A 72,089-nucleotide genomic window follows, 5' to 3' on the forward strand; every position below is an offset into this window, starting at 1 on the left:
TTTGAAAACATATTGTCAGCTTTGGTGACAAGAGTAAATACATTAGCTGATTATTCTCCACTAGGGTGTGTCTAATGCACAGGTGTCAAACTCCAGTCCTCGAGGGCCGGTGTCCTGCAATTTTTAGATGTGCCACAGATACAAAACACTGGAATGAAATGGTTTAATTACCTCCTCCTTGTGTAGATCAGTTCTCCAGAGTCTTAATGACCTAATTATTCTATTCAGGTGTGGTGCAGCAGAGGCACATCTAAAAGTTGCAGGACAGCGGCCCTTGAGAACTGGAGCTTGACACCCCTGGTCTAATGTAACTGGTTAGCTGAAATGGGAAAATATAGACCAGCAGAGGAAAGGGGAGGGTTAGGGTTAGGGTTAGGGGCAGACTAAGTAGGACTGAGTCATTTCATCGGAGAAACCCAATGTCTGTCAATAAAATTGACCAATGGGCTGTCGCGGGCAATTAATATAATATTTAATATACTTTTTTTTGTTAAATTATGGCAGTTTGGGGCCACTTCATTTATGGACATCAGTCTATTCGCCAGATGGCCACTCCTCCCCTGGATGGGAGTTCAAACTGAACTGTCTTTTCTTCTGTTCAATTTGCCAACCTGCCACAGGTTGGGCAAATTGGGTAAATTTGAACTTGCTCAAATTTACACGCCACTTCATTCTTTTACCAGCATTTTGCCAGTGGTACTAATTTCCACCCCTGGTCCAGAGTCTCTGTCAAAACCAAAGCATTGAGCAAGGGTCTGGTTTTTACCAGGGCAGTAGTCCCCTAAGGTACATCAAGTATTCAGTAAACACAAAGCATACTAATTCACTGTTTAATTACTTGGATCAATTGTAATGTACTGAATTGAAATTACATTTTTGTGCCTTGAGACATTTGTTGTGAATTGGTGCCACATCAATAAATTTAATTGAATTGTACTCTACTTATCACCTCACTAACTCTGCAGTTTAAAGATCTCCTTCCAGAAGCCCAACTTCATTGCAGTTCCCTTTAAACCTGCCCAGATCAGTGGCATAGTCCATGGAAGATGACATCAGCAACTCTCTTGTGGCTCTATCATCCACCATTCTTCCTCTTTCTTGGGTTCTTTTGAGATTAAAACAGATGGTTCTCTTCATCCATACTTTGGGTTGGCACTCTGGATATCTGAATGCTCGATCTACTCCACACTGCATGTGAAACATTGACCCTCCATGTATTGCAAAGTGTGGGTACACTAATGGTCCTAGTCTGGCCCCCAGGTTGGTTAGGGTGTTGGACCCTCTCAGCTGTGACTCTGTGTAGATAGTAGTCATTGTAACCCCGTCATTGAGATACAGCAGATCTAAGTCCAGAGAGAATTTGGCTGTTTCTAGAAAATCAGTTTCTGGCTAAGAAATTGTAACAAGAATTTGTCTTAGGAACCGGAAGGTGTGCAAGCACCTCCTGATGGGACTATGACATGCACACATCTCACGATCTATGGTAATGCATGATGAAATGGTATGAGTGATGCAGCACTCATCAGTCCATCACTCTGGATTATGGCATTACTCCAGATGCTGCCATCTCTGATGTTCTGTGAATCACAGTCAGTCCATGAAACATTAAACCAAAGTTGCTGAAGACTTTGTGCAAAGAGACACAACGTGTTGCTAACAGTTCAGTATCTGTGCCTAGATGGCAGGCATGACCTGCGGTACCATGATGCTTGATTATTTGGTTTGCCCAAATAATCTTTGGGCAAACCATGCTGAGCAACTGGACAAAACAACTGAATGACATCATGACAAGGGGAACCTGTTCAAGCGTTAGTGAAGCTGTTTAATGTGTCTATGAGACATCTGATGTGCCTGCTAAAGTCAATTCATTGTTCTGATGGGCTGTTTGATGCTTTTCATTCCAATTCTGGTGTTGTAACCTATCTGTTCTACTAACCTTTCCACCCCTGGCAGCTCCTTGGAATACATGGTCAGTGGCATGCTTGTGTACCTAATTAAACGAAACTGAACTTAACTCATTTCTGAGTGTCATAGCAATGCCAAATGTTCACTGAAAACTGATGCATAATCACAAAGTTTCTCTCATATAAAATGGTTACTGCAGAGAAGTACTGAGGTAAAGGAAACACCAAAGAAAGGATGGGTGATATCTCATCTTGTGATTCAAGGAAAGACATTAACTTAATATGTTTGTAATATTTTATTATATTAGCCTTCATCTAAATAGCTGGTGCAAATTATCAATAAATCTATGTGTCAACGAGATGAAGTGTGTCACTGATCACCATAAGTTCAATAAAAAAAAGACATTGTAGGAAGTATTTGATAATAACAATACTAAGGTGCATCTTGCTGAAAATGTGTTATCACAAATTTGTTTTCATTGTGGAACAGAGTAATGGGAAGACTAGTGTAAATGTATTTGTGGAGAAATGGGTAGACGTTAAACTCAAACACATTTTGAACAGTAGGTGTGTTTACTGAGGAGGTGTGATGAAGCTGTGGAGAAATAGACATCAGAAATGATATGCCATGCTAATTAAACTTCAGTCTTTAGAGAAAATAAGAACAAAGAATGGTGGAAGTCTCTTGTCCCCAAAACAATGAATATGAGCATCCCCTTACAGATGAAGAGCTGGCTTTCAGTCCTCTGATGGTCACACAGTGGAGAGGCTGACAAGAACATGAGAAAGTGTGAAGCAGACCACATCCATTCTGCTGCTCTGGCTCCATGTGGAACTGTACTGATGCTGTCTTTATTCTCTAAGCTGGTGTCTCTTGTCCACATTCTTAACAGTCACCGGTCCTGCTGCTACATAAACATGGCAGATCTGTCTCCCATCTGTGCTTGGCTCCCACAGCTGGACCCGTCTCTCCCTGCTGGTCTCTGATTGTTGCTTGGTTTCAGTTTGGTTTTGAAAGTGAAAACCTGCAAGCCCAACTGCAATTCTGCAGAGTTTCTTCAGTGGGCCAACAGTATAAATATGAGTTTATGCAAGAAAAGAAGAGTGATGAAGCAGAGAGGGTCCATAGTGCTCATCATGCTACTGGCTGAATGAAAGACAAAGACAAGGGAAAAGCATTAGAACACACTGAAATGATGTGAGTCAACTTTACACTGTCTCTACATTAATGAGAAACAAACACTGCGTTAGGATCCTGAGTTGTTTTAAATTTTTTTAATTATTCTTTGTTCCTTGGTCTCTTTCTTTCTGTACTTCTGTTTTACTTTAGTTCTGTCCTTCTTTGTGATTTATGTTTATTTCTTGTGTGTAGTTATATTTTGTTACTGTAGTTTAATTTTTGTCTAGTTATTCTTTAGTGTTAGATTTATTTCCTGTTCTCTGTGTACTCTCCCTCATCCCCTGTAGTACTCTCTCTTTGTCTCTCTCTCTCACACTCTCCTCAGTCTGCCTTCTGCTCTCTCCCTTCACACCCAGAACCCTTTTCTAATCAGTCATCCGTTCCTTCTTTAGTAATCAACCTCCCCAGTATATATAAAACTCATTCTCAGTTCCTCCTTGCTGGTTCCTCCTGTCAATACCTGTTAAATCATGTCCAATCCCACTACCTCCCTGTTGTTCCTGTTATTTTTGTTCTACTCATTGTCTAACGAAATGCTTACTTTAATGTCTCCTATGAATCTATTAAAAGTGATGTATCATTGTATTCTTTCTCTTTAATTTATTTTTTTACAGTTCAGCATCACGGATTAATTTAGAAAAAACTTTCTGATGGAGTTAATCATGATATTGATCATAAAGCTATTAGGAGTGTCTGTGCAGGTGGGTTTCCTCTGTTATTTTTGTATTTAGTGTCATCTGCTTTGTAAAAAGAAGCCAATTCAATTCAATTCAAAAATACTTTATGAATCATAGAGGGAAATTAAATGTTAGAACTCATGTTATCCAGCTTTCTTCAAAATGTTGTTGTGGATGCTGGTGACTTTGGGCCGGGACGATCTCAGGAAAAAGAGCAAAATCTCCACCACTTGGTTTTTCAGTGAAACATGATCTGCCAGTTTCTGCTAAATAATGACAAGCCACCTGATTAAAGCAGCAGACAGATTTCAACTTGTCTGCTACTTTAATAATTGACAATTTATTAATTATTACTTAATTATTAATTCACAAATTATTAATTCTTTATAAGCTAGCAAAATGAAAAACAAGCTAGAATAGAGTATCTTTCTGGAATGAGTTAAGCTAATTCTCAATTCATGAGGAACAGATTTTTAACAGCATAGTTCACAATCAGCACTCTATATGGGAAGTCTGGGTTCATCACAGGGCAACATAAAAACACAGGACAACAAACCTGCAGTCACATAGTAGTAAATTAGCAAATTAGAGTGGCTACTTGAGCTAAAATGCAGAGTCCTGGATGATGGGGAAGCTGGGAGAAACCACACATGCATGCAGAGACGGGCCCTGGCTGGGATCTTCTTGTTACCGGGCAACTGATTAAATATCTGCATTATCAGAGCAATTCTTCATTCCTGTCTAAGTTTAGCAAATGAAAAGTTGAGTTCTGGAACAAGAATTGGCATAGTTTGAACTTTGTCTAAGTCCAGCAGATACTCAGGTACCACTACACATGATAGAATGAATGAAATGAGGGGAAATTATAAATTATTTCAAGATTTCACACTCCTAAAATATTACTAGAAAAATTTGATACAACAAATCCGTACTTTGAAAGGTAAGGATTTGTAATGAGTGGGAGCTTAATAAATCTATGTGCTTTACCAAGACAGATGACAGAAGTGGATGTGTCAGTAGCAGGAATGTCATCCAGACGCTCCCTGACTCATCCATGTAATATATAAAACACATGACTTGATCATAATTCCTCTTATGTTTCAGATGAAGTGTCCCAGAGAGCATATCAAAGCATTGCCTTTACACACACGCACACGCACACGCACACACGCACACACACACACACACACACACACACACACACACACACGCACACACGCACACACGCACACACGCACACACACACACACACACACACACACACACACACACACACACACACACACACACACACACAGATAGAGGACTGAAGCAGCTGCCAAGTGAGATTCAACACAGCAGCTAAATACAGCATTGCTGCTGTCAGTCTGATTGTGTCTCTCTGTGCAACATTTGTCCTCTTCCCAGACTACAAAACCTTCACTAATGCATTATAGTAAAAGGTTTTTTAAATGATATTCATAGATTCAGTGTCCAACTATAATAATGCTATAATAAGACTCATCAAGGTCTTTTAATCACAATGAATTTAAATGCTAAAGTTAAAGTTAAATTTTATATTATATTAAAGTTTTAATTTTGGTTGTGTTAAAAAGGATTCTTTGGAGAATACATTTTTAAAAAACCAATCAAGTAACAGGATATTTTCCTTTTTTTCAAAGTACATATTTGGTAGTGCTGATTTTGTTCAAATTGAAAGTAGCAAATGCACAATTCTCAATGTGACTTTCTGTTAATTAGATAATGCTTAACAGGTTGAGTTATTGAGCCGATGTATTAAAATTAGCTTTTTTTCATATCTCTGATCATTCATTTTGTGTTGCAGTTATAAATTGTAGATATTTCTGAAGTCATCTACATTTTGGTGTTCCTCATGGGTCTATTTTGGGGCCCTTATTATGGTTTACATGCTCCCTGCTAGGTCAAAGTTAGGGATGAATCATCAGTCATGAAGGTGTGCTACCTACAGAAACACTGTGTTTTGAGCTATTCTTATATATTTCCAAATACTTCATTTCCTATTGAGCAATTCAACTGAAGCTTCAATGCAGTTTGATGGGTTTCTTAAGCTACTGATTAGAATCAATACAGGTAAATGTACCTGAAATAGTAGTTAGTTGTGTTTGCACATGGTCTGTGTAAGAGCCAGTTAATGGGAAATTCATATAGAATAATAATTTAGATTAAAAATGTATAAATATGCTTAATTTAATTTTAAGAAATCCATGATGAGTATATTTTCTAGAATGTATAACTTAGTTAATATAAAGGGATACTTTTATTGTGAAAAGTAATTTTGGCTTCCACTACGTAATGCATAACATTAATATTGCCCATATGCACGTTTGAGGGCAGATTGCAGTTGGATACGGTGGAAGCAACACAATTTTTTGACCAATCTGTACCGAGCCTTTCATTTTTCTGTAAGTGTACTTTTGGAGTTCTTTAAGTAAACATCATAAAAGAAGACTTGGTTTCAGTCGAGTGATTCAAATATTTGTTGTTAGACAAACTGCAAAGGTGGTACAACGAACTTTTGGGACGCAGAGTGCCACTACAGTCTGGTTCTGTCATTGATCTTATTTGTCCAAATAGTTGAATCTTAATATATTTATTATCAGTTTTCGAGCATGTTTGGTTTTTTTGAAAAAAAAAAAAAAAAAAATCATCCTCTTTCTACATCTTGACTCTTACAGCCAATACAGAGTGTGTAAGAACACAGAAATGTGTTCTCTCCTCCAGGAATGTAAATCTCTTTCTGTTTTTGCATCGTTGGGAGTTGTTGAAGCTGTTTCCTGACACAACATCTAAGCCAAAACCTTTTTTTCTTGTGTGCCTTCAGACGACTTTTATATATAAATACTGCAATTTAATGGATTTGTGAGAATATGTTGAGTTCTACATTTGAGTTCTTCTGAAGCATGAAACATCATGGACAGAACAAACTTTCTTCTTGCCGCCTCGGTGAAAGAGCAAACTTTCCCGTGGGAGCAGAAAACTGTTCTGTTCATTAAATTAGAAAATATTTATTTCAGCTACTAAATGAAACATGATTCTAGTGACTAGATATGTACATCCACATCAGAATGCCACATCAGAATTGAATGTTAAGTATAGTTAACTTTGCACAGCAGTAGTTACATAATCATGAAAGTTGACATTAAGAATGAAGAAATTAAAAATAAGCGATAAAAATAGCAGTCCAAAGATGGCTGGCATTTTATCTCAGGTCAGCTGTCAGGAACCACCACTCAAATATAATGACATTCATCTGTGCAACTATTGCCACCTAAAAGTACAGTGAAATGGGGATGATAGATGCCAAAGGCTATTGGGCTAACATCAGCAAGCTGAAACTGAGAATATGTTGAGTTCAGCTTGATCAGACAGAGAGCAGACTGTCCTGTGTGTTTCCACCAGATCGTTTTGTTAATCTGTCAACTAAAAACTCTGAATCAGGACCTCGGGGACTCTGTCTGTGAAGCTAATGCTAATGTTAGCATAAAATGTGCTCTAGTCTTGTGGAGAATGTGTCATTTGAGCCTGCAAGTCCACTCAGTGCTTTTTATTCAGTTTTAGCGTTGTAGTTAGTCAGCAGTTGTTTCTAAATTCAGTTGAGCCTTTGTGTTCTTAAAATACCAGGACAAGTTGACAACTTAGGTGAAGCTTTTCATTTTTACCAGAGATAAATGATTCACCATGTTGCCCTGACTGATGTGGATCTTCATGGAGACAGACAACTTGCTCTCCAGATGTTTGTACCCTAAACAGAGCAGGGTACAGTAGTAATGGATTAAAGAGGAAAGATAAAAATGTGAGAGGTACTTTGAGACACACAGCAGCCCGTCTCTCCTACACTGCTCTTTCCTCCCAGCACTTTTGTGACAATCAGATGACGTTGCAAAAAAGTAACAGTTCCTGTATTTTTTTTAGCAGAACCTTCCATGATTGCTCACTGTGTCAGAGGTTATTTTCCAGGGACCTGTGAGCTGAAATAACCCTTCAGTTTTGCCAGTTGATCTGATGACAAACACTTCCAAATCACCGTTCAGAGGAAAAACTGCTGAAGACACTTCTCCTGACCAATCAAAGCATTCACAGAGGAAGTTTTCCTGCGTTTCATTCAGGTTGTGCTACTGGCTGTCCTCATGAAGCGTGTTGGAGAACAGGTGTAATAACAAAAAGATGAAGCTAAAAATCACTATGCTGGAGGTATAATAATAATAAGAGAACGTTTCAATATGAAACAACTCAACAATAAAAACTTTTAAATATCACTAAATATAAATATCTAAACAGATGTATTTAACTCTCATCCCTCCACATGTTTTCCAATCTTAAATCCAATCTAACATGACATTTTGGGAATAAGTGACATTACTGACCTGACCAAACATTATACACTAAGGTACGCCCATTATAATTTATTACAAAGTTAATATGTCCGTCGTAAAGGGACGTTGAGTTGGGGGGAACTCTTCCTCACAGGACGGTTCTTTTTATTTGCTTTATCTTCAACATCCATGTGGATCTATGATGTTTTTTGTTAATGTTCAGTTTTGTTTAAGTACCCTAATATTAAACTTTAGTCGTGGTGTTTTGTGTTTTGGTTTAATTGCATAAGTATTGTCAGCAGTCTGGCTGCATTAATCTGTCCCATTCAATTTGTGGAACATGCAGCAGAAGAATAACATCTTCACCAGCTTTTCCTTCTGTAGGCTTTACAGACACGCTGCAGTGCATCACAACATAATGGTGTGTTGGTGCACTGGAATCACTTAGTAATTATGCAGCTCAAAATATGCACTGCTGTAGGATATATTATATTTTAATATTTTTACTCAGTATTCTTTAAATGTTAGAAATATTTGCCTTCTATAACTGTATTTATGCCTTCCTTTTTGATGTGTTTGTGTCCCAGTTTGCACCTGTTTTTCAAACATCCTCAATACAGACGCAAAACACCAATACAATCTGGTTAGGTTTAATAAATTGCAGATGGTAAGTCATTATATTTGTATTTCCCTCTCCCAGTGTTTTGAACTTTTTTTCTTGTGCCTGCTATTCTCCACAGGACTTGCTGATGCAGTCCCGTGTGCACGTTGATCAGGTTTGCACCTGTTTATGTACACGTAAACTTTCTGAAAATAAAAAGGGTTAGGGTTCTAGCAAAGTCTCATTGCCAGACAGCTGCTGCTGTACGCTGTGAGGTAACAACTCTCTACAGCTCAGTTGGAAGGTCCACATTAAAAAATGAAACATCAACATTCACATGCAGATGAGTTGTTGTCTGGTTGTGATTAATGGATGCTGATAGAGGAGCAATTCAGTTCATTAAATAAGAAAACAAATCATGACAAGGAAGCCTAATGATGTCTTCTGATCCATAAACAGAGAACAATAGATTTTTTATCCATAAAAATCCACAATTAGTGGCAAAGCCAACAAGTGAACTGCCATGTTCATGCAGCACATCGTAAAACAGTAAAAGAAGAGGAGTGGGGGAGGAAACTGCTGATTCATAAGCCACAATAATTTATGTGGATCAAAGAGGGCAGCGCAGGATCATCTGGATAAGGATTAAAGCAAAGACCATGATCAGCCATTTTGGTTCAGTTGCCTACAAATCTGTGCTCCAAGTTACACTAGGTCACTTTTGTTTTGACCGATATTTGCCAGAATATACAGTATGCATGCAAACATTAGAGATGCAGCTGCCAGGAAACAAAGAGGAGACATGGATGAAGTTAGAGGACATGGAGGAGAAGCCAGAGTTAGATGGAGGAGGATGACTCACTGTGGTGAGATATGAAGAGAGATATGAAATTTGCTGCTATCTAAATAGCTGGAAAGTTGTGTTTTCTCTCTTGTCGTTGACCAATCACTTTATCATAGATTGTAATATTTTTAAAGATGCATAATAGCCACTAATTTAATATTTTTTATGATGTTCGACCAGTATCACCTGGGAGGGGGGCAAGTATTGGAAATCAGCCTTCGCCTGCATTTGCATGCATTTCATCCCTGCATACTGTCCATCTTTAGCTAATTAAATTAAACAAATACATATTGTAAATAGATTCCATCCCATCATTCTTCATTGCTGCCTAAATCAACACCAATTGATGAGGCAGTAAAGGTTCCATCACTGCTGTCAGTCCCTGAAACTTAAGGCCAAAACTGTTGGGGCTGTAAGCGTTTATGCTCCGCTTCAGTAATCATCCAGAGCACAAATAACAGATGCAGGTTACATAAATGAACAGTGATCACATGGGAGCTGTATAGTCTTATTTTGGTACAGAGTTCAAATGTACACAAGATGATTTTTGTTCTGAGAAAAAAGATAAACCTTAGTATTTATTTTTGAAGATTTAGACAATTTTATTCCCAGGGAAAGGGGAAGTTTGATTGTTGGGGACCAATCTGATGAAATGAAAACACAAGTATTTAACAGTAAGGTATTTTCCATTTGCTGATTGAAACAGAGAATACCTACAACAAGTACAGCAGCAGAGTTCCAGGTCACACAAAACACCAACATCTCAAAGTGCCTGCATAAGTAGATATTGCTAAGTAAAAAAAATGGTTGGCAGGATCCTAGTTGAATAAATCTATTAGCTGTAAACACGTCAAATATTATTTCACAAAATAATATTTGTGAAATAAATATTATTTATTTCACAAATAAATAATTTGTGAAATCAATTATTTCACAAATTAATTTATTTCACTATGAACCCTGGAGAACCCCCTTCTTCTCCTGCCCTTCCCTGGTTATAAAATATCTGCCAATGATTTGCATCTATAGTTACTTTGATGTTAATACAAAGACTGAGAGAGACATGAGAGAACACAGATGAGTGTTAACATTCCCTTTAAATTCTGTCCTGTTTCATTAGTTCAGTTTATACTTGGATGTTGAACTTTTTTGTCAGAAATGATAAAATATGCAGAGTATGGAACGAAGGATTAGTGTACTTTCAACCCCATTCCTTGCCTTTGCAATAAAATATTATTTCCCCCAGAGCTGTTTCTAGTGCTTCTTCTGAGTAGCAACAGAAGCAGTGTCCTGGTTACCGATAGCAACCCACTGCACAGCATACTCCAACAATAAACAAAGTGAACCACTAGTGCAGCCTGCTGAAAACTGGACGAGCTAACATCAGTCCCACTGACATCTAACAATAGCCAGCTTGCATCAAGAGGTGATAGAACTTTAACAGTGCTAGTGCTAACGGTACAGTTGAAGTAACAGGAGATGATTGAACTGCAGACCTGTGTAAAACATATTTTCTGGAATGAAGTAAACAAAGGCGTACATTGATATTTTTCAAAATAAAAGTAGTTTAAAAAAAAATAAAAAAAACTCTCCAAAAACTGTAGCTAAAATGAGAACTGGTCATGTCAGTGGGAGCTGCTGCTCCTGCTCTGACCCCTGGAAGGGCTTCAGCACACAGGGCAGCACCTTTCACTGGCCTCAGTCATCCAGCAACACACAGAAACAAGATGGAGGCATGAACACCTGAGTGAGCCAAGGCTGGATCCATCATGACAACTTACAGCAGTGGTGCACAAACTTTGTGTCCCTGGGGCCACAACTGGCAAGTTTCAGCAGGCCACACAATTCATTTACTAAAAACTGCAAAAATGTGTTTATTCTAATTTTTCTTTAATGAAACCTATAAATTGTTAAAGACTCAAAACATAAAAAAGCGTTTTTATTTAAAAAAAAAAAAAAAACAACAACTAAAAACAGACAATATCAACAATTTTGGGTGTCATTAGTTATCTTCTATTTTTTTGGCTACATTTTTAATGTTCTTAACTTGTGGCTGGGGGACTGATCAAAATCATTTCAAGGGCCACAAATGGCCCCCGGGCCACACTTTGGACACTCCTGATCTTTAGTATTTTAATATCTGTTTGATTTTTCTCCCAGACTGGTGGCTCTTTGCCTCAGCAGCCTGCCGGACAAAAATCTACAAGCCTGCTTAGAGTTTTAATTATTTGTGAGCATGCTCCAAAAAACAGAAGTAGGGCAGGAGAAAGCAATGAGGTGGTAGATTACAACCCTCAGCCTCATACCATCTGCTCTGCTGCTGGCACAGGTGGATAGAAATAGGTTGCAAACATTTATATACAAGTGAACTACAGCTTTCCTCCTTGACCAAAAGGTTTGAAATGTGACAGAGTTCTGGAAAAGGTCTGCATGAAGAAAGATTCATGCAGATTTAGCGCCTGCGTTTCACTACAACTCAAAGCTAACAAGCTCTTATCAAGGTAACAAAGGCACACATTAAATTTTATTTTCTACAACAGAACAAGAGCAGACAGAACAACGTAGTCACACTATTTGTTGAGTGTCGGCGTATGTGTGTGTGTGTGTGGGGGGTGGGGGGGGGGGTTGAATTTGATACATTGCGAGGACCATTTTTCCAACAATTGTGGGGATCGCAAGCCCCTTATGGGGCCCAAAGCCTGGGCCCCAAGCACTAAGGTGTGAATTGAGCTTAGGTTAGGTCGGGGTTAGGCATGTACTGGTACAGGGTGGGTCCCCAAATTTGTCCATGCTATGGCCCCCAAACAGCAGAAGAATCTGGCCTGGGACCCCTTTACAAACACACAGACAATGCTTCAAAATATGTAAAGAAACATCAACTTTTTGAATTTTTTTATCACTTTTACTCACTACTCAATAGTTATTGCCTCAGACCTTCTGATTTTGGTTGAACATGAGGTCTCAGGGGTCTCTGGCTTGTCTAGAAGCTATACTAGCTTGAGGAGGAAAGCAGCTGGATAAATTTGACTGGCTGCCAATCAGAAAGATGAGAAATAATGGCAAATAGATGGCAAATAATATTTTAATTAATTATCTTAACTCATATTTTATAATAATGATTGAAAAACAGATAAGAGTTTGTGATAAAAAAGAGGATGAAAAATTATGATTAAAATTGATTAGATTACATTTGGAATAAACTGGTTTAGTGTAAGGCTCATGGTTTGGTTTAAGAAATGAATGAAAATGAATGAGAGCCGACACAAAGTCCTTGTGAAAATAGAGAGATGAACTGTGTGTGTGTTTCTGGTTATCCAGATATCTGGTGATAATCTTGGTACTGCGGCTCTGTTTCAGGCCCAGTCGACCTTCCAGTACTCACCAGCTCTGTCCCAGAGGACTGCTGCGCTCCCCGCCAGCTGGGAGGCGGCGGACTTGGCCACTGAGGTAGTAGTGGTGGACGACACGGAGGGCAGGAGGTCAGACTGGACCAGCTGAGGAACCCGTTGCTTCTCCTGCCCTTCCCTGGATCCTCCTGTCAGTCCTTGGCTAGGTTTGGAAGTGACTCCTCCCACTTGGCCCCCTCCCAGAGCTGCATTGGTATTCCTTAGCGACCAGCGGTTCTGAATGTGTGACACAGCCTCCTCTGCCACCATGCCGCCTCCCGCAGTGATGGTCAGCGTAGCATGAACTGTAAAGTCCTGATCCTCTTCAGCCCACAGATCAGACACACGGCACTCATACACCCCCCCATCCTCCTTCTTCACTTTAGACAGGCTGAGGCGGTGGGAGATGGCGTTCCCCTGAACACGCACAGTCTGAAAGCCCAAGGCAGAGACATGTGGAAGTATTACAAAACTGGCTAATGTTTGGATAACAGCTGGTTTTAGGAGCCATTAATCATGGGCTTAATGAGCGTTGCTCTTCATGTTCTGACTGGGTGGAAGGAGGGAGGCTCCAGCATCAAATCATGATACTTTGTTGACTGACAGTCATTCTCACAAAACCTCAGAATGAACCTTTTCCTTGACTAAAATATAACAACTGGACCTGAGCAAGTTTAAAAGTAGGAGAAAAGTTATGTTAGCAGAAATGGGTAAATAAAGAATGAAATGAGGCGCTGATGCCAAATCTCAAACTCATCTCTTTAATAAACATAGTTACTGTTTACTTGGAGCGATATTTTTCTAGCTTGTTTTGCTCAGTTTTATAAAAGTGGTCACTTACACTTATTTTTGTAGCTTCTCTTAAGCTGCCCTGAAACGACAGAAGCATATTGAATTAAACAGAAACAGTTTGTACATAAATAAAAACAAACAAACAAACAAAACCTAAAGACCTTGTTGAAGGAATTTCAAACTGGATTTGCATTTTGTTAACTGGAAACAACAACAGAAGAAATGTTGCAGATGTGACTGTATCTCCCAGACCAATGAGTTGGCAAAAAAATCTAATCCAGTTTATTTGTGACGGTGCAGGGAAGAGTATCTTGCTGCAGCATCTCATCATTATGCCATCAAGTGGAGGGTCTGAATGTGATGGTTACTGATACAAGGGCCCTTCCTGCAGTCAGGATGGTATTGTCCTGGTACTCACTTGTCTCAGGTCAAACAGATGCAGCAACAGTGGAACATATGACAATGTTAGGATGGAGATAAACTGGAAAGCTGTTGTCTTGGAACAACTGCTTAAAGGGGCAGTATTATGTATTTTCCAGGATCATAGTGCCATCTTATAGCACAATTGAGTAACTATGTTACCTTCAATTAGCATAAAAATGTTTTTTTTATATCAAATATGATTTAAAATAAATTTGACCTTATTATTTCATGCCTTGACATTGGACCTTTGTCTCTTTGAAAATTCCTGCTCTTTCTGAAACTCCACCACCAGGAAGTCATGACAACATGGCTGCTCTATTAACCCTTTAACAATGTTTTTCTCAGCGTTGCTCTGAGAAGCAGTTTGTATAATGAGATCAGCAGATCGAAGTTTCACCAGGTGTTTGCTAATAGATTCTGGCTAGAAGGAGCTGAATTTAAGAGTCACAAAGACGGGGTGGCCTGTGAGGCAGACGCTCAGTAGCTTGGAAATGTTTTGCACAACTGAATGGTTGCCATGGAAATTAAAGGATTTCTCAAACATGCATGAAAGAAACAAAGCAACATTTCAGGTATGTTTATAATGAGGGAATAACATTATAACATGACGTAAAGCTAAAAAAAAATCAATCTTACATAATCCTGTCCCTTTAAACAGGTTAAAGCTTCAAACACTAAAAACTGTCTGGACTTTCTTAATCTATAGAGATACTGTATATTTTGTGGTAGGGGGCATACTGTTGCTGAAGATATGTTTAAAAATGTCAAAATGATCCATAGTTATGAAAGCTGAAACTGGTAGCTATTTGATCTATTTTCTATATTTTTAGAAGTTTGTCAGAAGTCTAAAAGTAGACCTGTTATTTTGGGGAACACGTTTCTTGGGACATGTTTGACATGTCTTAGGAATGTCTGACGGACCAGGCGGGGCTGCAGGTACCTTGGCCCTGTTCTGCAGCTCATCAGGTCCTTCTTTGGGGCCGTCCATCTTGATGTACCACCACTGAATTTCCAAAGACATGGGAGCAGAGCTGAGGGCTTTGAAGGCGCAGGGCATCTCCACGTCCTCTCCTTCCCCAACACTCACATCCTTCGGGACTTCAGTGAACGTGGCTTCGGTTCCATGCATGAAGAGGAAAACAGTAGATGCATAAGTAGCTTTTAACTGAAACTGGATCTATTTACTTTCTGAAAATCCAACACTATACCTCCACTTCTCCTGACTTTGCTATTCTTAAGCTTTATTATCACAATAAATTTGTCTCTACTTTATCAAATCAAGCCATTAGAACAAAAGCAATTTGATGTGCTTTGACGCTACAGCAGACTGTGTCGGCTAAGATTTACCATTAGAAGAGAAGCTCTGGCTGGTGCAGGTTGTTCTACTGTCTGCTTCAAGTTACTCACCATCTGCATATATCACCAAGGGGGAATTGAGAATGAAATAATAGATGAGTCTGTAGAGTCTGGACTTTTCCATGTCACAGGGAGGCTGGCACTTTCACGGCAGACATGAAAAGGTCATGGTGTGAACCTGGAAGCAATGGGACCCGTCAGCTCCAATAAGTGGGAATGCAGACTGAAGCCCAGCAGCAACATGTAGCTGCCCTGACACCCGGAGCTGAACACTCAGTCCACCCACACTTCAGCCCGGCAGCAGAGGGGCTGGAAGCAGAGGTGCAGGAAGGCGGCTTTAATCTCCTGCTGATCCAGTTGGCTGGGTTATTCCCCACCGAGCCTGTGGGAGGACACAGATCAGTTCCCTACGGTCAGCGGCGCTCCATCATCAGCCCGACGCCCCGCTGCAGGAAGCCTCTCCTGGGCTGGGCTCAGATCCAAACCCCATCACATCTCTGGCTCCAGAGAGAGCAGGGAGAGGCAGCAGCGTGGGGCTGCAGCAGGCTGAGACCGGGGAGGAGAACTTCTCCCTGCTGATAATCTGAGTGTGTCCTCACTGCTGTTGTCACGGCGCTGGAGTCCTCCCACTGCTCTGAGCTCAGCTCTCTCTCCTCTGCAGGCAGCCTGTGGTCTAAGCACACTGTTCTCCTCCTTACTTAACTGGGACTCTAGCACTTCTGATGACATCTGATCACCCACGGCTCATACCAACAAAAAAGAATATTTCAGATGATGTACACTTTTCGAAAAGCTGTATTTTTTAGGGAATATTTTTGAAACAACTCCAGAGTTCTCAGCCAATGAAAAATGTTAATAAACCTGAGACTTCACATGTATCGAAGTTAAAAAGTAAGATTATAGCTTTCCTGTCTCTGTGCACAATTATTGAACAAGTGTGCATAATTACTGTGATTTTAAATTTTACTCAAATGTTACATACAGAGCTAAAAGGATTGCTAAATGCTTCTAATAATTATTCTGATACAATGAGCAAAAGGGCTACATGAGTAAAACTACAATAGCATTAACAAGCAAGTCTGCAAGATGTCTTGTCTCTTCCATGTGGGAGAGTAGCAGCTTATCTGTTGACAGCGACAGAAAACTGGTACGCATCAAGACATTTCTACACCTTTAAATCAGCTTTGACTCGAGGGGAATCAGTTCATGACAAACTGGTATAAATTATTTGGCGAGAATTCATGCCACAAGACTTGAAGAAAATACTATAACTATTACTATAACAGACCAGACTGGATTAATTAAAAATCAGAATGCTATAAGAGAAACCAACCATGGTTGCGATGTCTTTCTTTTGCATTAGTCCTCCTGTCTCTATCTGCCTTCATCTTTCGGGAAACAGCTGTGAACATGATTTAAGGGGATTCTCTTATTCTGCAGAATCATTGCCTTTTTATGAGATTTTACTTCAGATAATATGTCAGATCTTCAAAGCCCAGCTCTCATCTGCAGCCTTGCAACTTCCTCTGAGGCAAATGTATTATTAACATGACAGAAGCGAGGTGGCCTTTCACTGCCCTGCCATCATTAGCATTTATATAGACCTTGGACAGCAGGGCAGACTGGTGCACTGTGCAATTCACTCCAGCATGCTACAGCAGGAACATCGGTATAGCATTATGTATTCATAACTGGTGGGTATGCAGTCCAAGAGCTTCTTTCAGCTCCAGGAATGATACAGGAGCTGACTGCATAGGAAGTTAATCCTGCTAAAATCAATGCAGCTTCATAATGACAGTTGTGATACAATTTGGTATTAATACCAGGAGGCAGGCAGCACAAACTCAGCGCACAGTAAAATCAGTCCTTAGTTCAGACTAGTTCAACTTGAATGTCTAAATGTTGCCGTTTACTTCACATGTCTTCTTTAAGCATGCCCAGTATTTTTTGATCCGTTCTGTGACAGTGTTACAGCGCCACCGATTGGTGCTGTAACACTGCTCCAATCGGTGCAGTGTTACACCATACAGTACCTACTACAGCAGGGGTGGCGAACAAGTTAGACACAAAGAGCCGAAATCTTTAACTGTGAAAGTCCAAGAGCCACACCACGCGCTGACCTGCCAAGACAGACACACACACATGCGCACACAAACACACATAATTAAAACCATATATTTTTCTAATAACACACTCCTCTTCTTACAACATAACCCTCAAGTGTCCACCCTCAACACACACATCAAATGCAGCTTAGCCAGAGGTAATACAGCAACTACCCTGGAGGTCAGACACCTCCCTCTCCACACAGGCACTGCTCTCTCTATCCCTCGCTCTGACACACGCAACTAATGAACACACTTCAGATACATAGATAGGGCCTGTATAATGTAAATTGATCAATATTGAAATATTCACACAGGCATGTTTAGTCAAATGGTATTTTTTTCAAACTACATCACAGAGTTTCTTACCTTGCTGGAGGTGATGGGGTGATAATCTCAGTGGGATTTCTGGCATCTCTTGTTTCTAGTAATCCTCTGCAAATCAGGTTGGTATTCAGTTGTAGCCACTCGGAGCAGTTCCTTTACGTGAGTGTCAGTCAGAACGGACCGATGCTTGGACTTCACGTGTTTCAAGGTAGAAAACAGGGATTCGCAGACATATGTTGAGGAGAACATCGACAGCAGTTTGAGGGCGGCTCTTTTTTTTTAGCACGGGCAATATTCCATGCCACTTTATAGGATGCAAGTGTCACAGCTTCTCCACGCTTGGTCAATTGCTGAAACATTTGAGACTGTCTTTTTACCTGGCTTTTCAATGTGCTCAATTTTTGCTTCCGTAGTTCAGTACCTTTGGGGAAATCCTTGTCAATATTAGCATGGAGTGTGCTAAAATGACGCTGAAGGTTTGAAGCCTTGTAATGTGATATCGTGGTATCGCATAATAAACAGAGCGATTTGCCATTCCGTTCAATAAAAAAGTAAGCATCTTCCCATTCTTCCAGAAATGTCCTGTGTTCATCGTCATATTTTCGTTTAGCTTTGCATTTTGCCATTTTTACAAAGAAGGTAAGTCTGCGGTCTGCATGCATATAAAATGTTTACCTAATTTCCCGGCATGAGACGTAATCCGCGCATATGATTGGCGGTCACTTACGTCTCTTACGTCTCATAAAAAACACCCAATCTGTCAAATTAATTTATTAATTTTAAAATATTATTATTTGTTTTTAATAACCCCTGATGGATTTAAGTGTGTTTAAATATAAAAAAAAAGAAGAAAAGAAACATGAAACGAGGAAAGAGCCACAGTATATAGAAAATATGGTAACAGGCAAAGAGCCGCATTCTTATTGGTCGAGAGCCGCGTGTTCGCCACCCCTGTACTACAGCCTTTTCTGTGGTGATGAATTGGACATATTTTTTCTTATTTGTTCACAAAAATGTACTGTTTGTCTCTGTGAGGAGAGGGAGTTCCAATAACTCTAGGAACCATGAATCCATGTTTCCACATTCAGTTCATCCTTGATACGTGTGTAAAAAAAACATTTTGTAGTTTGCCCCTTTCATACATGAGGCTCCAGGGTTGTTCTTTGTTTTCTCCACGTCTGAGCATTCTAAGTTTAATTGATATAGTCTTGTTTTTTTTCCCCAATTCCTTCAACAGAAACGTGTGTTTGTGCTACAGAGATAGAGATAGAGATAGAGATAAATCTTTACTGTCATTGTCACAAGGACAACGAAATTTAAAAGGTGCCATCAGTCAGTGCATATTCTTAAAAACAAAAAATAACTGTCTCACAATTCACATACAATGTAAGAATTAACAAATAACTGGTAAAAAAAAAACAACCAAAAAAAAACACAACTAATAAATAAGAACAGCCACATTCTCACATACATCATTTATGATGATTAATGGTTGTTTTTGATTGCATTTAGTTTTGTTATTGCTATCGGGTAAAAACTGTCTCTGAGACGGTTGGTTCTTGTTCTGATTGCTCTGTATCTTCTGCCCAAAGGCAGCAGTGTGAACAGAGAATGTCCAGGGTGAGAAGTGTCCTTTGTGATGTGTTGTGCTTTTCTTAGACAGCGGTCACTGTGCAGGTCCTCCAGTGAGGGGAGAGGGCAGCCAATGATTTTTTGGGCTGTATTCACAACCCTTTGGAGAGCTTTCCTTTGAGCCGTAGTGCTGCTGTTATACCAGACGCAGATACAGTAGGTCAGTATGCTCTCTATGGAGCACTTGTAGAAGGACACCAGCAGCTTCTCCTTGACGTTGTTCCTCCTGAGAACCCTCAGGAAGTACAGTCTTTGCTGGGCCTTTTTTATCAGCTCAAAGGTGTTCATGTTCCATGTGAGGCCCTGCTCAATGTGGACCCCCAGGAAACGGAAATCAGCTACCCTCTCCACACATTTTCCCCCAATGGTTAGTGGTGTAATGTCCGTTTTATTCCTCCTGTAATCTATTATGAGCTCTTTTGTCTTTGAGTTGTTGAGGAGCAGATTGTTCTCCCTGGACCACTGCAACAGTTGCTCCACCTCACCCCTGGAGGCGGACTCATCGCCTCCTGAGATGAGCCCCACCACTGTGGTGTCATCAGCAAACTTGATGATGGTGTTGCTGTGGTGGGCAGAGGTGCAGTCGTATGTGTACAGACAATAGAGCAGGGGGCTCAGCACACAGCCCTGTGGAGAGCCAGTACTAAGGCTGAGGGCAGTGGATGTATGTTTTCCCACCCTAACTCTCTGCTGTCGGTTGGTCAGTAAGCTCAGAATCCACATGCAGGTGGAGTGAGGGAGGCCCAGGTCCCCCAATTTGTCCACCAGTCTGTGAAGGAGGATGGTATTAAAAGCAGAGCTGTAGTCTACAAAGAGCATCTGCACATAGCTCCCCTGCTGCTCCAGATGTGACAGAGCAGCATGGAGGGCCGTGATCACAGCGTCCTCTGTGAATCTGTTGGCTCTGTAGGCGAACGTGGTGGTCAAAGCCAGGAGGGCGAAGTGCTGTGATGTGACCCCGGACGAGTTTTTCAAAACAATTCGTCACCACAGGGGTTAGTGCCACTGGCCGGTAGTCGTTGAGGCAAGAGATGTGAGGTTTCTTGGGTATGGGGACTATGGTGGAAGATTTCAGGCAGGATGGGACTGTAGACAGGGCTAGGGACTGGTTGAAGATCCTGGTGAAGACTCCAGCCAGCTGATCGGCGCAGTCTCTCAGGACACGTCCAGGGACGCCATCAGGTCCAGCAGCCTTCCTTGGGTTGACAGCCCGCAGTGTGTGCCTCACCTCGTGCTCCTCTACAACGAGGAGTGTGGTGTTGTGGGTCGCTTGGTGTAGTGTGGCTGCCTCTGTTGGCTTCACCTCAAAGCGGGCAAAGAAGAGGTTCAGCTCCTCTGCCAGCGTGGCGTTGCCTTCCGCAGCTGCGAAGTTGGTCCTGTAGTTGGTGAGATGCTGGATTCCCTGCCACACCTGCCTGCTGTTGTTGCTGTCAAGGTAGCCCTCTATCCTCCTCCTGTAGTCAGATTTAGCCATTCTGATGCCGCTCTTCAAGTTAGCTCGGGCTGTACTGTAGACGGTCCTGTCCCCAGACCTGAAGGCGGTATTCCTGGTCTTTAGCAGTCGCTGGACCTCCTGAGTCATCCAGGGCTTCTGGTTTGGGAAGACCCAGATGCGTTTATCCACAGCTACAGTGTCAATACAGCTCTTGATATAGCACAGTATACTGTCCGTAAAAACTTCCAGGTCCTGATGTTCAAAAACATCCCAGTTTGTCCTGTCGAAACAGTCCTGCAGCTGCTGTGTTGCATCCTGGGGCCAGGATTTGATGGTTTTGGTGATGGTTGGAGCAGTTTTCCTGAGCGGGGCATAAGCAGGAATTAAATGCAGGGACAGGTGATCCGACTGACCCAGGTGAGGAAGTGGTCTAGCCCTGTAGCCTAGCTTGATGTTGGAGTAGACTTTGTCCAGAGTGTTAGCCTCTCTTGAAGCACACTTTACATGCTGGTGGAATTTGGGGAGCGCTGTCTTCAAGTCTGCATGGTTGAAGTCCCCCGCTATGATGTACACAGCATCTGGATAGATGCTCTGCAGATGGCTAATGCTGCCATGCTAGGGTGACCATATTTTACTTTGGGAAAAGCCGGACAACCTGCAGCGGGTGTCGGGGGGGTGGGGGGTGGGGGGAGGGGGGACTGAAAGTCTAAAAGCGGGAAAACTATATACATTTGCGCTTTCGCATGTTGTTGGCTACTGACAGCCATCTTCTGACTAAGAACAGGGCTGCCCGCACTGACGCGGCTCAGGGATTACGTGACACTCAGCGCCGTGCGCAGTGCCCTACAATGCACTGTAAGCTATGTAATGTGTTTTGAGGCAGTTGACCAAAATCCCGGACGATTTTTAAATTCCCCCCGGACATCTTCTTAGGTCTGAAAAGTAGGACATGTCCGGGAAAAAGAGGATGTCTGGTCACCCTATGCCATGCAAAAGTCCAATAGCTGTTTTAGCATTAGCATCCGGTGGGATGTAAACAGCGGTTACCATGACTACGGTGAACTCTCTGGGGAGGTATATTGGTCTGCATCTAACAGTCACATACTCCAGGTCTGGGGAGCAATGGCTGATGACAGTCGCTGTGTTAGTAACCAGGTGTTGTTCACGTACACACAGAGCCTCCTCCTCTGCTCTTACCGGAGTCCTTCGTTCTGTCGCGGCGCTGTACTGTGTAGCCTGCTAGCTCGATGGCAGAGTCCGCTACGTCTGGATGCAGCCAGGTCTCCGTGATCAGAAGAATACAGCTGTCCTTCACTGCGCTGTGAGATGCAGCCTGTAGTATCATACTTGCAAGTCCAACAATTTACTCACACTGTAAATCAGGATACAAAGATTTCAACTGAGGTGGCAGAGATGTCAGCGCCTTGCATGTTCAAAATGAACGAAGTTTAAATGAACAGGACAAACCCAGGACTATCTGTCAGAACGTATAGTGTTTTGATTCTTTTAGATTGGAAAAAAACGGACTAAATAAAAACATTTATTTGACAGAAACAAAATAAAAATCAGTGTATGCCAGTGTGACCTGAATGCTCACACTCCACTGTCACCTCAAAGCAGCAAACAAATTTCAGTGTCACATCATAAAGACTGCAGCTCACAGAGAATAACATCATGAAGTCATATGCAGATTTTTTTTGTAGCTTCTTGAGAGCCATTTTTTTCTGTCAACATCCGTATACCATCCCTGCTAATACTCACATTTATAAAATCAGACACTAACACTATAAATGCAAAACTGTTATGTAAGTTAGGACAGTCATTGTAAACATTCTTTGAATTCAACATTTACTTTTTATGCTTAAATATTTTTTCTTATTCTAAAACCTAGAAGAGCTCAATGTCAACCACTTATAAACAAAATGAAAAGCAAAAAATAACAATTAAATGTTAATAGCTACTTTAAATGTACTAAATGTATGATAGTGAACTTTAGAAAGCAGTCATGTTTAAATCATTTGCATTTGATTTAAATTGTGCACAACAGCTGCAAGCAAACTCCAGGCAACCTTTCTCTCAAGTCCTTTAACTGAAAATAAACTGAATTAATCATACAGTGAGTCAGTTTGGGGCTTCTCAATTATTTACTTAAGCTTCAATTAGCTGCTGTTTAAACACACACACACACACACACACACACACACCCACACACACACACACACACAAAAGGTTTAATGGGTGAGTTCTTTAGTTTTGTACTGTTTCCATTGTACTTTTTTCCCAAACAGAAAGGATTCCTTAGTCGTTCCCTTGACAATTTAACACAAAAGTCAGAGGTCACATCTCTAATTTCATTTGCTTTAGAGATATTCCTCTTTCCAAAAGCTTTCCTCCATTCTTTATGAATGGAGGAAAGCTTGAAGACAAATGTGTTTATTTTAAAACACTGCTTATTCTTGGCTGTATTCTTTACCTGGATATGTGATACCTTGTCCTCATTTCAGATTGGCACAACAAAAAGCATCTAATTAAACGGGACAAACAGATTAAGATTTGAAATGCAGTGTTCAACTTCTGTTTTCAAAATATGTCGGTAAAGAGGTACAACAGGTAAAGAGAGAGGTGGAAGAGAGCAGAACTGTAACTCTAACATCAGTCAAATAGAAAAACCGCTACTTGAAAACATCCTCAGCATCAGGAGCTGCTTCTACAATACATCCACCAATGGTATAACAGTTGGTGTATGTATGAATTCTGCACAGAAAGAAAAAACACAATTTGTACAGTATACTTTATTATTATTTGCAATATTAGCAGTAATTGTCATAACAGTAATTCTATTCCTGCGTAAAGCTACTTTTCACCACTAGATGGTGACACAGACCTCCACATCATTTTCCTCTCAAATCTGAAGTCACAGTTTTGTTACCAGCAATTTTATCCCTCATCATAGTTCCCAAAAAACAATCAGATACGACTTTCAGTGTGCTGGACTTAATGTCAGGGAGCAGTGTATTCAAATATTAAAACTCATATTGTACTACTGAATATAGACAAAACCCCAAACACAAGGCTTCCCTGTGCCTTTGGATGTTCTGTCAATATTCTTGGTATTCTCTGGTTAAAAGATTTCAGGGTCTTAGTTGGGAAGCCTGAGTTTATAACAGTTCAGAAATATACAGATGGTGGATTAAAAGCCAGAGAAACATTTGACACCGCAGAGATTAGCATAATCTGCTTTTTTTCTGCCACACAGATGATTTCACAACATATGTCTTTACATCCAGACAAACGTGTTTACAGTCTTTTGGACTCATATCTTGAACTTATACCTATCTAGCTATCTATGACAAGGAAAGAGTCTTTTATTTAACCTTTAAGCATATGATATAATGATGATAAAACCTTCATACGAACATGTTGTTGTGCTGCTGTAATAATGTGGATCACTGTAGTATTTCACGGTGGATTAGATCGGCCACAGGCATTTATCCATCTTTTGCATTTTTCAGTTATGGAAATGGAATAAACAATAGAGCCACCAGATTGACTGACAGGTGTCATCATGTCAACTGAACATGTGTTGCTGACATTCAAGGTGCATAACAGAGGTGACAGAGCACTGTTGGACCCACCCCCACCTCAAAAATGAATCAGACACGGCTGCTCTAAGTTATTGCTTTAAGAACTTTCTGTGTGAACCTTTATGTATGATGCTTCTGCAACACCTGAATTTCCCCTTTGCAGGACAATAAGGGCTGTTTCTATTCTATTTTATAAAGAATGGGTTTTGCAGCTGGGGCGTGCTGTGGTGGCGCAGGGGGTTAGCACGCCCCACATTTGGAGGCCTTAGACCCGCGGACGTCGCGGGTTTGACTCCCGGTCCCGACGACCTTTGCCACAGCTAGCTGCCTGCAGACGCAGCTCCCGTCGTGTGTGTTAATCTGTGTATAAAAAAGTCTTGCTGTAACTGCAAAATAATTTCCCTGCTGGCATGAATAAAGTAATTCTTCTTCTTCTTAATATCCAGACATAGTAATATACTTTAGTGCAGGGGTGCCCAGAGCCGGAGAGAGTTAGTTCTCTCCCTGGTTTAACACACCTGGATCCAATGATGGCTCATTAGATGGCCTAAGAAAAACATTGACATGCTGAAAAGGTTGTTACTATCAACAGGGAGAGAACTAAAACATGCAGGATGCTGGCCCTCTAGGACCAACTTTGGGCACCCCTGCTCTAGTGTCATCACATCAAGGAATCAATGAAAGGAATTTCCAGTTTCCTCTGGATAACCCATGGGTATAAATTTTAAGCTACATTTAGATAATCTTTTCAGTCTGGGATTGACATGTTATCTAAGCCTATGGACGTCATCTATATAGGGTTGGATGCAATAGAGTGTGTGTTTTATATGTGTGTGTTTTTCCTACCTTCATTACAGGGTAAGACTGGCAGGTGTGGTCTCCAGCTGGGGCTCATCAAGAGCTTAAATATGAGAGCTTAAATAGGAATGGAACCCCTGAGGCCGACACCAGATTGTTAACACACTTCATGTGGCATTCAGGGTCTTCTTAGATTAGGGGTTGCTAGTTCCAAGTAATAGTACTTACCTTGCCACTCTTTTTCTTCCTTGCAGTCCATTGCGATGTGGATGTCTCACTCCTGGATCTTCATGATTACCTTCCTTGTCACCACTGTCAGTTTGAATCCTTAGGGCAAATTTATACATGGATGTGCCATGGCTTTATCTGGGGTCCAGAAGACCCCAAAGTGCTTCACACTACATTCAGTCATTCATCTATTCACTCACACATTGATGGTATATGCATCTGCTCAGTTCCTGAATATTTTCATAGTCACTTGGTGACATTGTAATGTTGAGTTATGTATCTAAACAGTTATATCTTAACACCTTACTTAATAATTAAATAAGAGCTGTGCCAAGATGGAGTCATGGAATAATACTTTCTCAGCTCTGAGGTAAAGTTACGTGAAGACCCAAAGAAGTCCTTGTTCTTTAGGTAAGACTTGAACCAGTCAAGTACAGTACCACATAATCCAACCCAGGCAAATTAATGTTATAATAAAGGCATTGCCATGTATTTTGGTGATGTGTTCATTTCTAGATGTTAATTCAATGCAAACTATAAGAACTGCAAATAAGCTTTGCTATTTTTTATCAACACTGCCATATTGGAATTTTTTTTAATGAGAAACATTAACTTTGATTTTGACATATGCATTTTACTGGATCCAAGTACAAATCAATCCCAGAACCTCAAATGAATGGCTTTGTTTAATTTTATTATACTGAAATTTTACTTTCATAGTTGCACTTAAAAAAATATCTATAATTTCAAGTGCTACAAAAAGAAAGTGGTCCCAGCTATAGCCATGAAATAAATTTTTGAATTGTTGCAGACCAAAGCTGCAGCACACTGTGTGCTGCAGGGCTGCGGGGTTAGAAGGCGTCTTCAGTCACTCACTGAAAGCAGCATCCTAGATCTGAGTTGTCTGATTATTGCTGCAGATCTGGAAATATGTTCAGCTGTGTTTCATTTTATAGAACCGCCCTCATCAGCTTACACTATGTCTGTTTATGTAACAAGACCATGAGAAGTTTACACCCTGAAGTTTTGTGTATATATATGTTTGTCTGTGCATGTGTGTGGGGTTGCGTGGGTGTGTGAGTGTGTGCATGTAAGGATAGGTAAGGGGGTTGAATGGCTTGATCTACAGCAGGTTGGGGTGAACATGAGAAGGGTCAGTAATCCAGCGTCTTGGGTTTCCATTTAATCGCTCTTAAAGGAAGTGTTCAGAGGTTCCCACACATGCAGGACAATGAGGCCAGTCTGCTGCTGGAATGCTGCTAAAGCTACCTGCCATCCATCTATCCATCCATGCATCTGTCTTCCACAGACCTCGTCTTTTTCACTTTCCTTGTTGCTCCGAGGTTCTCATTCTTCTTCTGGGCAGAAAATGCTTCTCAAAAAATAGATGTCAACGCAAAATTTGGTCAGGTAGGAGTTGAAATTATTTATTGAAAAAACACCGTTGGCTAAACTATACACCTACACATGTAAAGATTGATTTATTTTAATGCTGGAAGTTCTTATAAAACTGTTTCTTTTATTAACAGTCGGTGTTTTGAAGTGTAGTAAACAGTACCAGCATTGCAGGTATTTCATTCAAAAAGAAAAAATGAATCGCATTATAATAAATCACAGTAAACTATACTTTCCTTCATTTTTTTCCCTTCCACTAAATTGTGTCATGATATGGTTTTTGTGTATATGTTCATCAACTGTTGAATTTCTAATAATTCTTGCACTTTTTGTAGCATGCACTCTTTTATTCTCTTTGTAGGAACAACATCCATGTTCAGGTGTTTCCTGTTCTTTGCTCTGCTACACTCTCCATCTCTCTAATTTTGCATTATTTGCTGTTAATTCAACTTTATGTTCTATTTCTTTTTTTTTTTTACGTTTCATGGACGCTACTTCTGGTCTGCTGTTCTGTTTAGCTGTAACATTTTCCTGCCAGCACCTTAACGTTCTGCTACAGACACACTTGGCTCTGCCTTTCAGAGTTTAACCCGTCCCTCTGCTAGACAAAGCTATTGGCTGAGCTTTCGCTGTGACTAACCATGTGCGCCTTCTGGTGGATTTCCTTAGAAAACTTTTTAACTAATTTGAATAATAACCTGAACTTGACTGCATTGTTTGATAACCATCAATTGGAATGTGACTTAGACTTTGTCTGCATTATTATATGATTTCAAGATCAAGGTTCATCCTCTCCTCCAGGAGACTTGAGAAAGACGTCTGGATTCTACAATATTACTGATATTGTTGTGTATGATATTTTTATTGTACTCAACCAATTATAACATGGCTGAAAGGACAGGGAACATAACAGTAGCCAGATCCTTATCACAGATTCATTTGATTTGATTTAGATCCACATTGTCCTTCCATATTATGCAAACCAAGGTAAAAGTTAAGATTTAGGTTAAACCAGACTTCCTATTACAGCCCAAGTAGACCAATGTCTAGCTGTAATGGCAATCGGTTTGGTCCATGCATGCATCATAGTAGACAGTCTGTGAGGCCCCAGGGCTCCTCTCCTCTGGAGGGTAAAGGTCAGCGTCTTCAGGTCCCAGTTGGGGGAGGTGGGTGTGCAGAGGGGAGAGGGAAGAGGGGAGTCTATACAAGGTGTCTGACATGATAAACGTGGACAAAGAGGAACAATCAATGGCCAACCCACTGACCCTTTTGTGATCTTCATCTATAGTTAAGCCCTCTTGAAAATGAGATCTAGATCTCAACGGGGTTTACCTGATTAAATAAAGTATGAGGCATAAACTGAGGGTAGCCAGTCACACTCTACCACTTAATAATGAGGATCAATGACATCATACTGCACTAATAAAACGATTTACACTCAAATGTACACAGAGTCTCGAGGTAAACAAAACTTTTACTATTTTAATGTGGAAAACGTGTCTAACTATATGAAGTTAGGAATTAATCAAAGGTGCTTCAAAGGAATGTATATCATCAGCTTCAGTTGGTGACAGTTGCAGTTCAGAAGTGAATCAACAACCTAAAAAAAACATCTAGTTTTCACTGTTTTACAGTTTTGGAGTCAGTTATAACAAAAATTATGTTTCACTAGTTTTTGCTTTAATCACAAGGTGTAGACCAGGAGTGACAAAAGATGCTTAAGCATCTGTTTACTTTAATAAAGTCAATATGTTAACGTTAGTTCGGGAGCAGGGCCACGCCCAAACCACACCTCTAATCATTCCAAGCAGCCTATTTATACTTCACTCAGCCATTCATCTCAGTTCGTTACGTTTCGTCAACTATCAGACTTCTAAGATTGTTTGGCCAACTCAACTCACCATGGAAGACGCCTTGACAATCCAACTCAACCCTTCAGATTCGGAGGATCTCTTCAACATTCCATCCGCAGCTGAAAATTCCCCTCCTTCCATTACTAGACAAGCTTCAAGCTCCAAACGGCTCCGCTCTGTGATGTTCAATCCTCAAACTCAGTCTCAAACTTCATCACCTTCAGTTCTTTGTTCATCTGAAGTTCATCTGTCACCTCCATCAACTTCCCATTCCCGTGGTCAACGACCGTTTCGAGGTGGCAGTCAACAAGCTCATTTTTCCTTCCAAACCCCGTCCTTTTCCCTCCCCCATTTCCAAATGCATTTCCTTATGTCAATAACCCTTACAATCTTGCACCGCAGTTCCTCCTGCCCAGCCTTCTTTATCAGTTCTACGTCCTTCTCCTGTTTCACCGTCACTACGCCAGGAAATTTTAGATGGTAATTGCATAGATCTAGCCCTTCTTCTCCAGCCATCTCTAAGTAGCTTCAGTCAGCCTAGGGAGTTATATACAAGTCAGGGATTCATGCAATTAAGTCATTCTTTAAGTCCTTGCTCTAAAGCGTTTATGCCCATTGAATTTGCTTTAGCATTTTCACTATTCAGGGATACAATCTGTTCAGTTTTTCCAGCTCGCAGACCTAATTAGCCTGAATTAGATGATTATCTCTCTATGGCTCTCCATTTCCATGGCACAAGCTTCTACCAGTATCATATTCTTTTTGCTAACCAAGCAGCAGCCCGCTTACATCAATTCAATCAGGGCACATACTGGGGGTCCCTCGACTCTGAATTGTATTGTCATGTTTTTGCCGCCCGCGCTTCTCTGTCCTGTAATATCTGCGGAGCTCCATCCCATCCAGCTACCGCCTGTACATCAGTTATCAGTCTCCGCCCTCGTCAGTTAGCTTGCATTTCTTCAGTCTCTGATCGTCTGTCCACCGCCGCCCCACCCCGCCCTCTCCTATTATTCCAAAATCCAGAGATCCCCAGGCTTCAGTCAATAGCCCAACACCTAAGGGTGTCAACAAACGGGGCCACGCCATTCTGTACCGAGGAGGCAGCATGATCTGTAATAACTTTAATGATCTTGGCTGCTCCATGTCCAACTGCAGAATGCTCCATGCCTGCTCCTACTGTGGCGGCGCTCATGCTAGGAATTCCTGCACTCACAATCCTACCCCCACAGCAGATTGACTAGGACGTCATCTCTCTAGTCCAGTCAAGGTGAATGCATTTGTATCTGCCCTAAAAAATCATCCTGCCAGAGAATTTGTCAACTTTCTTGTTAATGGTTTTACTCATGGCTTCCATCCGGGCATAGATATCATTCCAGATTCCACCTATCACTGTCCCAATCTTCAGTCCACTCTTTCAGATCCCGACACGGTCAATCTTCTTCTAGCTAAAGAAGTTAAAGAAGGGTTCATGATAGGACCATTTGATAAACCACCCTTCCCTATTTTCTGTGTCAATCCCATCGGTATCACTACACGGAAATACTCCGGCAAGAAAAGATTAATCATAGATCTCTCAGCTCCTCACGGTTCCGAAGTTCCCAGTATTAATGGCGTCATTCCATTTCCTGATTTTTCAATGCAAAACCATCAATCACACCATAAAACTCATTTGTTTGAGCAGGGCAAGGGGACTGGCTTTCTAAAGCAGACATTACCAGCTTGTTTAAAGTTCTTCCCATTCACCCAGATTTTTGCCATTTCTTTGGCGTGTTTCGGAAAGGGGCATTTTACTTCACACTTTTGGTTGTCATAGTAGCCCCAAAATATTTGACTCTCTATCAAAGCTCTATGCTGGATTCTGTTAAGGAGAAAAGTTATTATGTTAGCTTAAATTTTGGAAAAGCATGGCTCTCCTTTTCCTCCTGTTAACCGGGTCGAGCGGGGTTCTCCGTGAGCGTCCTGCAACCGCGTGCTGCTAAAACGAAACAACAAAACGTGTTGACGTCACAGATCACGGAGTTTTAATCTCATACAAAACAATCGACAACAAAGTTGCAGAGATACAGAGATATGCATTTTCTCATGAAAATAAAACACACAAGGGGAAGACAGACAAACACAAAACACATAAGACAGACAAAGGCGCCCAACGTGGAGTAAAAAGATGGAAAAAACTCTCTCTTCTCCGGTGTTGACTTGAAACTATAAACCAAAAGGGTGTTTCCCTATTTAATATATGCAAAAAAGGCGTTCCGTTCTTTGACCAATCAGAAACTCCCTCAACACCCAGAGATCCTGGGACTCCCCCTATCTCAGCTCCGATGTCTGGCTTTTATCTAAGTGAAAAGGCGGACGACTTCGTCCTGGGCCGCGCCAGGTACGGGGAGAGGCGCCAAAGAGTCTGTAACTCCTATCAGAGTGTAAATTTTATAGCTTTGTGTCTGTCAGCGGGGGAGGAAAAAAGGCCCTGCTTTGGCCTGCTTCTTCAGCTGAATTCCCAAATGTTCAACAGAAAACTGTTCCAAATAAAGTGTTGGCTATCCCTTTACACATGTCGTAAGATTAAGTGTATTTTTAGCATTAAATAATCATTTTTCTTTACAATTCTCATCAACAATTGCAAACTTCCTTACATTATTCATCTTCTCGATGACTTCCTGATCATGAGCCCTTCTTCTTCTCCTCGCCACGGGCTAAGCGCTTTGGTCAAAACCTTCTCAGAGCTCAGTGTCCCTCTTTCTGAAGAGAAAACGATCGGTCCATCCACCTCTTTAGAGTTCTTGGGCATTACTCTTGACTTTTTACCGCTCTCTTTACCGCTCGAAAATATTTATCATATCACTTTACTCTTGTCGAACTTACTGCTGACTGACAGATGCTCTAAACAACAGTTGCTTACACTTCTATGCCATCCAAATCATTCCTCAGGGCAAATTTTTCATCTCTAATCTCAAAATGAGATTACAGATCATCTCTGATCTCCCCTTCATCCCTACATCCTTTCATCCTTCATCCCTACATCTCTTCATCCCTCCATCCCTTCATCCCTCCATACTTCATCCCTTCCTCCCCTCATCCCTCCTTCAATAAATCTTTAAACTTATATCTTTGTGGCGTGATCCTTGTTAGTGAATCAGGACTTGTCAGCACTCATCCTGGATCCCAATTCTCTACCATGTTGTGCCTCCATTTGTCTCCAATTATGTTGACAAAAAATTATTTTGCTCACAAATGCCCCAACAAATTCTGTAAAAAAAAATTCAGTCCTCAACGTTTTTCCATCTTGTTATGATTTCCATGAGCAGTGACTGTTCATGTTCAGTCTGTAGGTGCCAGAATAGTAGCAAACTAAAGGTAGGGTAAATTAACATGGCTTCATCATATAATCTGCCAGTCTATTATCCTTTAGACTTCTAATACTATGGAAGAAAATATTTGTATAACAATACATTTTGTGGCCTGATACACAGGAAGAAAAAACTATGAGAAAATCAACTGAAAGCTGCAAAATAATAAGAAGAAGAAGGAGTGAAGCAATGCCTACGTTGGAGCAGGGGGAGCGGTGTCTTCTGCAGCTGTCATGAGGGTAAGCCTGGGATGCCTGTGATCAATTAACCATGAAATCTGGCCTGCACAACTTTGCATTCAATTGTGCACACACAAAGAAATTCCTTTCTGTGTTCAATCTTCAAATATTTAGATTCTATTAATTTGTTCTGTAACAACTTCACTTTTAAAGAAAAACACACAAACAGAATTTTGTTAGTTTTGTAATTGTGTTTGTGAGCACAGCAGGAGGATACAGAGAAACTGGCAGCAGGAAACGTTTGACTGTATGACAATCACTGGGAAGTGAAACACAAATTTAACATCAACTCAAAAGTGGGAATGCAAGACAGACATAAGCCTTCATCATTGATGGCTGATTTGTTGAAAGTCACCGTCTCTGCAGAGCAAGTTGTCTGAGGGCTATTTATTATTTGAGACAGTTGTGTTTTTTTTTTTTTGTTGTTGTTCCAATGTTTTTTTTTAACATGTTTTTTGTTTTTGTTTTTATGTAATACAGAAAATGCTGCTTCTTTCTCTTTAAAGGAGACATATTGTGCAACACTTTAAACAATTCAGGTCTATGTTATCCAAAACATGTTCATTACATTTTTTCCATAAAATCTGCAGATAATGAGATTTTAAAACTCCTTTCAGAACGACCTGTTCAAGAAGTGACAGAGCCCAGCTGTTGATCATCTGCCTCTACCTGCTCCCTTCCCCAGCTGCATCCACTCACTGGCATTTAGCTCCTCCACTTCCTTCTGTCATTTCAACCTCTCAGCATTCAAGCTACTCTCTCCTTCTCCACTTGCTCCTACTCCTTTTCCATGTGTGTTTCAGAAAAAGTTTTGTTGCACACTTGACCAATAGACATTGAGACATGCAGTGGTTGTAAATTGCTTTATTTTCTGTCTTCTTCTGAAAATACAAACAACATTCATAGGTCTGATATGTGTTACACTGATGGCTTCTACATTCTACTGAGCTTACATTCTCCAACACAGTTACTTAGAACCCTAAGCACCTGTCTAAACTCATGTCACTTTCAGCCAAAGTGTTAGTTACCAACATGCATGTGAATACACAGAATGCACAATGAAATACAGTGCTTTTTAATTAGAAAACAAAATATTCATATGAAAGGGAATCACATCTTTTAATGGAAGGAGTTGGGTCCCTTGATCTAAAGTCCCCAGCATCTGATCCCCCACCTGGGCAATGAGCTGTTCTTTACTTGAAATTCCATTTTTTTTCTTCTTTCTTTTTCAGAGGATGTTTTAATGTCATCCTGATCTCCAGTTTATCCCTGCATTTCAACAGTAGGTCTTCAGTTGTGCTCAGTGTGTTCAAACCCAGGACCTTTTGCCACAAGGCAATCATGCTAACAAATGTGCCACCATGCAGCCCTGGGAGGGTAGATTAAAAATGGTAACTGCAAGATTATGAATTAGGAAATCAGTCATGTCTAACATTAACAGTTTTAATACCATGTGCTTCCAGTTGATTCTGAATTTGATAAAGAGGTGACTCCCTTATCTCTTCCTATTTTTATATAGTAATGATAAAGAAAAATATGCTAACACTAACCCTAAACACAAAAGTCAACTAGCCATACATTGGAAACAGAGAAGCAATTTACTTCGATATATTTAAAGTAAAGATTAATACAATCCTTTTAGTCATCCTCTGAGTGAAACAACAAAAAAACTAGTGAACAGAAGGGATGGGAAAAGGGAACAGTAAGTTGCCAGACAATCAAGGATCAAGCTCCCTGCTAATTTGGCATAGCTTATAAAGAATGTACGTGTGTGTGCGTGTGTGTGGGGGGGTGTGCGTGTGTGTGCATGAGGGTACATATGCCCCTGCATATGTGTTTGTCTAGGTTACCATCCAAGCCCAAGGCTCTCAGCCAAACCAGTAACTTCCACAGCCAGGATCAGTGCAGGGTGGCACACTTCACAGACAACATGGCACTGTAGCCAGTGAATGTGTGTGTGCGGGAGGGTACAGCTCCATGGGTGGGCTGGCCTGTTCAGCTGCCTCTTTGGCACCATGGGCGTCTGGGCAGCAGCATTTCAACCAGACAAACGCAATACTAATGAAGAGCTTTTGACTTGTGGCACTAAACACTTGAACTAGTTGAGGCTTATTGTGTAGAAAGCCATGCAGCTTTGATTGGTGTACTTTATTGTTCTGTAGCTGCAGTTAAAGTCTTGGCCATAAATCCAACATGTTCAAAAAGTGTCATTTTCAGGAGAGATTCAAGTGTTTTACTTTAACAGAGCGTAGTAATATGTTTTTGTTGTATTTATAATTTTAGACTGAATGTATGTATGTATGAGTAATTTCTTAATACATTGTGGCCAAACTGCATCAACACAGAGACACTGGCTGTGAAACTTAAGGTAGACATTTTCCTTGTGGCCGTTTTGGATGTGGACATTTTTTTATCCCTCGTTTTGTTTGTCCCACAGGTGAGGCCAGCTGGTGGGCCTGATCTCTAACAGGCTTCAGTTGGTTGTATAATCTCTGGCAGTCAGAGCTCTTCAGTGTCAAGGTGCAACAGTTTGGACATTGTCAAGTGTGCCCACACACATCTGTATTAAGCTGAAGGACAATGGTCACATGAGATGCAGGCTGGAAATTCCACAAGTTATTCTTATAGAATAGAATAGAATAGAATAGAAGTATTTTATTCATCCCAGCAAGGAAATTACTTCGCAGTTACAGCATAGAGACAAGACACAATAACAATTACCACTGAGTAGTAGTTGTCTATAAATTGTAAAAATATGAAATGCTGTTAATATAAAAAGCAACATAAGAGCAGTCCTTGCAAAGATTAAAAAAAAAATGCAGATATGTATATGTAAATATATGTACAGCAAGTGTGCCACAGTGCAGTTGTGCAAAATTGGACTGATTAGTGCAGAACAATGATTTAGCTTTTATTGTACAGTGAGATGGCATGTGGCAGGAAGGATTTCCTGTATCTGTCCCTACGACAGCGGAGCTGGAGCAGCCTATGTGAGAAGGTGCTCTGCTGTCTGTCCACTATGTGGTGGAGAGGGTGCTGATTATTGTCCATAATAGACAGAACCTTCTTCAGTGTCCTCCTCTCCACCACAGTTTCCAGGGACTCCAGCCTTAGTCCCAGTGCAGAGCCAGCTTTCCTGATGATTTTGTCCAGTCTATTAGAGATTCTTCAGAAGAGCTCAAGGAAAGCAGGAAAATATGGTCTCTTCAAATCATATTTGATGACTTTTCCTGAATGACAGTATCCAATGCATTTAGCAGAATCTGTGAGTGGTGACTCAGAGAGCTACAAAAAAAAAAAGAATGTATATTTCATACATACGCTCAGCATAGGAATGGAAATTTGTACTTGGTCAGTAATTTCCTTGTTGTTCATGCTCATATGTTCTTCCATCCATCCATCCATTTTCTGTTCACCCTTGTCCCTAATGGGGTCGGGAGGGTTGCCGGTGTCTATCTCCAGCTACGTTCCGGGCGAGAGGCAGAGTACACCGTGGACAGGTCTCCAGTCTGTCGCAAGGCAACACAGAGACATACAGGACAAACAACCACGCACACACAAAACCTGTTTATTTCGTGTTAAATTGTGTCACAATAAGAAATGTATTTGTGGGTTGATGAGCTGACTTAAAAATTGAGGTTACGTCCATGAAAATGTTGCCTATAATAATCTGTTTGTGCAAAACCCAAACAGATTAATGTGGAATTTGCTTTTGCTTGGTGTTTATGTTTTAGATTGAAAAAGCATATTTATCAGTTTATCAGTGGTGATCTGTCAGGGCCTGCAGGCCTAAAAAATATGTCAGTCAGACTGTTAATTTATTGGTCTATGATTAGTAAAAATGTCAGATTGTCTGTCAAGTTCCTCTCCTAGCCTTTCCTCTGGTTTCTGCTTCCTGGAGAGTTTTCACCAATTACATTTTAACCATTATTTGTTGAACAGAGAAGTCTGCATGGAGGCCTTCACAATCTGTTCTGCAGGCTCTCTGGCAAGTAACTGCCAATCAAATTGGTTTCTTTAACTAATCAGATGCAGAGTAAGCGGCACCAAGGCCTTCGACCAGGTGTATGAAGTAAGGTTATTTACATGATGACACATCAGAAAGTGTTCTATCTAGAGTTAGCAAACTGCATCTGGAGTGAACAAAAACAGCTGTATTCATTTGAAAGATGTTTTGTGGACCAGAAGAAGAAGAACCGTTAGGTTCAGCACCATGGGCTCTTTGCATGTACACTGACATCACATCACAGCAAAATGATTTGCAGTGAATCTTAACTGAATACTTAAAGTACTTAGTTGTCAGACAAATAATTTCTAAGTACTGTACATACATTGGCTGTGTTAACTTCAGATCTATAGAAAAATCTCAGCTCCAGAAACTTCAAACATGATCAGCAGGTATCTGGTGGAATTTCTGGAAGTCAAACTAAAAAAAGTCGTTTCAGAATGCAGTTGCTTTGAAACATGAGGTGCAATGCACATTACAACCTGTAGGGGTTGCTATAATAATTTTAAAAATGTTTTCCCATGACAAAGAATTTTACACTTCTCATGTCTACACAGATGCTAATATCTCATAAAACACTGCATTATGCATAGCTTAAATATTGTTTTATCTTCTGGACTGTTTACCCTTCATTTTTAGGGCTAATAAAACTGTATTTCAAGAGAAATTTAAGTGACATGGATAACAGCTTTGCTCCATCCCTTTTAAATATGATTGATAAAATCAGTAGGTCTGCACAGAAATTTGCTGTCTGGACTGAGTATTTATGTATACAGCCTCATTAAGTTTGCCTTTGAGCACATCAAGACACTGTGCTGCTGAACTCACCCATCCACCCACCTTCAATATAGTACAGTAGAGGGGCGACAGAAGGAGATGTGAGGCGATAGTCCCCTTTTTTCAGGACAGAAAAAGACCCCAATTGTGTCTGAGCGCCCTCCTCTCCCTCGCCTCGCCTCACATGCCTCTGAAAGTGCAAAGAAAAGAGAGAAAGAGACTTAGAGAAAGGGAGAGGGAAGGAGGGAAGACTGGTTCGCTGTGCAGCTGCTCCTGTGGAGGCCTTTGGATTACATCAGAGTGGCAAAGAAGAAAGGAACGAGAGAAAAGAGAGAGAGAGGAGAGGGGCACCCAAAGGAAAGAGGGCACCCAGAGGAGGGTGTGAGGCACACTCCACAAATCAGACCTCTTTTTTTCCCCGATCTCTATCCCTACTCCCTCTCTCTCTCTGTATCTCTATCAAGGGTTGTAGTGGTGCATACCCTCCACAGAGCTATTATTGTTATCAGAGGGAGGAGGATGTTCACACACATGCATAGACAGACACACACACACACACACACACACACACACGCACACACTCCGACCAGAGGTAACAGATTATCTTAAAAGATTATAGATTGTCGTCTTCCTTCAGTTTCTAAGTTATTCATCATGAAAGAAGACAAAACAGATTAAATCAAACTAAACTCTTTCAATGACTCACTAACATTTGTAGTTCATTAGATTGGCCATGTATACAACTCTTAAAAATAACACTCAGTTAGAAATGTTAAACAAGCCTTCAGGACTATGCTAAGGAGGACATTTCATGACCTCTACCTTATAGCAGGCCTTGAAGGGAACATATCATGCACTTTTTTAACCCTTAAAAACATTTTTGGGTACTTTGAGTGTCTAGGAGTTAAAAAATATAAACTTACCCTTCTGGTGCTCCGTAGATATCTTTATATTAATTACGGGTTAAATCTTTCAGTCTGTACATTTTCAGCTATTTACTATAACGTTTTTCTTCATTATAACTTCACCACATTTGCTGTGGAACTGCTAAACAAGGTCATGACTTCCAGCTAATCAGTTTTGTGAATCCTCCACTGTTTTCCTTGCAATTTTGTAGTCCAAGTTTAATTACACAGAAGTTGCAAGTAAACAAGTCAAAATGTTCAGTAAGGAATACTGTGTGTATTCCTTACATACAGTATTCCTTACATTGCCACCCCCGCCCCCGTCATCAGAGCCTCTTCAAAGTGTCTGGTCAAATTTGATTTTGGGGGGAATGTACCCACATCTGCATGGAAAATCTGTTTGCATGGATCACTCAAGGACGATTGCTTCAGCAACCTCCACCAGCATCAAGAGGGCTTTTCCAAAAGACTTTGAGGCCTCAGTTCTTTCTCTCTACTAAAACAAGCGGTACATTGCTAATAACACTAAAATGACAGCAAAGCTAATTTCAGACATAAATTTAGTGTGTTGATAATCACGTCCCAGTCACTGGGTTGATGGTAGCATTAAGCCTTGTGCTTCTGTTAGCGCTGTGTGCTAGCATTTAGCTGCCTCCTTGTATGCTTAGTATAAACTCAGTTATTCTCTTAAGACCTTAGAGGTCAGTTGGGTATTTGACATGCATGGACACTATAGTTAGCCTACGCTACATATTGTAGGTAGTTGGTACTGTAAATACAGTAATTACCCTGGCGATGCATTCATTTGAATGTGTGGTTCTGCAGGTTGGTCGTCTTCATTCTCCTGCTCTGGGTCAGACTCTGGCTCCAACATGGAAGGTTGGAAGAAGATTTCACAGGGCATGAAATGTCTCATTCACATTTAAAAAATACAGCAAAATTCTGAAACACACCTCAGAACAGAGGTAAACCAGCGGTCTGTGCAGCTAAAATAACCAAGAATTCAGACCAAAGCATTAAGTTCTACTTTATATAGGCCATAAGTGAATTATTTACATGTGAAAAGGAAGGATTTAAAAGCATGATATATCCACTTAAGAAGTTTGTCCAGCATTGATCTCAGGTTGTTTTGCATTGACCTTTTTCAGAAGCAGTTCTGGCAATCTGTGGGTTTCACCAAGTCAGCTTCATTGTTCTCTGGCTGAGCAATGTCCATAAAACCCCCAATAAGTTTTACACCTAGTTTCAGAGTCTAACAATTAATTTAAATGTGAAGTTGGCATTTTTTGCTTTGAACAGTTAAGAAGTTTATCATCTTAATTTTAAGGAGATTGACCATGCAGACCAGGATCTTGAAAATATGGATTCATAAAAATTTATTCAACAACCATTAAATGTAGAGATGCGGTCTTCTGGTTTTTCCAGTTGGGAGTTCTGCTGCAGTGTTAAAGACCGACTGAAGATGAACGGTTTTTTTATTGATACTTAAAGAAAATTATATTACAGTCTTCTGATTAAGAGGAAACAAAAGCATTAATATGCATTTCAGGTTCCTGTTATGACACCAACCTTGTAGGTTGGAAATATTGCTCAAATTTCAAGCAAATTGTTTCAACTGGCCTTCACAAAACATTAATTGTTCAAAAACAGATCTGTAATCCCTGATGTTGGTGAATTCAAATGGATAATATTTTATCTGATTAGAGGAACAATACTTTCTTGTGACATTATCAGTTCAGAATTTATGTAAATTGAATAATAAACACTGATAAGGGTACATGTAAATTTAACATTACGTCTTCATTGTGTAAAATTCTTCGTATTTTTTCTGACCTGATGGAATCTCTCCTCCTGCTCATCACTCATTGATTAGATTCTCAGTAAAACTATCCAAATGTGAGAACAAGTCCCGCATTTTGATGCTCATGTTGCATCCATGGTTCAAAACGTTAAACTGATTGAGGAAAACCAATGTAATTTTTGGATTCAGCTCATCAAAATTACCCTTAAACAGTTGGAAAAACCCTAGACAATTTTTATCTGTTGTTGTTGTTATTGTTAGTTGTTGTTTAGCGTTATCATTTGTTTCAGTTTTAACAAATGTGTATTTTAAAGGAGAAACATTTACTCAGAATAGACAGAGAGAGAGGCTGGGAAGACAGTAAAGATCCTCAGGTAACACACTGACAGTCTGTTTAATGACTAACAGTATTTAGTGTCTTCATTCTGTCAGTCACTGGTACCCTCACAGTATGTTACTATTGTAATCAATTACTTAATGTACTCTTGATGCATTTCTTTTCATCTTGTTGTTGTTTATCGCCTGTTGCACCAGTTGAAGCTACAGTTAACATATGTGTAATTTTTCAATATTTGGCTCTATTTGCCTACAGATTTGTCCATTTTTTCATGCATATTATCTGCCAACCTTTCCCTTCAGACCTTCCTCTTTCAGGTAATTCTGCCTCTGCTTAATTCAGTTCAGGTCAGTTCTGTTTTATTAAAATCCTAAAGGGAAATTTAGTTGCAGAGACATCCTGAACACAAGAACAAAGGACACATTCACATAAAACATCAGTCAGTTCTCTAGTAGAACACAATTACAAATCTAGGAGAGATAATTGATGAAGGGCAAACCTCTCTCCTCCCATATGCTGATGATGCATCACAGCACATGATAAACTAAATGCATCGCATCCCAAAATTACAGGGACATGAAGTGTGTATCATTTTAAAAACCTGAGAGGTGGTCTAGTCTGGGTAGTGCAGGAAGATTAACTTCAGCAATGACAGTGGGAATGATGTTAGGCATCCTAAAGCAGCAGCCAGATGGAAGGAGATCAAATTTACTATAAAGTGGGTTTCAGCACGGCTGACAATAAATTTAGCCATGGTTCTCACTCGCTTAGAGTATATGTTCTGTAGGTGGGTGTGCTGCTCTCCAATTACATGGTTTGAGCCTCATCTGCCTATTTTTGCTGAACACAGTAAGGAAATTAAATCAAGTGACAACAGTAAGAGAGAACTGCTTCAACAAAACATTCATAAAATAGGATCATTAATACATTACAAACGTTAAAGGAACTCAGTTTTCTTAAAAAAGGTCCTTCCTGTACACACCATTTGTGTTTGATTCAAAACACAAAAACATGCTTGTCTCATTCTCAATAACAGTTCCCAAGTATTAAAACCCCACTGCCATTTACAGCTTCTATGTTCTGAATGATTGTGTTTGTGATTAATAGAATAGAATATTAATCATTAATAGAATAGAATATACTTTATTGATCCCCAAGGGGAAATTGCGTATTCGTTGACAAGCTGCTACATCCAAGCTGCTATATATATATATATATATATATATATATATATATATATATATATATATATATATATATATATATATATATATATATAGTGAGAGAGTTCAAAATGACTAAATATAAATAAATAAATAAATAAATAAATATGCAAATATGACAAACAATAAATCTATAAATGAGTGCAGAGAAAATTAGTATTATTAGCTCAGACTTGGTCATTGTAAAGTCTAATGGCTGCAGGCAGAAATGATTTTTTGTGGCTCTCTGTGGTTCACTTTAGCAAAACAAGTCTCTGACTGTAGGGGCTAGTGTATCTGAACAGCATGTCATGAAGTGGATGAGACTGGAAAAAAAGTCCTTGCACCAATTGTTAAAGCATCCATTACATAACTGTGCTCAGTTTCAGTCATTTGAAAGATTTATTATAGCAGAGACATCAGAAATATGCTGATTCTCACGGGCTTTATAATTTGTGTAAAGAATGACCAGCAGTGCAGAAAGAAACCAACCCAGAGGGAAGCCTGTGGACAGGGACCTGGATGGCCACACACTGTTAATTCTCACACATTGTAACCAACCTGACAGCTTGGCAGTTGACACTAGAAAATTGGCCCAACAAATGTTGTTTTTACATTTATGTGGTTTGAGTGGAGCTAAAGTGCTAACTTTCAGCACAGCAAGAGACCAAAGAGGAGGTGTACTTATGATTCAGCTCTAACTAAAAGTTTGGCTTCCCAGGTGTAATTTTTTAAGATTTTTTTTTTTAATCAAACATTTAATAGTAAACATTCTGTTTATACTTGTCAAAATAAACATGCTTTCTGACTCTGCCTTGCCTTCCATTTTGGTGGTGGCCACTTCAGCTGCATGTAGACTGCTGCAAACACTGGGATGACTGAATGGACTGAAGCAACCGGCCACACCGCCAAAACGGAGCCTACAAGGAATTTGTTAACCAGACAAGTTAAAAAAAGTGGAAGATGTTGCGCTTTTGGCCTCCTGTACCTGGTTGTGCTGTGCCAAGTCACTATTTTTGAGAAGAGAAACTGTGAATGTAATCAAAGTAACCACCTCTGCTGAACAGGAGACATGGCAGGAAGCGGAGGAAACAGCTTGGAGATGAGGAGGGTGGGTTAAGAAATGTGAATGACTCAGCCCAATGTTAGGAAATAATCGAATGACACTGTTTTGGGTTGATCGCTAAACATAAAAAAAAGTTTCAACTCAAAAGTCCAAAAACCCACATGGAAAATGCCCAGTTGCCCTGATTACTGGTCCACTTTGGGTGCAACCAATGTGTGAAAAGGTCAAATGGCAATAATTTCTTTTCACCCCAGGGCCTTTAGATGACATAAACAACATAAACATCTAAAAAAGTAAAAAATAAATCCTCCAAGCAAATAGGATTTAGTAATATGTTGACATGCTGTATGCTGCCAGATGAGTTCTAAAATAAATGATTGCCTCGAAATACTTTCTATTTTATAAAATCTTGTTATAAGTTGTGTAAAACTGAAATGTGTTTCATTTTTTAAATTTTAGCATTTGAAATGATGTCTTATTGTTATGCAAAAACAACCTTTTGTGACAGTTAAACAGGTATGAATGAGGAGGAGATGTGTTTGGAATGTGGTAGACAGATGTCACCACAAAGGCCTGGGAGCCGAGAGGGCGGGGGGGGGGGGGGGGGGGGGGGGGGGGGGGTAGAAGAGCCAGCAGAACTGCCTGTTCTCTGAAAGGCCACAGACCAGACCTGGAGTACAGTAAGAGAGGGAAGGAAAAGTTATCTCAAAACTCTGCTCTCTAATTTTGGAAAAATAATAACACACATATCATGTGCTTTGAGGATGTTTCTTAAAATCCTGAAAAACGACATTACACATTGCCTTGGTATATGATGACTTACAAAAATATTTGTTATCATTGAACTTTTCTGTTTTTACAATCAAAGTGATACATTACAGCCACAGTTTTCAATGTGTTGAAATAAGGAATTTGTGTATTAACCAAGACAAAGTGTAGGTATTACAAGACTGTCAAGGCACCTTACAGACAGATTAGACTGATTTTAAGAAATGTCTAATCAAATAAATCCAAATATATAAACATCAAAATTCTCTTAAATCCCTTCCTATGCAGTCCTAGCTAAGGCAAAAAAAAACTCGGTTTAAGGTTATTATAAGCTCATTGAAGTATATTTATAAATTACTAAACTAACTTACTTCCTTCAACAACTTGGTTTTGTAATCAGATGTTGGACTTTCACAGAGTGGTACTCTTTATCTTTCTGTTGAAATTGAAAGTAGGTTAATGCAGTGCATTGTGGAATTAATAGTTCTCACACCAGCCTTCTGTAGGCAGCCCTTCATGTCTGGAGAGGAGACCCAACAGCGCCCCCCATCTTTAGTCACTGGAAGAAGTTTGAAACCAGCAGGACTCTTCCTAGCGCTGCCCGGCTGTCCGGACTGAGTCATCAGTGGAGAAGGCTCTGAGTCAGAGAGGAGACCAAGAACCTGATGGTCACTCTGTCAGAGCTCCATGTTCCTCTGTGGAGAGAGGAGAACAACCATCTCTGCAGCAACCCACCAATCAGGCCTGGATGGCAGAGCAGTCAGGTGAAAGCCACCTGCCTGGAGTTTACCCAAATATACCTGAAGGACTCTCAGATCAGGAGGAACATTTAAAGCATGGGGTAATTTTTTTCATGACTTCCACTAGTATATTTTGCAAAAAAAGAACCCCCCGGCCCCCAAAGTCACTGTTTCCTCTGAAACTGCTGGGGGGTTTTTTCTGCTCTGGTTACTTGTTCCTGGTTTTCTCCTGGTTTTCTCATTGCATGTCACATTTATAGTGTTAAAATTAGGAAAGAATAGGGAAGTATGGGCTTGGTTGGTATCAAGCCTTGCAACAAGAAGGTCCTGGATTCGATTCCCGGTCCGGGGTCTTTCTGCATGGAGTGTGCATGTTCTCCCTGTCAATGCACGGGTTCTCTCTTGGTACTCCGGCTTCCTCCCACAGTCCAAAACATGACTGTCTGGTTGATTGGTCTCTATTTTCTCTTTAGGTGTGTGGGGGTGTGTGTGGGTGTGTGCATGATTGTTTGTCCTGTCTGCCTCTGTGTTTTCCTGTGATGGACTGGCGACCTATCCAGGCAGGTGACCCCGCCTCTCACCCTTTGACCTCTGGAGATAGGCACCAGCACTGGTGACATATTTATAGAAGTTAATTGTCCTCCCTTTCTTAAGCTTAGATTAGCGATTTTAGTTTCTAAAATGAGCTAAATTCATTTGTACAAAACCATAGACCACACTTTCCACCATGTCGTTCTGTGATTCTTTATTAAGTAAAGGTGGTGTGATTGCTGTCTTTTTATCATTTCATGCACTCCATTGCATTTTTGCATAATTTGTATCAATCAATCAAATTTATTTGTGCAGCAGATTTCAGCAACAAGGCAATTCAAAGTGTTTGACATCAGAAAAACACAAAATAAAAACATCACACAGTCACCAATTTAAGAAACCAGTTTAGCTAAAAATGGAACATGGTGATCATTGTGCACTGTAGTCAAGTTTAACAGGTGGTTGTTACATCATTTGCGCCTCATTGATCTGCAGACTCCAAAGTCCCTGAATGCACAAAGCACTTAGATCAACATTTACTCTAAGTAGCAAAGAAAAGTTTTGTTGTTTGCACATGTTCATATTCTGCCAAACATTCCAAATTCACACTTCCAGCAGCTTTTAAAATTCTTGTTTCAGTTTCCAACAGAAGGTCAGTGGTGACCGAGTTCTTTCCAGCAGCACAGGAGTTGGACAACACAGTGATTGCCTTGAATTGCTGCATGCAACCCTGGAATTCATTATTCTTTGAAGCTCCAGAATACAACAGAAGACATTTTCAGATGTTTGCATTTAATGAATGTGTGATTATAGTTCTTTGTGTCTGGCAGCCACGGCAGTAGCTGCCTGTCCGCTTGCATTAAGTTGACTTAATTGTGTTAACATCTCAAGACAAAAATGGCCTGAATCTTGCTGATAGATGGGGGTGTGGTGAGTGGGCGTGTGTGTGTGTGTGTGGGAGTGACAGTTGCTATATCTCGAAGACAGTAATGCATCAATGCAAGTTTGTGTGCTAATTGTTCTTTTATATCAAATCATAGAAGTGATTTTAGACAGCATGTCTGCTCGTCATTCTCTAGTGCCATGTTGTTTCTGAGTCAACTTTAGAAGTGTGTGAGTGTTGTGTCAGCCTATGGGGAGGTTGGAGAAGGCAATTACTGGTATTGTTCACCATCCCTTTTGAATTGACGCCTTATCAAGAAGAAGCAGGAGGATTTATGTGTTGAGTTCCTCCCTCCTTTAAAAGCAACCTTGTCCTCTGTGTTTCTCTACACTTCTCCATTCAGCTTTCAAAATGCCTCAGTTTAGAGAAACATTTGTAGGAAGACAGCTATAAAGATACAAACAAAAAGCATTAACTCTAGAATTGTCTTCAAATAGAGAAGATGGATTTAAACACAAAAGCTGTGTATTTATACTACTGTGCTTAGTAGGTTTAGGTTTTTATTATTAATGACAGTAATCCTGTAACATTACATGCATCAATGTGGCCCTGGTACATAAGCACACGTTCTCTCTTAGGTCTCAAAATGATGCTGCTTCTCAGACAGTCTGAAGATCCTGATGAGGAGCAAAGATTCCCCTAAAACTAAAACCATTCATCCAGGTCTGAATACTGACCTGGCGTCTGAGGTGGGGCAAATGGTGGGGGCCATTTGGGAAAAAACAACAACAAAAAATGTAATAATAGTTTTTTCCAAAATTTTCTTAAAGCATATTCATCGGATTAATGAGATAAAATTAGCAAGACATAATTGGCTCTCTTGACATTTTGAAACTGTGTACCACATGCCATAAGCAACAAAATGACTTATTTTCTGCTTTTGGTCCTGCCCTGGTTTGTTGAGTCCAGTTTTTTTTTTTTTTTTTTTTTTTGGTTGGTGAATGAGAGTCGCTGATAAAAGTAAAAGAAATGCCTAACCACATGTCTCAGTCCTTTTACTCTCATTATCTGCTCAGTTTAGCTGTTTGCATTTTACTACCGGATGTTGATCTTGATGTCTGTGCCAACAGCATTACAGCTCTTGTGTGGGAGCTTGAGGGTTAGCTGTTCAAAGTCACCGCCACTTTATCACTAACGCGTCACTGTTTGCACACACCAACAAACAGAGATACTGAAGTTATTACTCAGGCATGTGTCCTCTGCAGGTCAATGTGTCTTTGCGGTGCTTGCATTTTACCTCTTTTCTTAGTAAGTTCAGAACATCCTGAATAACCCAAATGCCAACAGGGCTTTTGATTTACCGCTACAGAGACCCCTGAGACTCCTGAGAAGGAGTATCCAGGAAGAATGTCATTAACCTTTAAACTGTCACAACAATCCATCATAAAGTTTTTTATGTAAGTAATCATCTCACCTAAACCTGCTCAACTGTTTACTGTCAAACATCAACTGTGTTAATTTGATACTTTGACAGGAAGCTCAGCAGTGACATCTACCTTTGCTTCCACAGAAACTTTTAGTCTGTGATCTTCCATGGTACCCAGGAAAGTTACAGAAGCCTCTCCAAAGTCACACTTTGCAAGATTTAATGTGAGGGACGTGTCTGTGACTACTTGTTTGTCATTACCTGGGACATTAATAACTGACATTTTTGTCAATGAACAAAAATGAGACTAACTCATAGCAGAGAAATATAACTAAATAATATACGTTTAGCTGAAACGTTTGCTGACTAGACTGGTGTTTTCATGACAACTGAAGTTACTTACTTAGTTACTTCATTGTGCTTTAAAATGGCAATATGTGACTGGAAAATACAAAATATCAGCACTTTAAAGAGAAGCTTCAAAAGCAAACGAGGTGGATTGCTAGAGCCTGGCAACAAATGATGATGTCATCCAGGACCGGATCTTTGTGTTAAGACTGACTGCTACCAAAAATCCTTCCTGCCCACAGTACCAACAAACACAATGACTCTGTTTAGATACTTGGATGATACGACTTATGACAACATTCAATTTTTCATTGGAATAAACTATTTTTATAAATTGAATTGAACTGATTTTTTTCAGTTTACAACCCAGTTATACTTTTTTGTATTTCTGTCAAAATACATACTAGAATACCAATAGAAAAGAAAAAAAAGAAAACATTAACCATTTGTTTCCTTTCATAATATATTGATAAACATGTTTGATGTCCCTTATGATAAATTATACATTTCATCTGGTTAAAGACAAGTTGACTAGTTTTCAACTTCTTCATGAGAATGCCATGTTTATTCACAAAACTGTTAGATCAGGAGTGAAACTTCTTTGCAATTTATTCATATATTGAAAATATCTGTTTATCAAACGTCGGTTTTAAATACTTTAACCTGCTGTACAGACACTGAGCACATTAAAAAGATTTACGTGGGGGTTTTGATACTACTGTCAGCAAAAGAAAACACAGTGACTCTCTTAAATAATGGGAGATGCTAAAGCCAAGCAGCTATAGCTGAGCCTGCCTATGTCTCCTTGGATGACTGTCAATAGACGGCTGGTTGAATCAACAGAGGCTCTCTTTCTGAAGCTTGTAATTGGGCATGCATTGGAGGACAGATGTGCAACAAGTGTTTTAGTGTTGCTTCCGCTCCGCACACACACAGATGGACAGATTGACCTGTTGTTAATCAGGCACATGACAACATGATGCTTCTCTGTTGCTCACAAATGGCGGGGTGACTTTGTGTGTGTGTGTTTCTACAGTGTGGTGTGCAGTCTGGCGCACTGCAGAACAGATGTAGATTCAACAAGCCTGACCTTCCCGCCAAACTGACTCCTACTGTGAGCATTCCCACCCCCATGCACATACACAAAAACACCCAGCTAACATACACGCACCCCCACCACTCTCCCGCCAATGGCCATAACCTCTGCATGCACATTCACAGAAACACATAAGCTTGGAGTGTGTGTTTCATGTCAATTCCCAGATCCCTTGTATGGACACAAAGTGGCCTTGTGTTAGGCACATGGCAGACCCGTTCGCATGTGTGTGGGAGTGTGTGTGCGAAGATCAGGCAGGTGCTTCTTTTGTCTCAGAGACAGTAGCGCTTATCCAGACAATAGTGCAGAACGGACAGTTGCCCTCAACACAGTATCACAGCCTATCAGGCCTGTGGCCTGCGGCATGCTGCCTTGTCATATTGTCAGGGACCCTTCAGCAGACACACAGGATGGCTGGCAAGCGCACTCTGGAGAATTTGTGCATTTGTAATTGAGTAGGAAATGATCTGATAAACTGAAGGATGGAGGAGCAGAGAAGTGCAGCTACAGGCCAGGTTTGTCCTGAAGCTGCACGTCTCTGTTGCCTCTGCTTCCAAGAATTAGGCAACAGGAATCTGATTCTCCTCAACAAAGTGTGGAATAAGTTTAAAGATTGCAGACAATGTGAACATCACCCTAGACTATATCATGTAAAGTCTAATGATACTGTGCAGTAGATGTAGATCTTTGTTGGAATGATATACTTTGAAATGTGACCTGTCTTCTTTTCATGGAAGAATAAAAACAGTTTGATTCACATATTAGTATAGGTTTATGTCACTGGTTGTTCAACAAGTTTTTAGATATTAAGATTTGACATTCCTTGACCTGAGTTATGCTTCTGCATGACTTTTTAAGCGGATGTGTCTCAGAGGATCCTGAACCTGCTGTCCTGCCAGCAGACACAGATCAGGGAGTCCCATGGAGTTCAGGCCTGTTGAACATGAATTTACATCTGAGTAAAAATATTTCACATTTGTTTTAAATGAGGAAACTTTTGAAGCAAGTCTTGCACTTAATTTGCAGGAACTGTTTTGACAGGGTTGTTTTTATTAACTGCGAACTTGAACAAGTTCACTTTTAAAAATAAAAATGAACTTGTTCAGACTTTGAGTAGTGAAAGTCTGAGAGCAAAAATCTGTTTGTGAAAAAAAGCCTGAAAAGAAAACAATGTCTTCAATTCCTGGTCATATTCAAACATCAAACCCAACATTGCGTCCCCTCGTCTCTTGTCTTGACATCATTGTTGAATCATCCGTCTGCTGACAACAGTTAAATCCGTCTTGCCACCTGTTGCCCAGATAACAGACATGTGTCCAGCCTGTGGTCACTTCTGCACAACAATATGGATCCATGAAAAAAGTGAGGTTTCTTTCCTCAAGGATGGCCTTGTGTTCTCACGCCATCCTCGTCTTCCCACACATCCCTCTGACCTCATTGCATACACTTGATCAACTTCCTTATGCTTGTGCGTTTGTGTCTTGAAGCGTGGCCGTGGTGCAGTGATGAGTCCTTCTCACCAGGAGGCCTGTGTCCTCTTGTAGAGCTGACCTGCATCTCAACTCATTAGTAACAACCACACATATCTGGCAACAATGCAACCTACATTTTTAAATGCTGGCTGCCTCTTTTTGCAGTCATACCTGAGTGAAGATGAAGTCTATTGTTTGTTTTTTTAAACTAAACAACGTTAGTTCATTCACAACAAACTTTGGCATTTTGGTTTGCCAATATGGACTGTTTTTTTACAGACAAATTATATATGGTGATATAATATTTGCAATTACTAAGTGAGTGAAAGACAGCAGTTTAAATGTGTTAAATCACCAACTGCTGATTTTTTAAGGTAATTAACACTCACGCCCAATTTACATTTGCTTTCTAAAGGATCTGATGGACAGTCTGAAGACACATGAATGTCCCAATTTTATGTGCAATTAATTGTGTCAAAAGGTTAACGGGTCGCTGGTCAAGCAGAGCTGGGTCGTCTGCTCCCACTGGTCAAGGGTTTCAGGCACTGCAGTAACCCTGGATTCTCACTTCCTTTTTCAATAAGCTGAGACAATTTGACTGATGAAGATATTAGCTGAGTTCTTAGTGTCTCTGGTCCTATCAGCTTCTTTTTAGGTTTGTTTACAGTGGTAGAAAGGAGTGTTTAAGAATCTGCAGATTTTTACTTATGAGAACAATCTCTAAATTTCAGCCAAGACAATTTTCTTTGCATAGCCCATTTTCAGCAACAAGACATTTGAAAGTGCATTAAATGATGAGTTCATGATGATCTAGTTATTTCTAACTACAACATCACAGTATCGCAGTTGGTAGCACTGTTGGCTTGCTGGGTTCAATTCATGGAGTTGGCATGTTCTCCCTGTGCATCCTCTTTTCCCTTAACAGATGAACATGTGAAAGTCCAGAATAACCAATGGGGAAACTTGAAACTCTCACAGAACTCTGGAGGTCAGCCCACAGGCCAGGTTGCTCCGGACGTTGATGAAGAAACCTCCCTGGTAGAGACGTGGTTCCTCCTCTGACGCATTGAAATCTGAAACTTGAGATGAAGGCAATCCTGCGCTCTCTTGTTGTAAAAAGGAACTTTGAGGAAACCCTCTGAAGGCAGAGTAAAATCCTTGGAGTCACTACAGAAGACACTGATGAAGCAGATAATGAAGAGAAGGAAAGTAGTACTGATGACGCTAGGAGAAGAAGGAGACCATTTTTAGATTTAAATGTTCTTTACCAGTTTATACATTACTTATTAGTAATGTGTATCCATGACTGAAAAATTTTGTCATCCTGCTGCCCGGTGGATTTAGGATCCTCTCAGTCCTCTTGCTATCTTTGAATTTTTGGGCTTTTGTACCCTACATCCTGGGCAGATACAATGCTAAAGGCACTAGTGTCAAACTCCAGTCCTTGAGGGCCGCTGTCCTGCAGTTTTTAGATGTGGCACAGGTACAAAACACTGGAATGAAATGACTTAATTGCCTCCTTCTTGTGTAGATCAGTTCTCCCAGCCTTGCTAATGACCTAATTATTCTGTTCAGGTGTGGTGCAGCAGAGGCACATCTAAAAGTTGCAGGACACCGACCCTTGAGGACTGGAGTTTGACACTCCTGGTTTAAGGCCACTGCTGGTGTGACTGTTTGAGCTATAGACCCCATTCACACAACATCCCATTATCATTTACAACAGATATGAGCTCAGTTCTTTATATTGGGACTAGCCATTGCCTTTCTGTGCAATTCCACTCAAAACATATCCATGCTTCCAGAACAGTCTGGACTTTCTCCCCTTAAATCGGATTGTCTCTGGTCAATTTGTTACCAGTCCAACCAGTGAACAGAAGAAGTAGTTAAGAATGATGACTTTGGTTCTCTGCGCTGTTTTAGAGTTGTAGTCTGCCTGGGGCGTGCCGTGGTGGCGTAGGAGTTAGCACGACCCGCATTTGGAGGCCTTGAGTCCTCGACGCGGCCGTCGCGGGTTCGACTCCTGGAACCGACGACATTTGCTGCATGTCTTCCCCCCTCTCCTTCCCCTTTTCCTGTCAGCCTACTATCATATAAGGGACACTAGAGCCCACAAAAGACCCCCTGAGGGGTAAAAAAACAAAAAGAGTTGTAGTCTGCCTGTAATTTTAGCAAAGGCAGTGCAGGAAGTAGATAAAGCCGTTCAGTCCATGTTGGTCACTCCAAATATCGAATTGAACATGAACAGCCGTTTCGTTCAGATCGGTAATCCTGTCCTCACAGTGGATGATGATTGTTTACAGGGCAGGCAATTTCTGGTTAGCTTCTTAGGGTCAAACTGGTGCATTACAAATGTCACGAGCAAACTTTAGCTATCTGATAAGATTTAAAATCTGGACAAAGCAAAATGTAGAACAAGGAGCTGGTTTTCACCAAGCTTGTTGTGGCATGATGTGCTGCTTTTTGAGATCTGTCAGCTAGCTTCACGTTTTTATTTAAATGATTTTAGATTTTAAAGAGCAGGCCGTAATCAGGACATCATGATTTTATTTGATTGTTACTGAAGAAATCAAATACTGTGCAGTTTGTCATCTTTTGTACAATATTAAATCCTGGTTTAATTTTTCCCATCTTGCAGGAATACGTAAATCACATAATCAACACCAACTGGCATATATTATATCACTATCATATGTTATATGATAGAGAGCACCAGTCTGTGAGCTTGGTGAGAGTCAATAATGTTTTCTACAAATTCTCATATTATAGGAACCTTCTTGAATTCAAACACATTTGATATGATCGCTTTCACTAAGAAGTTCCAGAACTGTTGCTATTGGTTCTTTGTAACCTCTAACAAAAGCATCCTAACCAATGAGCTTTTCATTGGTCATTAGTCAAACAGCCCTGTCAGACTGTAGATGCAAGAGATATTAATGATTTGTGAAATGTGATCATTCTTTGTATTTCAAGGAATAATAGAGGGCAAAGGTTCACGAAATCTGGAGAAATTTCAATTTGAAAGTGAAAGCAGAACTTCAAAGTGACTGGTTCAGAGGTTGGAAAGCTCTCTGCAGATGGTGGGTTTGGACCACAACCGCTTCTAATTGTTGAGCTTTCCATTAAGAAGGCCTTCAGGTTTGGAACTTATTTAGTAACAGGTGATCTGATTTATCCTAAAACTACATTTTATATTATCCAAAAGTCCAAGTGTTATTTATGTGTGTCAGACACTTTTTGGTTTGTTTCTTTTGTTTGAAAACGGTAGTATTGTTATTTGCACAGTTTTATTTCCTCTTCTTGTAAATAGTCCTGTTTTGTAATACACAAAGATATGTGAATATTTTTGCACCTTTTTAAAATTACTCTGTTCATTTGAACATTTCCTTGCATTGTAGTATCAACATAAGTTATTCTTGATAACTTAAGTTGTAAATTTGCCTTTACTGTACAGCATGTTATTCTTAACTCTGTCTTATACTTTTATTTTTGCATAGATGTAGATGCCTTGGCTTGTCTGTCCCTTTGGTGCTGGTTCACTTAAATTTCCCCACTGAGGGAAAATAAATTATTTTTGTTTCTATTCTTCATTTTCACACATTCCTGCTAATATGTGCTAGAAAAGTAAGAGTCTTTCTGTATGAATTGGAAAGCTAATCTCTTTGACATCTTTAGTCACTCCATTATTATCCATCTGTCCATACGAACATTTTCTGTAAACCGCGGTCCCTAATGGGGTCAGGAGGTGCTGGTGCCTATCTCCGTTTCGGGCAAGAGGCAGGGTTCACCCTGGACAGGTCGCTAGTCTGTCACAGTCCATTATTATTAATTTAGAATTAAAATTATTTTCTATTTTCACTAACATATTTTTCAAACTGAAAATAATAACATTTTGGAGTGGCCTTGTCAAAGGCAAAGCAAAAAAAGGAATCCTACAAAATACACATGGAGAAAGCTGGCCAGTGGGGGAGTTGACCACTGTAATTACAGTGAAGAATTTTCCATTGATTATGGAGAAGGGTATAAATATTTTGACATGTCATTTATATTAAAATGCAAATAGCAAATTTTATTGCAAAAGCAATAGCAAACAAATAAACATTCCTTTTTGTTTTATCTTTTTAAACGATACCTGTCTTTTTCAGAAACAAACACTTTGGTTGAGAGAAAAAATGTCTAACTGTGCTGTGAAGTAATGTGTTCTCATCTCCTTGTTGTGCAGCATATCTTTTTGTTATGTCTTGCCAAAGTTTCAGTTAAGAGATGTGTTTGCTTCCACTATGTTCCTGTGTTTGCTCTACTGCCTACACTCACCTGTCGGGTTTTTCCCTAAACACTGTGCAGATGTTGAGTGTTCATGGGGGAAGTCAACTACCTTAAAGCAACAACAGTCGTCTGTTCATTACCTGACCCACACTGCTCACCCACAGAGGAAGTTTGCTGAAGGCGATGGCAGCATGCTCGTCCCAACATCAGTAAAAGCCTGTTAAGAGATTATTTGCATTGTTACAATTGGAAAGAATGAAGGAAAGAGATCCAAATTCCACTGTTCTACTGTGTGTGTCAAAAAACTGACACACACACACACACACACACACGCCAACTAAAAGTGAGCAACTCAAGGTACTGTATGTATGTACTGTAAAAAATAAATTATTTTGCTGTTTTTCAGTCACATCGCATTAAATGACTGAGGCTCTCTTCCTTTAGTGTAATCTGCATGTTTAAAATAACCATCAGGATCTGTTAGTTCACTAATAACTTCTTCTTTAAGAAAACTACAGCCCAACACTGCTCTCTGTTTATCTGCCACTATTGTATAGGACCTTGTGAAAGTATTCAACCCCTTTACCAGATTGTGTCTTACACACAATTTGGAATTAGATTGAATTATTTTAGGGTTTGCATCATGTCATTTACAGAACATGCCTACAACTTTGAACATTTCACATGTTTATTGTGGCGCAAACAACAAGTATGACAAAATAACAGAAATTGTCAGTGTGCATCACTATTTCATTCCCCTAAATACAGCATGTTTTCATTTTGCAGCAGTTAGCAGGTCTCTGTGAGCTTCATAGGAACTTTTCCCATTCCTCAAGACAAAAACTTTTCCATCTCCTATTTCCACTGGTGAACAGCAACCTTCATGTCTGACCACAAATTCTCAATTAGATTGAGGTCTGAACTTTGATTAGGCCATTCCAATACATCCACAGGTTTGCCCTTAAACCACACAAGTGTTGCTTTAGCAAGAGAATTGATTTGGTCATTCTCTTGTTGGAAATTGAACCATCGTCTCACATCACTGACAGACTGATTCTCAATTACAAGATTGTATCTCAGATTTTTTTTAATCTGATTTAGTGGTAAATAATGAGAAGGTCATTATAGTGGGGAACCTTAACATTCATGTTGACACTGAGGGTGATACACCAGTGGTGTCCAAAGTCGATGATGTTGCCGTGGTTGCCATGTAAGGCTCCTGTGGGGTCTGAGCTAGCGCAGGTGCAGAGTGGTGGATACTTGGTTTGTTATGCTGGTGGACCATGAATGCAGGTGAGTTGTCTGTGTGGTGAGCTGTGAGATGATGGCGTGAGCCACAATGGGGCCCTGGCTGGAGTAGGAGGCATTGCCTGCTGTTTGGTAGGTGATGTCATGGGGTGGGAAATTGTAGCATGAAGAAATTGTTTAGATGTATATGATCAGGTAACTGATCACTCCCGTCAACAAGGACTTCAGAGTTTTATGTCTTCAGAGTCCTTTTGCAATAAAATTAGGAGCAGAATATCTCAGTTTCACATATTATATGTGATAAGACATGATATAACAGAATAGGATGAAACTTTGAACTGAAATATAAAGCTGACATGAACACATGAACAGAGGGTAAACATCTCAATCATCCTTTCTGCCACTGACAGCAGCAGTTACTGATGACTGCAGGTGTTGTGTGGTAGCAGAGTGAAGTCAAACTGTCAGCTCGTAGGCGGAGTGGGTGGCCCTCAGCACCGAGACAGACCAGCAGCCCCATGAGCACTCCTGTGTGGGGGGCAGGGTGCTGACAGAGCTATGGTGGTGTGTGTGAGTCCTTTTGTACATGTTAGTTCCTGTGTGTGAGTATGTATAGAAGATCAAGGGTAACCCTAAGCATAGAGGAGGTCAGTGGTGTGACAGTGAGGCTCTCCTAGCTACGGAGTGCAGGAATGTTCTCAGGGCCTGGGCCAGGGGAAGTCGGCTGCCCTGGAACAATCACACAAGAGTTAATATTGGCCCTGAAGGTCAGAGGTTAAATGCCTACAGGTCACAGGATGGAGGAGGACTGCAACCAGACATAGGGGAGGGGAGCCACAGGCTGGGGCCATGCTGCTTCAACCAGCATTATGTTGTCCTGCCATCTCAGCAGTCTCTAAAGCACATCACCGGAGGAGGAGCAAACAATCTCCTGAACTTTCTCTTTTTCTCAAGAGTTCAATCAGGATTCTCAGGAACATAAAAGAGTGTGTGAGGAAAAAGTATTATGTGGATTTTGAGCTTGACAATTTTTTGTTTCAAGAATTTCAAAACGGTGGTGACACAAGACAAAGCAAAACCAACTGAAAGTAAATGCACAAAGAACAGAACAGAAATTATTAACAAAGATTATTATTGGGGATTGTATGGCACAAAATCAATCCATCTCTCCATCTGTCATCTTTCTTATTCCATATTGGGTTCTAAGTTAACTGGTCCAGGAGGAAAACCCATACAATGCTCTACCTAGCTAAACTTTCAGGTCCTTGTAGGAGAACTGAAAATGTCCCCAAGCCACTAGGGATGCAAATCCCTACAGCATGTCTGGTCTGGTCTGGAATGAAGCCTTTGTAATTTTGTTGTTCCTACAATAAGGCTGGGTACCATGGCAATAAAAGCTTCCTATTCTGTTGTGTTGACTTCAATTGGCTCCATTTGGTGCTGAGTCTCTATTTGCATTTTTAGAGTTCTTGTCTTATTTCTAAGGTTCAGTCTGGTCACCCTACAGAGGTCATTTCAGCCTCGTGTTCCTGAGTTTTTGTTGTTTTGATCATGATTCATATCTCATGAATATTGGTAAGGGTAGACATACTGCCTTTTGGCTCAGCTCTTTCCTCACTACAAGCTCCAGCCCTCAAGGTTCAATCAACAAACAGTCATCCCCAAGCTTCCCCCGCTGAGCCGGCTCTACATATATGTATCCATGTAAACCACCCGCCTGGCCATTGCCTTCCTGTTCAATTCTGCTCGAAAAACGAGTCACACCTCCAGCACAGTCTGGGTTTTTTCCCATTGACTTGGATTGTCTATGGTAGATTTTTTTTCCAGGCCAATCAGCAAGCAGAAGAAGTGATGAACAATTATGTAGATTTTCTGTGTTGTTTTAGAATTGTAGTCTGCTTGTATTTTTAGCAATGGCAGCAGAAGGAGTGAAGGATGTCATTCGATTCTTGTTGGTCACACTTCCAAATACTGAATTAACATCAACAGTCACTTCGTTCAGATCTGCACTTCTCTCTTTGCAGTGGAAGATGGTTGTTTACAGCTCTGACAATTTCTGGTAAGCTCCTTTGTGCCAAACTGGTACATTACAAACGTCACAGGCAGGCTTTAGTGATTGGGTAAAATTTATAGAGTCCACGCTGAGAGTCCAGAACCTCCAGGCTAATAAACCACAGCCTTCACATGGAGTCTTCTATAATTGTACAACAAGAGTCTAGCATCTTTCTTGATGAACTCTAGTGTGTAAGCTGGGTGTCTTGATTCCTACAAGGTGAAGATAAGAAGCAGTTTGAATTCATCTGGGTACAACAGTGCTATGCCCTTCATGCTTCTGCCTCTTCACAAGAATGATTTGTGTGTCCTCCATTACATGAGAAGCATGATGTCCAACAGCCACCTTTTCATTAGTGCTGACAAACCAGTCTAGTAAAACAGAATGCCATACTGTCCTGTTGTTAGAGGAGGCACAACTCCCATTAACCACACCTCATTAAACAACTTATTACTTTCACTTAATTTTTATTCCAGTCTGATGTATTCACCAATCATCATCATTCATCACACTTAAGTTATGGTTCTATCATGTATAACAAGATCATGCTCAAAAGTATACTTTGATCGAAGTAAAGCTTTGGCTCTGTGGCTCAAACAGACAGAGGAAAAAATACACTGGAACAAAAAATATATAAACTGATAACTGGAGACATAATTATTGGTTATTTATTATATTGGTATAATGTCCCACAGTTGAACAGGCCTCTTAACCTTTCAATTGCTCCTCCTGTCCATCAGCCTGCATGCTGCTTTGATTGAAGTTGACTTGGCAGAAAGGAAAGTTGAGTCATTTATCTGGAATGGTGGATTTTATACACAGAAGGAGACTCCAGCCTGGCTTTCTCCCACTCTGTTCCTCTACTTCCCATTCCTCCCCCAACAAGGCTCAGGTTACAGTGGGAGCAAGGAATGTATGAATGGACAGCCCCCCACACACAAGTGTGTGCACACCGCCACAGACACACAGACATGAATTTCTGCTGATGCATTCATCAGTTGTTCATTCACAAATATCTGCCCGAGTCTGTCACCTGACATTGTGCAAACAGAGGAAACCCAGAAAGATAAAGCTGTTGACTTATTAAGGAAATGCTTTAAAAAGCCTCTACAGTTAATAATGGTGCAAAACCCACATCTGATGCATTTGTGGTTTTGATTGCATTGTTATGTCTAAATATGTTACTCTCACAGGGACAGAAGCTTTTGCATTTATTTAGAGTGATCATGTTCTCCAATCTCTTTGAAGGGTGGTAAAGACTTTGTTTGGACATTTTGTTAAATTTTAGTTAATGTTAATACACTTGACCATTTTCAGATAAATGTTATTTTGCTTGTGAAGCCATTTAATTCTGAAATAAAAGTCCATTCGTCCATCTATTACCTTACACACTTTTATCCCTTGTAGGGGAGCTGGTGCCTATCTTCAGTGGTCAATGGGCAAGAGGCGGAGTCACCCTGGACAGGTCAGTAGTCCATCGCAGGAAACAAAAGTTAATTAAAAGGATTAAAAGGCTTCTATGCTCATTGAAAAAAAAAAAAAAACTGGTGTTGTTTTATCTATCATATCCTGTTTTCCTGGCAATAAGTTAAAGAATTTGAGGAATTGTGAGAAATTAATGAACAGAGGAAAAAGTATTGTTCATAATAGAAATAATTTCAAAATCTTATTTTTTTCAGTTTATCAAAACCTCTCGTGTTCCAAAAATAAAGCTGCACTGTTAGCATAATGTTGATTGAAGCTGGATAAAGCTTGCCACAGATGGAGTGGCCTGGTAGGATCCAACCTCACTGTTTGGAGACAACCATTCAGAGGGGATTTAAAGTTACTGTTTGGCTAAGGAGAGGCTTGGTCACCGTTATCTCTTTAACTGCAGCAGAAACAGCATGAGACACTGGAGCTAAGCTATTGCTGATGAATAAAACACTCAAACAGCCTGTTCTCACCTAATTGTTTTGTGCGCGTTTAGCACAGCAGAGGAGCTGAAGACATTTGCTTTTAAAATGGTCTGAAAGTTCAAAAAGTACACTCTGAAAAAGCCTCTGCATGCTTTGTGTAGCTGCCTACTCCCTTTGTAGAGGCTCAGGCAAACTGAGTGTAAACAAAAGTAGAAATATCATTAATCTCACAAGCCAGTCATCAAAGTAATGACTGGCATGCTGCTGAGAATATCTGTTAAACCTTCACTGAACTGGATCGCTGTAGAAGCTAGACAGATTTTTCTTTTTATCTAAGGTGTTCTTCAATCAGAACCAAACAGAAAGATCCTCTTATGGCCCTGCAAAGTTCAGTCATGCTCCCTCTTCACCTACATAGCGTGGGTGGATCAGCGCTCTGCCCACACCTTAGTTATATTAGCATACATTTCTCTCACATCGCTATGGCTTTGTTTGATGTGCACTTTGGTTCTTTCCGACTGCAATGTAAAGTGACTGTAAATGATTTTATCAACCCTGGCAGGCTCACGTAACATTCCAGCTGTCGGCACATCAAACACCATGAAGGGTGAGGCCACGCTCACTTCCAGTTCTCTGGCCCATATCTGCATCCTAAAACTAAGCTGATTATGCTTAATGCCTAACTACACAGATACAGTACCGGCTCTGGATTTACAGGAATCAGAAACTAAATGAAAGCTTTTTGAATGCTGTTCCTCCCAAATATGAGGAATATGTTTAGTCATCATTCTCCCCATCAGTGGTTCAAATAATGAAACCTACAAGTTAAAATGTGCTTTTTAAAAACATGTGTGAATCCTCTAGAGGGAGCATAAGAGCCGTGTCTGAGCACAGCATGTTGAACACACTTGATGGGGGAGAAATGAACTGCACCGATGAAAATTCATTCATTCACAAACAGCTAACAAAAAGAAAGCAGAAACTCTTCAGGTGTGGTTATATTAATATATAATATAACCACATTAGATTACACCACTGGCTTTAGTGAGGCTGGCTGTCATTCAGACAGGAAAACATGGCTATGCATGTTTTTTGTGCTACAGTATCCATTGTCTACAAAGATGAACATCTGAATGCATTCACTAACAGCTGCTATTCTCTGAGATTAAAAACCACAAAATGTGATGCCTTCACATTAGACTATATGATGAGAGCCATTAAATACAGGACTACTAATCAACAGAGAAGAGCTCACAACTATTACAGTTTCATATTTACAACAAATATGCATTCAGTGTCCTGCTTTTTTCAAGGGAACTGGTTTACTTCTATCTTAATCAACTCAGCTGTCTTTGCTCCACAACACTGTTAACATGTTTAGATTTTTTATACATACAATTTTCACAAAGCCAGTGTGCATTATGTTCTGATATACATGTCTAAGATTTGTATGTGCTAATCAGTTTCAGGGTTGCAGTGAATGTGGAGGCACACCAGCATTCAGTGGACAAGAGCTCAGGGAGACCCTGGATCTGTCACTACGCCAGCCAAGTGCCATGCAGGACAGAAAACCACACACACACACCCGCACACACACCCCTGCACACAAATGCCTGCATACACACATAGTATGTCATTTTTTGTTTGTTTGTTTTTTATCCCACAGGAGCTTTGCATTGATGATCATTCATTTTTCATTCATTTCTGTAGCACTTCTTCTTGTAGGGCCCAGGCTCTAGGCCCCATAAGGAGCAATCGGTCCCCACAAGTTAAAACACTATTTGTTGGTATGATTGGTCTTTCATGGTGAGAAATCCTGAAACACACACAATTACTTTGATGGGCAAATGTTAGAATGGCCAATTAACAGATATATGTTTTGAAATTTTGAGGAGGAAGTCAGAGTTTTACAACCACATGTTTTTAGGAATCATTACATACCTAAAAATGATGTGGTCTGCTCCTAAAAGGATTAAAATGTATTTTGATGGGCACCAAAACAAGCCTGTTTCAGATATTTGCAGTGTTAGATTGTACATTAGTACTTGTGCTAATATGCACCACTTGATACTTGCTTTGGTGCTTACTGTGTATGACCAAATAGCTGACTAGTGACTTGCAATCACACTATTTTACTAATGCAACTCTGGTCAATGAAGAGCCTTATTGGCTTTATGTGTTGCAACTGGAAGTTTAGTGCAGCAAAAGTTCAGTCAACTTGACCTGCACTGCTGCTTTACACGTTATATTTCACACCCTTTGCAGAATATATCAAGGACATTCCTACAATTTGAGTTGTGCTGTAAAGCACCTTGCTACATCCTGTAGGTCAAGGCCTGTTTCCTGCCTGCTAGTTGCTAGCTTCAGCTCAGTTGTCCTGACCCCCTGTTGGGCTTCGGTAGCAGAGACCCTCTCCTCACTTCCTGATGAAGAACACATGTTTAGAAGGTATAGTTGACCTTATCACTCTATGACATGTTGAGCAGCATGACTATGGGGTGATGGAATCAGAGCCAAACTCAAACTTTTTTCATATTGGCTGATACAGATGTATTTCAACACTTGTTTGTTTTTATTCAGTCTGCTCAGCATCACGGCCCTGTTAACACAGAGTCAGTTTTTAATGAAACCATAACATTTTGTTGTGACTCATGATGAGCTGGGTTACTGATTCTGGAAGCAAAGTGTCAAAAGCATATGGCAGTTTCGCGCCAACATGCTAAAATCACAGCGCCATAAAGTGGCCTGGCATGGCAACTACAGCAGATACATGGCGTCTTGGTGGTCTCATGTAAATGCTGAACTTTCCCCCATTCAACATCCAGAAATACCTGCAGTTTCCAGACAGAAGTCTGATGTAAACGTGGCCTTAGTGTTACTACAGAGGGAGCATGGGAGGGAGCATTGTTCAGGCCCATTCATTTCTATTCTGTGAAGCTTTATCACTCAGATCTGTCTGTCATCAAGTGGCAGCCTGCAGAGAATACTCTTAGCATGTGTTTCCACAAAGTGAGATTCTTCCACAACCTCCACCCACATGAACCCACTCCTTACCATGGTGGTTTAATGTGCTGGGGGAGGCAGGCTTTTACTGCATAAGCAGACAAAACATTGAGGAGTGGAAGAGAAAGGGGAAAGGAAAGAGCACAATAATGTGAGTGAGACAGTGAAAGCAGTGAAGGGCTTAACGATGTAGCAAGTATAGAGGAGCAGGATCTACATCTGTGGGGCTGGGGGGGTGGAGGGGTTCCTTTAGCTTCACGCTATCAAAGGTTTGAGTTCAAAAGGGGCGAGGATAAAATTCTGAATATGTGTTAGCATATAATCCTGTCATTCACTGAGATTATTCTGAATGAAAAGATTCAAGAAGCATTAAACGTGATGATATTGGTACTATCAGCTGTTAAACTCTCAAAAATGTTATTGTTCTACAAATGCTGTAAGCATCAATTAATGTTTAATTAGAATCAGGACTTGTGAAGCAAACTGTAATATCAGAAATCGTCACCAAACATAAAACAATAAAACAAAAATCACTTGCTCACCTGGTGCAAGTGAATCTGGTGTCTAGGCTTTACTCCATTTATTTTTAAAAATGTACCTGTTTTAATAATAATAATAATAATAATAATAATAATAATAATAATAATAATAATAATAATAATACACTTTATGTAGCGCTTTTCTAAAAATTCAAAGACACTTTATAGGAACCAAGCTAATTTAGCAACAGAGCACTGAACTGTATTAACCAAAATCATTAAGGGGAAAAAAAGTTTAGCTGTTTTGAGTTTGAAGTGCAAGTTAAAAGTTAAACATTTAAATGTTGGAAGAAACCTGAAACTCAAAATCCAACATGGCTGGCATACATATAAAATATAATTCAAGTTGTAAAATATATATATTTTACAGTCTATTTCATTCAGTCAGTAAGAATCATGGAATTGTTCAACATATCTGTTCTGAACCAGTTGTACTTGTTATATCGAAACACAAAATGCTACAATTTGTTTTTTTTATCTGACCTGCAACTGAAACATTAAGATCTGTGTGATAATTCAATGCAAATTCAGAAATTCTTAATCCAAAAGGGAAGTAAATGTTCTCCTAATTCATATCATCCAAGTATTTTCCAAGGGATGAAGATACTTTGAGCAGGAAGCAGTCCTGTCCAGTAGCAGTCAGTCTTGCTAGAAATCTGAAGAAACCTCTGACTGGAGACGGTTTCAGTAGGACAGTCTCATGAGTGCATGATGCTGTCAGCTCAGATTCCAGCCTGCAGACCTGATACATATCTGCAAGAGCAAAGACATTTGCTCTCTGCGGTGCTTCCTGAGCAGACAGAATTAGTTCTTGTTTTTGCTACCTTTGTAAAAAACAAACAAACAAAAAAAACAATTAAAACAATTTAAGTTTTCTTGCACAGTTAAAAATGTTTACAGTCTCTTTACTGCAGTTTAGTTTAGGGTTAAACTTCAGGGCAGAAAGGTGAGTAACTTCCTCTTCTGGGCAGATTGTGCCTTAGGAAACATTGAAGGAAGATAAATTTGCTGAGCTCGAGGGATCCGATCGGTATCAGGGTTCTTCCTGCCACCGTAGTCATGGTGTAGAAAACATCAAAAGACATCTGCCCCACAGGCTGCTGGTGACCACGCTGTGTGGTCAGGCTTTGTTCAAACCTATCAGACTCAGCCAGTCTTGACACAGTCATAGAACTATCAGTTTCAGATAACAAATTCTACATCTTTTATTTTGCTGTATATTTTTGAAGCAAGCTCTAAAAAGAGCAAGTTTAGATTTAACTGCATCATTCCCATTGGGATGTTACTCAGCCTATTTTTACAGATAGGAAGTTGTTGCTTTATCAGTATGTTGTGGCTAGGCATGTGACTTTTTGAATAAGTGGAAAAATGGCTGCTATAAGGAGTGTTTGTTAAAGCATTCCTAATAGCAGCGGCTCCTTATAGAGAAATTAAAGCAGTTTCTAGTCGGTCCAAATAACCTATTTCAGAGCTGGTAATCATGAGACAGAAGGATGCTTACTGTACACATTTTAAATGATACAACAACAAAACAAATATTCAAAATAAAAGCATCATTTGAATGTTTAGCAAAGTTTACTACAGTTTGAATGAAACAGCTGGACAGGCATTTAACTGTTTAATAATAGAACTGCATAAAATGGCTCCATCTAGAGAGAGCAGTGACTCCTTTCTCATCTAATCCCACTCTGCATGACCCCTCCACCCTGATAACTGCTATCAGGGGTGGAGTTAGAGGGAGGTGGTTTTCAAACGAATACTGCAAGACTTCTAATACTGTCCCTCAGGAACCTAAAGAAAGTCCCTGTACATGACAGATAAGTCAGTGAGAGATCAGAAAGGCCAAGTTGAGAACGCTTCAGTGGTGCTTGCTTCATTCAGGCTTTGTAGCTTTGATTCAGTGAGATTTGATTTTAAACAAGCCTTCCACTTCAGCTGTCCTCCATGATGCCACAGCTGATGAGGCTCTTTTTTACTTCAAAAGATTTTATTAAACTAAACTGTTATTGTACAATGTTTTCATCTGTTTAATGAAACAGTCTAAATTGTTTAAAGGTTGTGGGACTGAATGATATGCATGGTAAATGCATGGTACAGCGCTTTATCAAGTCCAAAGGATGCCAAACACTTCAAGCATTCAGTCATTCATCCATTCACACACACATTCACACACTGATGGTGGAAAGCTACTGGCTAATAGCCACAACTGCCCTGGAGGACACTGGCATCGTAAGATGTTGGCTGTGCCACCTGTGTATGAATTTACTCTAGATATTTATTAATTATATCTCCTATCTGAAGTGAATCAGATCCTTGATGGAGAACAAATAGCTGCACACTCACACATTTAACAGGATCTGTATTTACTGAGGTGCTCTGTCGTTTTTTTAATAGTGTTTTAGAATTCCAGTATAATCATCTCCAGTCTTCACTTTTCAGAACCAGAGCTTTTTACAGAAACCCCATCTCTGTCTGGCCAGCATTTTCTGTGATGTTACCAGCCAGCAGCAACTTCAGAGGCCCTGTCACACATCCTTCGCCTGTGTTATATTTTTAAATACGTTTCTGAAAGTTTCTTAATACTGAAGACTTCTACTTTTGTCTGTTAAAGAAACTTTTGAAATTAATTTAAAATGATAGCAAAAAGTCTTAGTTACATTTTTCTCAACACACGGCAAACACAAAAATCTGAACCGGTACATCAAATCTGAACTTTGACCAGAAAACAATCAGCTGAAAAACAAATGTTAAAAGAATAAAACACACAAGGAGAAAGTGCACAGGCTGCTTTACATTTTGTTCTGCTGCTTGACGGAGGCAGCTGATTCCCACAGGCCTCAGTAAAGTCCACAGTGTGGCAGGGGATCCCCTGTCCATGCAGACATGTGTGGTCCCTTCTTCATCCTTTTTCCCTCCCCCTCTATGGTACTGTTTCACTGGCTGAGGCTCCCCACCAACAATCAGGGCCTTCATGGGGGCCATAATGACAAAATGAAAGCCAGTTGTGTGTCTGTGGAGGTTTTAATGACTTTCAGAGCTGCTGTGGAAATGCTGGGCTCAGTCCTAATGCACAGTGGCTGCTGCCTCACAAAGACAAAGCAGCTCAGGAGAGGTTTACATGGCTGATGTGAGCATTGTTTTTACAGGATTAGAAATGTTACCACTTCTAATGATTGTAGATATTAGAACTGTAGAGCATGTGGATCATGCAGATATAAACACAGTGGGACATGACATTTAAGCAGGACAGTATAATAGAAGTTGATAAAAAGAAAGGGTTGTGCTTTTATGTGGATTTTCTGTTTGATTCTGTACTGGAGAAATCTAAATCTGAGCCCATTCATTTTTTCTACTTATCTCAACAGATTGTAGAAATAAATAGTAAATGTTTAACTCTATTGATAGCCACAAATCGTTTTCATAAGAAAGTGACTTAGCAAGCTGTGTGTACATTCAGAAAGTGTCTCCTTCATCCCAAAAGGTTCTTCCCTGCTAGCTCCATGACTCACTGTACAGAGTTCGGGTCACTTTCTTTTACAGTTGAGTAAAGACTCTAGTGTGTGAAAAAGTAGCACAAGGTATCTATGGACAACACAAAGACCGTTAGACCTTTCCTTTGTGTATACAGAGACAGAGTATGGTATTTCATTGATGTTTTCAAAGGAAAGATGTGTGATAGCCGGTTGTAGAAAAACATGCTAATTTGCAGCTGCATTCCCCAGACAGGTAATCAAGTACAATTAAACGGGGGGGGGGGGGGCTGCTGGGGAAACCAGAACACCTTACGGGGGGTGGGGGGGGGGTGCTGCCCGCACTGACGCGGCTCAGGGATTACGTGACACTCAGCGCCGTGCGCAGTGCCCTACAATGCACTGTAAGCTATGTAATGTGTTTTGAGGCAGTTGACCAAAATCCCGGACGATTTTTAAATTCCCCCCGGACATCTTCTTAGGTCTGAAAAGTAGGACATGTCCGGGAAAAAGAGGACGTCTGGTCACCCTAATTTAACAAAGGTTGTGAACTGCTGATAAACCAGAATGAAAGATAATGATGTACTTTTGTACACAACACAACAACAATGGAGGACATGGAAGTTATGTTGAATATTCTGCAGCCATTGTTCTTAAAAACTCCAAATATTCTCAGTCATTGTTGTGAGTTTGAGAAATGGTTGGATAAATGTAAGCCAGCCATTCGTATTATGCAAACAGTGACTTCACCACCCAGCCAATCAGTGACCAACTGTTCTATAAAAGGGGAAACCATAGAACCAGGTAGAGTTGAGTCGAGCCAAGCTGATTCTGCCCTATAGAGGAAAGAGAACCAAAAGTGAAGCTACACCATGTTGGTTCTCCTCAGCTGATAAACAGCTGAGTTTTGTGTCTGTTTCTTTCAAGTGCCAGACAGAAGAAATGCAGCGAAAACAAGACTCATGAATTTAAGAAGACTTACTTGATTGCTTTGTGGTAGACAGATACTGTAGAACAAGTGGAGGTCAGGAAATTGGTTTGGAGAACTTGACCAATAAGATCAAATATCAAACAGGGCAAATCTGGCTCCTCTTCATAAGCCTTCTGGATTGAGTGAAGTGAGATGGGTTTCCCACACACTTTAGGATGGGAGGTCAACATTTGACAAAGAAACAGGTGCTGGAGTCTCATAATTCACAAATGCACAGAACAAGATTCACATTTGTATTTTTGATGCAAAAATAAATATATTTTGATTTACAAGTTGCTTCTGGCGTGTGGGTTGCACTGCATTTGTGTGTGAATTTTGAGACCCCCTGATGTGCATAAAGAGTGCAGAAATCACCCTTTTTTGAAGTTTCACTCATCAGATAAATGTGTCATAAATCATAAACTTGGTTTTAGATATTCTGATATTAATTGAGAATAACTCCGTCCAGGTTTGAAGAGTCTAGGTGTTGTAGTTTGTCACACTAGGTCCACAACTGGACGTAGTGTGGTCCAGATGTGTAAAAAGTGGTGAAATCAAACTTTATTAAAGTTTTACAAATCAGTGACTGTTTCACAAATCACACGCTTGGTTTTAGATATTCTGGTATTAGACCAGAATGATCTAGTCCAGGTTTGAAGAGTCTATTGGTTGGCAGGTGTGCAAGACAGGTGTTGGGTGATTATTTTTCGTAATGGGAACTATGTAGGAGGATTCCAGAGAGGATGGCACTCTGGCCTGAGATCTTCATAAAGACCCCAGCCAGCTGTTCTGCACAGGTCCTCAGCACACATCCCGGAACATCATCAGGTCCTGCTGCCTCTCTGGGGTTGACAGACTGTCTGGGGCATCTCACTTCACATACCTCCATCTTGAGGATAAAGGTGCTTAATTGCATTGCTGCATTCAGAACAGCTGTTACTGGAGGTGCCTACTCAAAAGATGTGCTTCAACATCTCCACTAGTCAGATGTCACCTTTTGCTGCTGCATGGCTGGTCCTGTGGTTGGTGATGTGCTGGATTCCAACCCAAACCTGCCGGCTGTTGTTATGGTCCAGGTGCTCTTCGATCCTCCTCTCATAGTCCCAATGAAGGTACTTGGTCAAAGTTTCTGATTATATCAAAGGTCATAGAACCATGAGAGGTTTATTAAATCTCCTAAAACAGTTTTTCCCCTATAAGGACACATTTTTAAAGTCTTGACTGCCACAATTCAAGTTTGCAATACATGGGTTATTCATAAAAGGATAATGCAAATGTTATCCTTTTAATGTTTGCATTATTTTGTGCCTCTGCAATATAGTCTCTAATAGTTGAAACGTGGGAGGAAAGATTTGATGCTGAAAGAATTTCTAAACATCATAATCAGGGGAAAATGCACAACTCTTTTGACAGAGAATTAAACTGTTTGAGCTTTTAGGAGTTCCTTATCACAGTATTAAACATGTCTTTGTTTGTAGAATACCTTGTAAATCTGGCCTACATTTGTCATTCCAAATGGTCCTGGGCTTGTGTTTGACTGACGGTGTGTTTGTCTCTGCAGCTTTAAAAAAAACCTTTCCCACATGCCAGAGTTAAAGTTTAGTAGACCAAGCCTTCTGATGAGCCTGTATAAACAGGAATGAACCTGTTAACAGGTTGGCCTGCTGAAGTGGTGAGAGAATGCCGTGTGGGAAGTGAGAGCACATTCTTGTTAGGTTTCCCACACATATAGATAAGTACAAGGAAAAATGACTGCTGTCTTACCTAAGCCTGTCCACAAGGAGATGCATACATTTCATGCATTGGTTTTTCTCCCTTAGTTGCATTTTGAGTTAGAGGTTGTGTCTGCTTTTTGGAATCAGTCAAAACTAAGTACTAATTACCAATGTCACAACTGGAACAACGTTAGAAACAGCAGCCAGAGCCATCAGTCAGTTGGTAAGGTGGGTGAAGGCTGCTGACATGAAGGAACCTCAGAAGTATGTTGCATCACTTTACCAACAAGTGGAGTTTCAGGTTAAATTATACACCAGTTAGGGCAGGCAGATGTTACAGAGAAATACTGGACCCAGTGGCTACCATGGATCAAGAAAAACTGCAAATTGCAAGTCAGTTGCCATTTGTGGAATATTTTTGAATTTTCCTCCCGCACCAACCCTGGTAAAGGCACAGAAAGCAAATGGTTACAGTATTTGGGTCTTCTACAAAATGGTTTTATTTCCTTTTGAACTCATAAAAATATGGTAGTTTAAAATGTGTCAGTATAACAATGTGTTGATACTGAAAAACATTGGCTGTGATCCAAGACATAATACATAACCATCCCACCTTTTAAATGAAGCATCATTAATGTCATGGTTTTAGGCAGGTCTCTAACCTATAAGGTGCTTATCCCAAAAGACAAGCAAAATGCTTAAAAAGTTTTAGTTATACAATGATAATGTGACGATCTTGGTCCAGGTTGTTCAGGAAGCAGGAGCACTTTGAGAAGGCGAGAAGTGAGTGAAGAAGATGGCTGCTGCAGGCATAATGAGAAGAGAACTCTACTGGTTTATACAAGAGGATAAACGCCATGGAGGAGTGATGGAACCCAGAGAGTCGGTTCACATGGAGGTTTGGAGCCAATGGGACAGTAAGGGTGATTGAAGGCTGGCAGATTCGATCACTCTTACTGTCATGAAGGTTCCCAGTCATGGAGATGAAGATCCAGAGATAATTGTTAGATAGTTATTGGAACAACACAGGAAACAACACAGAGGCTTCCTTGAGAAGGAACACATGGGAGATTATTAGTTTTGGCCTTCAGCACACAAGGAAACTCACAGAAGGGCTTGGAGACACCATGAAGGTTAACATGTATGACTGGCAGCTAGCTCCTCTAATCATCCTGCTAGAGGATATATATATATATATATATATATATATATATATATATATATATATATAGTGTCAGCACACAGTCAGTGTTTTCTCTTTTTTTCTGTGGTTTCTACCTACAGATCAGATATAACTGCTACCTAATGTCATCGTACAACAAAGAGGAAGAAGGAGTTTTCCAAAGCGTGACTTCAGCTGTTCGTTTTAGTCCAGCTGCTTGGTGGAAGTCGTCTCTAGCGCTCCGTCCCTCCTTATGCCTCTGGGTACTTGTCCAGCTGCTGCTGTTGCTTCCTGGTTGTGTGATGAGTAACAACCAGTGGCTTTCCCCTGAAAATTTGCACCATCACACAAATATGCAAATAACATGGAAATATGCAAAGATATGAAAATGTGATAGGCAAAGTGGGCATAAAGGTTCTGGGTTATGCAATTTATGAAATAATAAAAATTGTTAACCAAGGTAGGAGCAGCAAACTGAGGGAGTTCTCTGTGAATAAATTATGAAGTCAAGACACTAGTCAGATCAATACTGATCAGTCAGTGCAGCTCTGGCTACATGTTCTGTGTTATTTAACTACTGCAAAACCACAGAGCTCTTAAGAACAAAAAATGGCATTCAGTTAGTTCATTTTATTAAGTATGGAATTGTTACTTGTCTCTGTATCTGCTCCATTTGTATGACTTATATTATTTTATCATTTTTAGCATTAAAGCCTGTTATATGCATTAGTGTTTGAGGAAGTAAACGTGGATGCTAATGGTGGAGTGTATTTTATGATTTTAAAGTTGTCTGACCAGAGCCAGCTCATTAACAACTTAATCCTCATTAGAGGTTGTTGTTTTTCTTCCTGCTTGTGTGTATCAAGACGCAGAATAGTGATGTTTGTCGAGTACCAGTGCCGTACAGATCAGATTAAAGTGACCTGGCTGGACAGACTCAGGTCACATTTGAAAAGATCGGATACGTATCGGATTTAGGACCACATGTCCAACTGGCCTGAGTTGCATTCAAAAAAATCCGATCTGTGTTGTCCATCCCGCCATAAACAGATCAGATACAGGTCGTATTAAGGCAAAAAATAAATAAAATCAGAATTGTGTCTCTTCAGGCTGCGGTGTGTGTAGTTACAAATGAGGTAGTAGGTCTTGGACTCATTGTTTATGAGTAAAATAGAAAAACAATTATTCATCCGAAAGCTTCTGTTCCCCAAAATTGATAAATTTATAATCACACTTAACTCTCCTGAATTGTTTACCAAATCAGACTATGAAGTACTTAAAAATTCTCAGTTCTCATACACATCCAGTTAAACTAAAAAGTTACAATGACATCACATTTCAAATATTTGATTCACAGCAGAGTTCAGATTAGCTTTCTTACCTTATCAACCAAAAGCTAACCAAAAGTGACAACCAAAAGTGGGCCACCAGTACAAACATGTGAGAGTGGAAGAAGCAATTGAAAGCATTGCGAAGGAGCAAAGAGGGACAGTTGAGCAGAGACTTCAAAGAACAGAAAACAACACGAAACATGGATGAGTTAAGTTATATTAGTAAATGGAGGATGTGTCGATGCTGGGAAATTGATTCCCTGTTTATTTAGATCAAGATATAAAAAATAAAGTTCTCCCACTATAATCAAGCACCAGTTAACCTTCAAATTATGATTATTTACATCAAGATGGAGGAGTTCTGCATGCGGTAGGTCAGTGGGAAAACACAAACAACTTCTTTTCATGACCAAACCTGCAGTTGCTCTAGCTCACCATCTCTTGTGTGCTTTTTTCTTTTCATTTTCAGTTCGTGAGGCATTTATGTAGCACCTGAAGAGGGTGCTGCAAAAAACAAAAACAAAAAAAACACTACAAACATAAAAACCAATGCTGTACAGAAAAGTAAGCCAGAAATAATAATAATAAAAAAATCCATGATATTAATTTCTCGACGAAACCTGTGTCCCACTGCCCTCT

General features: G+C 40.2%; 1 protein-coding gene across 3 annotated transcripts; it reads right to left on the reverse strand.

The window, feature by feature from the left end:
- Positions 1 to 271: 271 nt before the first annotated feature.
- On the reverse strand, positions 272 to 18,629 carry vstm2b (V-set and transmembrane domain containing 2B). Of its 3 annotated transcripts, none has more exons than XM_023331712.1 (6): positions 17,972 to 18,629; positions 15,549 to 15,879; positions 15,082 to 15,254; positions 13,768 to 13,797; positions 12,923 to 13,358; positions 272 to 3,051 (listed from the first exon to the last, which is right to left on the reverse strand). In XM_023331712.1, exons 2-6 carry the CDS (start codon positions 15,619 to 15,621, stop codon positions 2,963 to 2,965), a joined length of 801 nt encoding a protein of 266 aa, XP_023187480.1. In that variant the 5' UTR covers positions 15,622 to 15,879; positions 17,972 to 18,629; the 3' UTR covers positions 272 to 2,962. The 3 variants fall into 3 exon arrangements, with proteins under 3 accessions (XP_023187480.1, XP_023187479.1, XP_023187482.1); XM_023331711.1 differs by having other exon boundaries at positions 15,549 to 17,617; XM_023331714.1 differs by lacking the exon at positions 15,549 to 15,879.
- Between the last annotated feature and the right edge of the window lie 53,460 nt (positions 18,630 to 72,089).

This window comes from Xiphophorus maculatus, chromosome 4 (assembly GCF_002775205.1).
Source record: "Xiphophorus maculatus strain JP 163 A chromosome 4, X_maculatus-5.0-male, whole genome shotgun sequence".
Taxonomy (NCBI): Eukaryota; Metazoa; Chordata; class Actinopteri; order Cyprinodontiformes; family Poeciliidae; genus Xiphophorus; species Xiphophorus maculatus.

Excerpts from the sequence above, each read along its gene's own strand:
- vstm2b (XM_023331712.1), bottom strand. The coding sequence starts at position 15,621 with ATGGAAAAGTCCAGACTCTACAGACTCATCTATTATTTCATTCTCAAT. Across the intron at positions 13,359-13,767 it reads GAGAAGCTACAAAAATAAGT|ACTGTGCGTGTTCAGGGGAA; the intron begins GTAAGTGACCAC and ends TTGGGCTTTCAG. Across the intron at positions 3,052-12,922 it reads AGTCCTCTGGGACAGAGCTG|CCAGTAGCATGATGAGCACT; the intron begins GTGAGTACTGGA and ends TCTTTCATTCAG.